This window comes from Empidonax traillii, unplaced genomic scaffold (assembly GCF_003031625.1).
Source record: "Empidonax traillii isolate 1590-97213 ecotype Southwest subspecies unplaced genomic scaffold, ASM303162v1 scaffold1127:size221337, whole genome shotgun sequence".
NCBI lineage: Eukaryota > Metazoa > Chordata > Aves > Passeriformes > Tyrannidae > Empidonax > Empidonax traillii.
In genome coordinates, this window is record NW_020956320.1 from 64,397 (window position 1) to 134,150 (window position 69,754).

Below are 69,754 nucleotides of genomic sequence, written 5' to 3' on the forward strand. Positions count from 1 at the left end.
TTATATACTGAACATGATGCCATATGATATGGAATATGCCTTTGGTCACTTTGAGTCACCTCTCCCAGCCATGTTTCCTCCCAACCTCCCATGCAACCCCAGCTTCCTTGCTAGTGTGACAATACGAAAAGCAGAAGAGGCCTTGGCTCTGTGTAAGCCTGTCCAGCAATAACAAAAACATCTCTCTGTTACCAACCCTGTGTTCAGCACAAATTCAAACCACAGTCCCATACCAGTCACTGCAAAGAAAATGAACTCTACCCCAACCAAAACCAGTACACTGGTCTTGAAAATAATAAAAGTTTTATAATTAATACTTTGGTTCATACAAATATTTATCTGCTTTTTTACACTTTCCCTTTCAGAGTGAATTCTGCGAGGAGCAAGGAAAGTGCGACAATGACCCGAGCTGGGCTGATATCAGTGCCCAATGATCAATTGTGTTGCTTCTCCTCTCCTGAGTACGCATCCCAATGGAATGGAGCCCAAGGTCTGGAGGAGTGGAAGAAGGCCATAAAATGGGATCTGTGAAAGCATGTGAGATAGATATGGGATTCCAGTAACACACTGGTAGTCGGGCTGCCAGAAGAAGTTGTGCTTCCATACCAATCACTTCTGAGGTAGCTTGAACTCCTTCATAGGCTGCTAGAATCGCCTTCTCTGTTGGGAAGTATAGTTGGTCTCAGATTCTGGGTATCTTCGGCTCCAGAATCCAAGTGGTCGGGCTTGATTGTCCCCAAGCACCTTCTGCCAGAGGCTCCAAGAAGGACCGTTGTCCCTGGCTGCAGAGTGGAGCACTTTCTTCACCTCTGATCCTGTCCTGACGAGGCACAAGCGCTTCAGCATGAGCAATCTCCTGTTTAATCAAAGGCTTGTTGCTGTTCAGGACCCCAGTGGAAATCGTTCTTTTTGCATGTTACGAAGTAGAGAGGATTTACAATCTGCCTATATTCTGGGATGTGCATCCTCCAGAAATCTAATGCACCCAGGAAAGCTTGTGTTTCCTTCTTACTGGTTGGTGGAGACACTGCTGTGATTTTATTGATGACTTCTGTTGGGATCTGATGACGTCTGTCCTGCCACTTTACTCCCCGGAACTGTATTTCTTGGGTAGGTCCCTTGACCTTACTCTGTTTGATGGCAAATCCAGCTTTTAGGAGAATCTGGATGATCTTTCCTTTCTCAAAGACTTCTTCTGCCATGTTCCCCATATAGTGATGTCACTGATGTACTGCAGGTGTTCTGGAGACTCACCCTTTTCTAGTGCAGCCTGGATCAGTCTGTTGCAGATGGTCGGACTGTGTTTCCACCCCTGGGGCAGTCAGTTCCAGGTGTACTGCACACCCCTCCAGGTTAAAGTAAACTGTGGCCTACACTCTGCCACTAAGGGAATGGAGAAAAATGCATTAGCAATGTCAGTGGTGGCACCTCTTCACTGCCTTGGACTCCAGTTCATACTGAAGCTCCAGCATGTCTAGCACAGTGGCACTCAGCAATGGAGTAACTTCATTCAAGTTGTGATAGTCCACTGTCAATCATCTCCATTTTCCATTAGGCTTACACACAGGCCAAATGGGGCTGTTGAAGGGTGAGCAAGTCTTGTTGAGCATTCCTTGGATCTCCAGCTCATGGATCATCTTGTGGATGGGGATCACAGAGTCTCAGTTCATGCAGTATTGCCAATGATATACTGCTGCAGTGGTGATTGGCACCTGCTGTTCCTCAACTGTTAGCAGTCTGTCTGAGTTTAAAATGAGACACAGTTGTTTTGCTGAGGATGAGTTACGAGGAAGACCCAAACTCCTCCCTCTAAGCAATTGTAAATCCGAAATTTAGAAGCTCTGATTGAGGAAAAAAAATAGTGGGAAAAAGGAAAAACAACAGCCCTTTATTTAAAGATATATGTGTATTGGCAGAATCGACTAAAGAAAACAAGTAAAACAACCAAACAATACTCCTATACCCACAAATAATCCCCTTCAAGACAAACCAATAAAGAAGCAAAGAAAAAAAATAAACAGTTCAGTTTGCACCCTTTGGTGCAATTCTAACCAATGTCAACAGGGGATGCTGTTGGATCCCCAGAGATGCAGAGTTTGTAGTGTCCTGTGCCAGTCACCAGGGGCGCTGTTGTATCACTGGAAATGCAGAGCCTGCAGTTTGTTATGCTGGTCAGCAGGGGGCGCTGTGGAAACACTGGTCCTTGCCATGGGAGGGTAACACCCTCCAGGGTGTGTTGGAGAAAACCAAAAATGGGTTTCCCTTCCCCCACACATACTGGGAAAGGGGAGAGAGAGAAGAGAGAGAAACAACAAAAAAAGTCCTCCCTAATGGGAAAAAAACTCACTCTTTCTGCTGACCAAATTGTGCGGTACAGTTTTCCTTCTCCCTTTGATGTACACAAGAATCACTGCTAACGAAGAAACAAACGGGAACAGGAAAGGGAAAAAAAAAAAAAAAGAACTCCCGAATCAGTTCCTCTTGCTGCCCGTAATGAGGACACAAACCAACAGAGTGTTAGTTTATGCGGTGCTTTATTCCAGGGCCCGGGATTCCTGTGGACTCGTGTCCCAAGACAGGTACCCAAAGACCCACATTTTGAACGCTTCTTATATACCATTTTCCAAGCAAGGTTACATGATTGGTTTTACATTTCACACTTCTGTATCATCATTTTGTATTTGAATGTATAGCGGAACTAATATAAGTTTATAATTAGGTAAATGGGCTGACGATTAGGTAAATGGATTGACATTTGTAACAAATTAATTTAGGGTGGTGGTCTGATGTAGGATAGAGATCAACGTTTAAACAGAAGTCCCCGGGGCTGCCTGACTTATTGTTTTCTTTTTGGTCAGTACAGCCTTAATGTCTAACCAGTCCCAACTTAGCTCTGACAAGCCCGGACTTGTTTCTGGCAGGGGCTTTTCCAAGCCCTGACCAGACTGTAACACTCTCTGATGAAAAATCCAAGCAGAATCTACAGTTGGCAAATAGGTTGAGAACAAAACCCCACAGAGCTTCCACTCCTATCTTGTTCCAGCCTCAGCAGCAAGCCCAAACTCCTCTCCCCATTTCGCAGGCGATGAGAGAAAAAAAAGTAAAAAGGAGTTCCTTACCCCCGTTTCCCAGGAGACAAGATTCTGAGGCCACTAACCAGAAGGCAGCTTCTTTTGTGCTCCTTAACTGCCCACTTAACAACTCTGCACGCAGTGGGCAGCCTTCACAGTGCTGTGCTTTGCATTGGTAGCTAGAAAGGTGTGATAACACACCAGTGTTTTGGTTACTGCTGAGCACAGCATCAGCACTGTAGCATTCCTTCATCAATCAAGGGCAAGATCCTGTGAGAGGACACAACCAGGCCAATTTACCCAAACTAACCAGAGGGATATTCCATACCGTATGACGTCAGCTCAGATATAAAAGCTAAGGAAAGGACGAGTAAGAGGGGGCATTTGTGGTTTACAATGGTTTCCTGCTGTGAAACTGTTACACATACTGAAGTCCTACTTCCCAGGAAGTGGTCAGACATTCCCATTGCTAATGGGAAAGTAGAGAATAAACCTTGTTATTTCCCACTTCGCAAACTTTCACTTTTGCATTATAAAACTGCCTTGTCTCAACCTACAAGTCATTTTTCATCTTATTCTCTCTCCCCTGTCTGGCTAGGAAGGGGAGTGATAGAGTGGCTTGTGGGCACCTGATATCCAGCCAAGGTCAACCCACTACAGTCTTTTTGGCACCTGAACATGGGGCAAGACAAAGGCAGTTACATATGTATATTGCATGCTATTGTAATAGTAGCTATTGAGTAGCAAGCTCCTGTGCAGGACACAGTGTTTGTCAGCTGCACTGCTTATCTCTTTATTTTGCTGAGTTTGGGAACATACCAATATAAACAATGACTCTGTGTTTGCCCTTACACTGATGGCAGTGTCATGCTGGGGGAGATATCATCTGGGGACTGTTGGGAACCAAACAGGTGTTCAGTCTAAGAAGCTAGAAGCAGCTGCGAAGTGAGAGACCTCAGAGATAATGCTGGAATCTAGCAAGCAGCCTTGGACAGTCAATGAGAAGAAAAGAAGAAGTTGTTAAATCCTGCAGAAGAATACCATGCAGTGAATACCTGTTACTAAAGTGAAAACCGAGAGAAAAAGTCTACTTGTGCTATCTTTATCTACGGACTATATATTGATTAATAATTAGTAATAATAGAGCAACACAAGATAGTATGTAAAAAGTTTGGGAAGGAGGATAAGTTTGGAAAAGGTGTGTAATAGCTCGTTAAATAGTTCCATGAATGTTCCCTATCCTGTAGCTTGCAATATTCTTGTGCTAAGTATGATAAATAAGCTTTAATGTAAACATTGCATTCCATTTCCACTCTTTCCCTGAGACGAAGAGGACCAAAGAATAAAACCTCCATTTTAGTGATACAGTTAGGTTATTAGTAATCGGCATATAAAAATTAAAGGTGAAACTGTGTCAGATTAGTTTTAGGTGTTGCAGGGGATGATGGAGGAATACACCCTCCCCTCCCTGCCCAAGATGAATATGAATGGCTGTCTTGGTTGGGGTGGAACATGACACGACTTCAGGCAAGTAGGAACAAGAACTTTTTATTACAGCAGTACAGCTACATTTATACAGTTTTAAGTGACACATGTACACACACAATTGGTTTATTAGAAGCATAAATAACCCACAATTGGATATACATCTGCGCATGTCTGAAAGCAATGAGTCAGCATTCTTGACAGGAAATCCATTCTGTCACAGTCCTTTCTGTCCGTGGCTGACATCTTGCCAGGTGTAGACGTTCTATCTTCGATTCCTCAGCTTACACTGAGACCCAAGAACCAGCTGGGCTCTCCCATAAATGGCTTTATAATGAAGTTTCCCATGGTCCTTGCTCATCCTTATGTAAGCTGTTTAATACTGTTAATATTATTAACTAATACTGTTGGCATGCTAAGGAGCTCATGGAATCTGCTGTTATCCGGGTGTAAGAGAAAACAAAATTTAAGTGAAGATATATTGAAATGTGCCCTGAGGTGTGCAATTCCTGGGTGGCAGGGTGCGCAATTCCTGGGTGGCAGGGTGTGTGGAGGGATTTTGGCAGGTTACTAGGGTGGTTGACATCTCCCATTACCTGGGATTTCACACCAGAACAGGTATTCAACCCTGGCAAACTGAAATGTCACCTGATGGAAGGGTGCCTTGCCTACCCTGATCAAAACCAGCAGCTTCTCACCCTGTACTGGGGCTTGACCTGTGCTTATCAAGCCACAGTTCAATACTCTCAGAGGACTGTAGAGGAGGCAGTGGCCCAAACTGCATTGGAGGACACGATGGCTAAGATGGTCACTCAAACCATAAGAACTACAGTAATTGTCCCAGTAGTGAAAAGGAAAAAACAGATAAGGCAAGTTACAGGTCCATATCATCGATTAGTAAGGGAGGTAGAGGAAGTAGTCCCTCCAGGACTTCCGCAGGACAGATTTCAGCCTACTCAGAAGACTGGTTCAGACTGTACCCTGGGAAACAGGTCTTGAAAACAAAGGGGTCCAGAAGGGATGGTCATGCTTCAAGAAGGAAGTCTTGAATGCACAGGAGCAGGCTGTCCCAGTGTGTCGAAAAGCAAGTCGGCAGGAAAGATGGCCAGCCTGGCTGAATAGGGAGATTTTAAAGGAAATTAGGGGGAAAAAAAAGAGAGTTTACCAACGATGGAAAAAAGAGTGGGCTACTCGTGAAGAGTTTAGTAATATAGTTAGGTCATGTAGAAAGAAAATAAGTGAGACAAAGGTACACTTTGAATTTAATATAGCCACTTCTGTTAGGGATAACAAGAAGTGCTTCTACAAATACATCAATAGCAAAAGGAGGTCCCAGATGATTGGAAGTTGGTGAATGTCACACCAATCCACAAAAAGGGCCAGAAGGAGAACCCGGGAAATTACAGGCCTGTCAGCCCGACCTCAGTGCCTGGCAAGGTTATGGAGCAGATCATTCTAGGTGCAATCACACAGCACCTACAGGGTGGACACTAGATCAGACCCAATCAGCCTGGGTTTAAGAAAGGCAGGTCCTGTCTGACCAACCTGATCTCCTTTTATGATCAGGTGACCCACCTGGTGGATGAGGATGAAGCCACTCAATTGAGGCAGTCTTTGAGGCAGTCTTTGAGAAACAAAAGGTTAACTCAAACACAAAATTGTGGAAGTAGTTCTAAAACCCTAGCATTAGGAAACCACAGAAGTAATAAACTGACTGAGGAATAGAACATTTTGACAAGATAGAACATTTAAAACATAAAACGAAAAGATAACAAAATCAGCAAATCTCAGAACGAGCCAAAAGTCAACCTGACCCTACTACACTTGCCAACTATCCAAATTAGGAAAGATCTGAGGAAAGTTCAAAAGTGTACAGCGATGAAGAAGAGCAAACAACCACTGCCCACGATGAAGGCTACAGGAACTCCCACCTCTAAACCTCCCCAAATTGAAGACTCCGCCTATATATGAATATTACAAGTAGATGTTGCAATTTAATGAATATGCATGTTTTATGATGTAATGTTATACTCAAAACTGTATAAAAAAGCTGTGCTGGTTGTACACAACAGAGTTCTTTGTCCAGGATGACCTGGGAACTCTCCAACACGTTGCATTAAAATACATCCTGCTTTAAAGAAACAAATTTTATCTCTAAAGCAGTTTCTCTGTGCTTTTTTGGGGCAAAAATTCGGCTTCAAGGAGAAGGCTGTGGATGTGGTCTATCTGGACTTCAGCAAAACTTTTGACACCATCTCCCATACCATACTCCTGAAAAAACTGTCAGCCCATGGCTTGGACAGGGGCACTCTCAACTGGGTTAAGAACTGACTGGATGGCCAGTCCCAGAGAGCAGTGATGAACGGTGCTGCATCCAGTTGGCAGCCAATCACTAGTGGTGTCCCCCAGGGATCAGTGTTGGGACCAGTTCTGTTTAATATTTTTATTGATGATTTAGATGAGGGGATTGAGTGTACCATTAGTAAGTTTGCAGATGACACCAAGGTGGGGGGCAGTGTCGACCTGCTGGAAGGCAGGAGGGCTCTGCAGAGGGACCTGGACAGACTGGAGAGTTGGACTGATTCCAGTAGGATGAGGTTCAACAAGACCAAGTGCCAGGTCCTGCACTTTGGCCACAACAACCCCCTGCAGCGCTACAGGCTGGGGACAGAGTGGCTGGAGAGCAAGCAGGCAGAAAGGGACCTGGGAGTTTGGATTGATAGGAAGCTGAACATGAGCCAGCAGTGTGCCCAGGTGGTCAAGAAGGCCAAGGGCATCCTGGTCTGCATCAAGAACAGTGTGGCCAGCAGGACTTGTACTCAGCGCTGGTGAGGCCACACCTGGAGTACTGTGTCCAGTTCTGGGCCCCTCAGTTCAGGAAGGATACTGAGGTGCTGGAGAAGGTCCAGAGAAGAGCAACAAGGTTGGTGAAGGGACTCGAACACAAGTCCTATGAGGAGAGGCTGAGGGAGCTGGAGTTGTTCAGTCTGGAGAAGTGGAGGGTCAGGGGTGACCTCATCACTCTCTATAACTGCCTGAAAGGAGGTTGTAGCCATGTGGGGGTTGGTCTCTTCTCCCAGGCAACTATCAGAAAGACAAGAGAGCACAGTCTTAAGCACTGTCAGGGGAGATTTAGGTTAGGTATTAGGAAGAAATTTTTTACAGAGAGGGTAATCAGGCATTGGAATGGGCTGCCCAGGGAAGTGGTGGATTCACTGTCTCTGGAGGTTTTAAGATGAGACTGGATGTGGCACTTAGTGCCATGATCTAGAAACCGTGGTGTTAGTGGATCAAGGGTTGGACTTGATGATCCCAGAGGACCTTTCCAACCCGGTTGATTCTATCATTCTATGAGGGGCAAGGAAAGCCTCCACTTTTTGTTGGACATAGGGGGTAATATAGTCACCAAAGATGAGGAAAAGGTTGAGGTATTTAACACCTTTGCCTCAGTTTTCAACAGTAAGAAAGGTTGTCTTCAGGACAACTGGCCTCTAGAGATGGTAGACAGGGACAGGAAGCCAAATAGCCCCCCTGTAATCCAGGAAGAAACAGTTAGTGACCTGCTGAGCAGTGTTGGATCAAGGGTTGGACTTGATGATCTCGGAGGTCTTTTCCAACCCAGTTGACTCTATGATTCTATGTTTCTACCAATATGCTATAGAGCAAAGTTTAAGTCCTGGAAGCAGCATTAAGTATGCATAGAGTACGTTTCTTACCCAGTAGGCATCCCTATGGTGGGGGGAAGACCAGTTCAGCCCATCAACTGTTCCCAGCAGTTTCAGTGCAGTCTTCCTTTAATTTTTCCCTATTTCCAACTTACTTTAATATTATTTCTTTAGGTTTAGGTGAAGCTTGAGTGACTCTAGTCACAAACACTTAATTGGGTAGTAGTCCTTGGCATCTATCTCCCTTGGTAGACAGATACTGTATGGTCTTTGAACTACAAAGTATCGCCATGTTCCACTCCCTGCAGGATGTTTATGGAGGGAGGCAGTGGCGCCTTCATGTTACTCTCCTCTTCTGTTCCATCCCCTGTATCAGGTGTTTATCATTGTTTAGGGAACCTTTGTGGGGCATGTCAACATGTTCTATCAGGGGAACAGCAGCTGCATTTTACCCTCTAGGTATTAGTCTCTAATTTTAACCCTATCCATTATTCCACAGGGAGAGTGCTGGTCACAACCAGGAGAGTTCAAAGGGTCTCACTTTGGACTGCTGTTTATAGGGTCGCAAGAGAGTTGTCTTTAGTCATAGTAATTTTCCATCCTCTCTGATATGTGAAAGGAGAGAGATAATGCTTACAGAAATGCTACAGGGTCAGTGATAATAAAGCCTGAGAGCAAACAGGAGGTTTGCCTTTCCCCTGAGGTCCAGTGTTATCTGTAGCACTGTGAGACTTTTGTAAATTTTTTGTGTCCTGGCCTCTGAAATAAATCTTTTTGAATCCTTTCCACTGCCTTGGCATTTCTGAGGAAAGTACCTGTGTACATTTTACCTTACAGTATTATTTTAATTACTAGAATATTAAGTATAATGATTATATTAAATATTCATCAAAAGGAACACAAGCATAGCTGAGTAAAACCCCTATAAGAAGACAGAGCAAAAGCAGTGAGTAAATAATGGCTGCCTTGCCATAAAACAGTACAGAACATAGGAATAAACTTAAGACACAAAAAATGGCAGTTCAGATACACAGTAAAACAAAAAGGAAGCCAGACAGATAAATGCTCTCTCTTAGCATATTCCACATCATAGAATATATTCACAGGACAATTAAACTGTTATAAATTGGTACAAGAATTTAGACAACTCAATTCCAATTAAACATTGATATATTTATTAAGTGATAATAAAGCAAAACAGCACTGGGTGGTCTGAGAAGTCAGTGCTCCACCCGAGACACACACCAAAATGCAGTAAATGTCTCTTTATACAGTTTCAAGTCCCGGATTTTGAATGTAAGTGCGTTGTGGTTGCAAGTGAGTGGCTTGTTGTTAAGTGGTTGTTATCTGCCTTCTGGAATCCATCAGGGATAAAAGCCGTAGTTCTTATCAGTTGTGAATTCCACCAATACTGACACTTGTTTGCTTCGCAAGATGTGTGCAATTACTTTTACTGACACTTGCTTGATTAACAGAATTCTGTGAAACTTATTTTGCTTAATTATAACAAAAGTTTCTTATTCCCTCATACACATAAGATTTTATGAACAAAGTTAACCCTTCTATTAAAATTCCCCCCTTTTCTTTTTGATTCTCATTTTGTTCATTAAATCTATTTAAAGTTTCTCTGGTTGGTTGGAGTACCAAAGTGGTTTTTCTTTCTTTGATTTGTTCATATTGTTTTCTTAGTAGCATTAAATGTGTAGTTTTTAAATATCTTTTTTTTTTAACAATGGTAATAATTTTATTAAAAATACATGATCTAAATGTTAGTCTTAATAAAATAAGAGGTCTTGTAATAGTTGACAACAGAGTAGTTAGCCAAGGTGAATAGTTAAACATAGATTACTATTTAAAGGGCTGATGATTATTAGTTATTTTTGTGTTTGTTTTTGCTATTGGTATACTGAGTACACAACAATACAGAAATGCCCACTTCTAAATTATTGGTGGAGACCTTGCGGAAACATATCTAAGGCTCAATTTTCTGGTTTGGCTTTGTCCTTTTTTACGGAGTGTTAGCTTTTAGTTCAGGCTTATTGAGAGGCATGTCATATACTTACGCACCCACTTTAGTACGCCTCTGCCTCCCTTGCCTACTCCGTTGCATGGAGCAGCGAGGTATTTTGTTATCTTCTCCGCAGCAGTCGTATTCCTCAGGGGTTATATGTCCTCCAAGTTTAAAATGTTTTGAAGGAAAAGGACACACTTCCAAAGTATTATAGACAAAGTTCTTCAATCATTATTGTTTATTCTTCTTTATTTTAAAGGGTAGAATAAAATTTTTTCCTTAGGTGGCACTTTATAAAGTGCTTCCATCAATAATTTTATAGGTGTATTAATTTAAGAGCTTGTTTTACCTTTTTTTTTTTCATGCAAACTTTATAGTATGGTGTTTTATTTTTTTTTTTCTAGGTTTTTTTTCCTTTTTTTAGACACTTTCCATGTCCTTGGGACTAATAGTTCCCACTCACAAAGTGTTGTACAAATGTTTGGTTGCTTTTCAATATCTTTTAACTCAGGTAATAATTCTTGAGGGTATTGTATTTTTCTTTTGCTGCTTACGCAATGAGAGTGTATGTAGTAAGATGAGCTATTGTGGGGGGGGGGGGGGGTTGTCCCCCGAGAAGAGACCCTCGCTGGCACACTTTGTTAGGAGACAGTCACACACGGGTGACCCAAAATGGCGTTTATTAAAACAAGATGTCAGTTTATATACAGGGGAATATGGAAGGATCGGGAACAAAGGTGGGATTCTTGCTAGGAACATCAAATCCTGAGGGTCAGTGATAAGAGAAATGGAGGGATTGGCCGCAGGGGATATGTCCGGCCATACAGGGGGAAGGGAGAGTTGGGGAGGAAAGGAAGGAGTGGTCTGGGGTACAGACAGGGGAGTTCTACAGAAGTCTTGTGAGGCTGCCCCTTATAGCTGGGTCTCAGGCAACTTTTCGCAACTGCAGTTGTTAAAGAACTTCCAGATAAACTTCTTCCTCTGAAACTTCTTCACAGCCCTTTTACCTCTTTCTCCATCCTCTGTAGGCTTCTGTTGGCCCACCTCCAACAATGAGCAATATCACTTTTCATTATATCTAGTACATTGACAAACTATCCATCCCTCATGATTTAAATGGGGGTGCTTTAAACAGGGTATGCCTCTAGGTATTCTATGAAATCCATGAATATCAGTTTCTATTTCACAACAGTGTGGTAGATAAATATGGGTTCTTACTATTTTAAGAATTGCCTCTGACTCGAGAGGAATTCTGTTTGGATGCTAGGGTATATAATGGGTTATTTGTAAAGTATATGAAGGAGGTATTTGGAACCACTTGTACAGCTGGGGGGATACTTCCTTAGAAATTTGGAACCAATCGTTATTTATTCACCAGTCTTTTCCTTTTCAAGATCAATTTCAGATCGTTCGTAGTCCTTTCCGCAGTCCAATGGTCACTTGGGAGAGGTCCTTCGATTCGGGAGGCATGCGTCCATCCTCACTCTGCAGTATGGACCGCAGTCTCCATTGTGTGCAGTTCCTGGAATGGACCCTCTCAACAAGGGGTTAAAGATGCTTACTTCCCAATCCCCAGGGTTTATCTTATGCATTTTGAAATCTAAGGGTGCTGTTTGGGTCAAGGTCCCCCTTTGCTTTCTCCTCAATCCTGCCACAGCCCCCTCTACTTTCACACTGAGCCCGATCAGGACACAGAGAGGTTTTGAATATGAGAGTACACAGGAATTAATATAATTATCCTCAGCCACTACAGTGATCTGCTGAGGGCCAGCAGCAGACTTTAGCTCATAAATACAATTCTGTTTACTTGGGTTGTCACATCATCTCTCCTCACTTTAACAACATGGGTTTCAGTATAAAACAAACGTCAAAATTACTTTTTACTTCAAGGCTGTGTTTAGTAAGGAAAAAGAAAGTACTTCTTTCTTTCTTTTCCCCGCAATCCATATAAATGAAACTTGACTCAGGGCAGTTGTATCTGCCCTGCCAGGTAGTTCTCCTTTAGAGCTCCCTCCAGGCTAGGAACTTCTAAAAGAAATACGCCAAATAAGTTTATGGAAAAAAAAATAAAAATATATGTATTCATCATATAAACACCAATATATTTTTTTCTATCAAGGGCATTTCAGTCAATTCTTTAAGATATGTTCACATCTTATACAGGGTAATATAAACAGATTGGTAGTAAACAGTCTGGAAGTTACTTCATAGGGTTAGTGAGAAGAAACATTTTCTTAGTGGAATTAGGGTAGATTAGGTCTGATGTAACTAATGGGCACTCAATCTACACACGATGTACACAAAGTTTCCTCTTGAGGTGGAAGGGAGAAGAAGTAAAGGTGATCTTAATACTGAAGTTTTTGTTAAAAGTATGGTTTTCAGTATAGAATATACATCAAAATTATTTCTGTGTACATATCTTAAGATAACAAATAATTGGCATTATTTTAGTTTTGTGAGAATATTTAAAGGCACAGACACATATAATGAAAGCAATGTTAGCTTATTATTTAATACATCTATACGAACTATGATCATAATAGCCTATGATATTAACAATGGTTCTGTTGCACTTTCTTTAAAAATGAAGTTTCTGACAGTAAAATTACACAACACTTTCTTATGCCACACTGGCAAATACAACCACAGACTTACTATATCAGAGTTTCTAATTTCAACCCAGATTTCTAATAAAAGTATTAACTAATCAATCAATTCGAAGCCCCATCCTCTTTCCCTAGCTCGTCTGGAGAGGGGAAGCACTATTTTTCCCTTCTCTCTGACCTTCTCAGCCTAGTACATGCAGTTCTTTCCTTCTCTCTCTATTGATTCCAACACTGTTTTTATCCTTCCTTTTAAAGACTACAGAAGTAACTTCCCTCTTCCCAAGTCATCAAAACTAAAGCTGCAGACTTTTCCTTTCATCACAGGAGACACTGTTTCTTCAGCTCTCTCGCCCCCCTCTGTTGTGGTTTTGCCCAGTCAGTCAGCCCCTGGGGGTGATAATGTTTTTGTCGAAGTGAATTTCAGAATAAGAAGCCAATTAAAACTCTCGGTAACACCTTTGCTAATTACATATTTAAGAAAACAGAAGAGAAGGGGATTGCGCAGTTGAAATTAGGGGCAGCAGCCATGTAGAAGAGCGGTGGGCCTGAGGAGGGCCAGGCCCCCTCCTCCCCCGGCCCTGGGCCGGGGTCAAGTGTAGCACTGAAGCCCCTCCCTTCTCTTCTGTAAGAGAGTGAAGAAAAAAAAACTTTAAAAGACGAACTGCTTGGACGAGAAACAGCTGCAGAGAAATTCCACCAAAGAGATAAGGGACCTCCAATGTCAAAACTGGCAGCCGGAGGAGAAAGAAGAACTGTGCAAAGGGGGGTTTGTTTCTTCCCCTTTTTTGCTCTCTCCCTTCAGCAGGGAAAAGACTGAAAAATAAAACCCTGCTACCTGTGGAAGTTTGTTGGGATGAGGAGACCCCCTATGCGGTTCACAAAGGACCTTGTGGATGTACCAGAGAACCGAGACTTCATGAGAGGAACTTAAATAAGGCAGAATTCTGTTGAAAATTTGTTACCCTGAGAGAGATGAGACTTACGCCGGAGCGAAAGATGACTTGGGTAAGCTTGGGATCTGAGTGAGAAATCTATGCTGCTGCTACTGGAGATTTGTGACCCTGAGAAAACCCACGCTGGAGCGAGATGGCTCAGGTGGGATGTTGGGATCTCAGTGAGAGATCCATGATGCTGGTGCTGAAGATTTGTGACCCTGAGGGAAACCCATGCTGGAGCGAGACAGTCCAGATGGGATGTTAGGATCCGAGTGTGAGATCCATGCTAGACCCATGCCGAGAAGTCTATCAAGGACTGTGCTCCCATGGGAAGGGGCCTCCATAGGGAACAGGGGTGGACTTATAAGCCATTATCCCCTGTAACTCCGTGGAAGAAGATCCATAGTAAGCAAGTGTCCCCTTGCAAGCCTATGGAAGAAAAACCTTCAAGGCCTGGGTAACCTCCCAGCCTCCAGTCTTAGCCCAGAAGGGGAGTAGGTCCAGCCCTGGAGGCCGACACAGAATGAGAGAGAGATGAAGGAATTCCAACTGCGACGAGAGTGCTGCAGAATTATTGAGGAGACCTGGAACTCCAAAAATAGAGAATGAGACTGCTTCTCCTCCTTAGACTGGTATAAAGGGAGGAGAAGTATTTCCATAAATACATAACATTTTTACTTAAGTAGAATTGTTATAGATATAGTTCTTTAGTAGTTTTTGTTTTACTAGTAATAAACGTTCATATTATTTTCCCCAAATTCTGTCTCTTTTGTCTGCATAAACCTTCTCTCAACTAATAGTAATTGTGTGGGGGATGTGAAAGCAAATTGACCCAAAACAAAACCACGACACCCTCCCTTTTCTCAGTTCTCGACACTGTGGTCTCAGTCTTGGCACAATTTTTGTTGTTAGATTTAAACTTGTTTTACGAGAAGCTTGGTAAATTTTTCCCTCTTTGTTTCATTTACTTTACCTGGTTTTTTAAATTTAGTTTTATTAAGAGCTTGTTATGATGTTGTAGTCCCAGGAAATAAATAATAAAACTCTTGACACTCTCTATCTTTTTCAGCTTATTTAAATGGTTTTAGTTCTCTCTGTGTTTTTGGACAATTTTTTTTTTTAGATGACTTTTTTTTTTTTTTTTTACAATAAAAACGTTTTATCCCTTGGACTTTTGGGCCAATTCGTTGAGGCCTGTTCATGTATACTTTTTGGGCTTCTTTCAGTAAGTCTTTGAGTCCTCTGTTTTGCCATTCACTTAATTTCTTTAGTTCTGTTCTAATATCATTCTAGGCATGATTTACAAAGTGGATTTTTAGTAATATTTGACTAGTTGGGGTGTTAGGAATAATGTCTAAATATTGTTGTAATTTTTTTTCAGTCTTTTTAACCATGCTCTAGGTGTTTCTTTTTTTTTTTGTTGATTTTCGAATGCTTTTACAACATTTTGTTCATGGGGGACAGTCTCTTTAATTCTCCAGATCAATGAAGTATAATAATTAGCTATGTGTTGCCAATTTAGGGTTGAGTCATGGTTCCCACTGGGAGGGGTGTTGGACTGCATTCCCTCCCAGGTGTAGATATTAGGTCTTAAAACTTGGTTTAACTGTTTTGTTATTCCCAAGAGGTTTTCTAATAATAAAGCTCTGACTTCTCTCAGGGTTGTCCATTTCCTCCTAGGAGTCTTAGTGGTTTTGGGACTCTCACACCTTTGATCTGACAAGGCAATGAGATCTGCAGATGGGAGGGTGTAACGGGGGATTCAGTAGTGCTGTGGGGGGGGTAATGGGGGATTCAACGGTGCTGCGGGAACAGCAACTGAAGGAAATTGAAGAGGGATTTGTGGAAGGGGGGGGTAATGAGGGATATGGGGGGGGCCATAAGGGATCTTCATCTGGGGTTTTGGGCTTTCCTCATGGGTGACCGGGGGTTCTTTATTATTTATCCATGTGTTCAAGTGCTGACATACCCAATTCTCGGAAGACCTGAATACGGGTCATATAACATGGGGATTAGACAGTGGCTTCCCTCCCCAAACTTCGATACAATAATGTATCATCTTTTCCTTAGATTTACTTTTCCTCCTACGGGAATCACCCCAGTGTTTTATCCTTAATCCTAATGGGCTTTGTGGGGGAATATCGGGTAACTTATTCTGTTTTCCTTTCCCCATGGGATCAGAAGGATTGCTTTTCTTTTGTCCTATCTTCTAAGGTGCCTTGAAACGTACACACACTTGCTTCCTCTCGGTCATGTCTCGCTCCCTCGCGGGCTATGAGAACTGCACTACTAGATAGTCCACACTTGCTTGGTCTCGTACCGAGACCTCTCACACAGGCACACGTTACCTCCCTGACCAAACGGTTCCACAAAATGAAAACTCTATACTTACCCCTCCCTGGGGTCTTCGTGCACAAAATTTAAGGGGTCTGCAGATTCTTTTGCTTCATTATCAAAATTTTACTAGGTTCATTGATCCAGGGTTTGGTGAGAACAGCCTTCAGAGCAGGGCTATCCAGAGATAGGGCATCTCCCTGTCTGTAGGGGTCCGCACCAAAGCAACTTGAATCCCAGGTTTCAGCACCAAATTGTTATAAATTGATACAAGAATTTAGACAACTCAATTCCAATTAAACATTGATATATTTATTAAGCAAGTGATAATAAAGCAAAACAGCACTGGGTGGTCTGAGAAATCAGTGCTCCACCCGAGACACACACCAAAATGCAGCAAATGTCTCTTTTTATACAGTTTCAAGTCCCGGATTTTGAATGTAAGTCTGTGTTGTGGTTGCGAGTGAGTGGCTTGTTGTTAAGTGGTTGTTATCTGCCTTCTGGAATCCATCAGGGATGAAAGCCGTAGTTCTTATCAGTTGTGAATTCCACCAATACTGACACTTGTTTGCTTCGCAAGATGTGTGCAATTACTTTTACTGACACTTGCTTGATTAACAGGATGTCTGTGAAACTTATTTTGTTTAATTATAAGTTTCTTATTCCCTCATACACATAAGATTTTATGAACAAAGTTAACCCTTCTATTACAAAACTACCAACATATTAGCCAACCATTAAACAATGTGTGAAAGACCAGGCATAAACATGTTTTTCCTCAAACATTCTGGCTGTTTTGACAACAAAGGTATGATCAAAAGAGAGAGTCCCATGGAGGTGTAGCAGTGCTGTGCTGAGTCAACTTCCTGCTCCACAGTGAGCATGAGTCTCAATCTCCCTGCCCCCCGCCCCACCCCTGCCCAACTCACCTCCTGGAGGGCTCAAAAGAGCTGGTTGCACATGCATGAACAAAATGTGTGTGAAAACTATAGTTTACATAAGAGGCATACACCCGATTAACTATAAGAAAAAGCGATTAACTATAAGAAAAAGCGAATCAGGTCTCCTCCTTCTCCTTTTTAACTCTTTCACTTTCTTTGTCTCGCTACCCCAGCTCCAGACTATCCATGTGGCAGGACCAAGGTGGGATCTAAGGACTGGTGATATTCTTTGTTCTCTCTCTTCTGCCTTTATTTCTCTCCTCCCTTGTTTTGCCTGGGCAAAGTGCAGATTTCATATTCTACCCCGTATTCCATACTGAACTTTATTGGGGGAGTGGGGAGCTTGTGGAAGTGTGTTGTTGCTGTTAGCCAGCACTTTTGAGAAGTTTGTTGTGGGAGTTGAGAACTTATTGAAGCGTACTGTAAAAATGAAGGGCTTATTAGCCATCACTTTTGAGAAGTGTATTGTAAAATTTAAGTACTTGTTAGCCAACACTTTTGAGACTAAACAGTGGGCTGGTTTTTGGAGATAAGATGATTATACAATAAAGCATAAAAGAGTTCTCTGACACATGGTCCAGTGTCTTTCTTCAGCCTGCTGAGTTTACAATGAACATCATGCCCCCTACTGATGGGTCCTGACACAATGTAAGCATTCATTCTGCACTAAGCTCCTGCATTTTTAAACTCAGAAATACAGGCAACCCAAACAGAAAATCCATCAGTTATTATTATTTACTAACATGAGAAATAATGATACCATAATATAGAGGTAGAAAAAATGCTCTAGCTATTTAATTTAGAATAATTAATTTCACCATAGAGTAAGAGTATATTAAAACAGTGAACAGTTCTAGATGGATCAATTAAAAACCCTCCAAAAAACAACCACAAAACAACACAGATTTCAAAGTAGTTAGCAATTTATCTTGGATAATGTACATGGACCGGAAATATTCCAGACCAATGAAAAAAGTAAGGAATCAAAAGACATTTCACACTCACAACAAAGAGTTACAGTAAGGAAAAAAATGAAAAGAAAAAACAGCAGTCCAAAAGTTTTCTAAAACTTAGTGGATTTTTTTTTTTTATTAAAAGACTTTTTGTTGCAGAAAAGGTAACCTTGACTTTTCCAGAACTATTTCCTTTCAAATATCTGTAAAATTTCTTTTCAGCAGGTATTTTTAAAGACAGAGAGAAAAAGAAGTGCAGAAAAGAGTACAGCTAGACAAATCAAAGGAGATTGTTAAAAATAAAAGAAATAATTAAAGTTTAGCCTAATTGAAGCAAAGTGATCATGGTTGATATAAAAGAAATTTGATTAACTGCATTCTTCTCTCCAAATAGTCACATTTAGCCTAATCCTAGTAACTGAAGTAGTCAAAGCCTTAGGCCACAAGAGCTGACCAAGAATAAACTTTTTGATAAAACTAATGAAACTAGCACAGAACTAGATGAATCTGGCAGGTGTGAGTGGAATGAAGAAGATAAGGAGCAAGGAAACAATTCCAAGGGAATGAGGTAACTTCAGAAGAAGGTCAGTCCAGCAACAGTGAAAGTCAATAAGAAAGAGATCACCAACCAGAATTAAGTGATTGGACTTGGGGATCAGGTGCTGGGTGGTACAGGTATAATTGAGTGGTGCAAGCTGGGGTAAGGGGCCCTCTCCAGAAGCTCCCAGCTCAAGCTGTCACCTGAGAACTAATAATACAGGAATTTGAAACCTTCACTCGGACATCATATTTTTCAGTGCTATCCTATGGTCAGACCCTGTTATGGTGGCTGGTGTGCATAAATCCATAACAGTACCATTTAGAGTTCACTGGAATTAATGCAATAATTGTGGAAGGATCTGGTACCACTCTGTGGGGAACTATGACTATGTCCTGATTTTGGCTGGGGTAGAGTCCATTTTTTAGATAGTAGCTGGTACAATGCTGTGGTTTGAATTCAGAATGAGAATAATGCTGATAACACACTGATGTTTTGGCTGTTGCTGAGCAGTGCTTACCCTGAGTCAAGGACTTTTCAGTGTCGCATGCTCTGCCAGTAAGCAGGTGCACAAGAAGCTGTGAGAGAGCATGGCCAGAACAGCTGACCCAAACTGGCCAAAGGGATATTCCACACCATAGAACATCATGCCAAGTATATAAACTGGGGGACATTGGCCAGAAGGGGCCAATTGCTGCTTGGGAACCATCTAGACATCAGTCAGTGGAGTCAGAGGTAGCCCAGTGGTGCCACAATTGATATTGCTAATGCATTTTTCTCAATCTCTTTGGCAGCAGAGTTCAGTCCAGTTTGTTTTCACTTGGAAGGGTGTCAGGAAAACCTGGAATCAACTGCCCCAGGAGTGGAAACAAAGCACTACCATCTGCCATTGACTGATCCAGACTGCACTGGAACAGGGTGAAACTCTGGGACACCTGCAATACATTAATGATATCACTGTGTGGGGCAATACAGCAGAAGTAGTTTTTCAGAAAAGGAAGAAAATAGTCCAAATCCTTCTGAAAGCTGGTTTTTCCATAAAACAGAGGAATGTAAAGGGGCCTGCACAGGAGATCCAGCTTTTAGGAATAAAATGGCAAGACGTATGTAATCAGATCCCAAGAGATGTAATTAACAAAATAACATCAATGTCTCCATCAACAAACAAGAAAGAAACACAAGCTTTTTTAGACATTGGGGGATTTTTGAGAATGCACATTCCAAATTACAGTCCAATTGTCAACCCCCACTACCAAACAACCCAGGATAATAATGATTTCAAATGGGGCCCTGAACAAAGACAAGCCTTTCAACAAATCAAACAGGAAATAGTTCATGCTGTAGCTCTCAGGCCAGTCTCAACAGGCTAAGATGTAAAAAATGTGCTGTACACTGCAGCTAAGGAGAATGGCCTGACCTGGAGCCTCTGGTAGAAAGCACCAGGGGAGACTCAAGGTTGACCCCTAGGCTTTTGGAGTCAGGGATACAGAGCATCTGAGACCTGCAATACTCCAACTGAAAAACAGATGCAGCTTATGAAGGGGTTCAAGCTGCTTCAGAGGTGATTGGTACTGAAGCCCAGCTCCTCCTGACACCCCTGTTACCCGTGTTGGGTTAGATGTTCAAAGGGAGGGACCCCTCTACACATCATGAAACTGACGCTACATGGTCACACTGATCACACATCAAGCTCAAATAAGAAACCCCCGTCATCCAGGAATCTTGGAAATGATCATGGACTGGACAGAAGGCCAAGACTTTGGAATGTCACCAGAGAAGGATATGACGTACTGAAGAGGCACAATTGTATAATAAAAAAAAGTGAGAAGCAAACTGCCTTATTTACTGATGGGTCCTACCACATTATAGGAAAGCATCAGACATGGAAGGCAGATGTATGGAGTCCACTACAAGAATTTATGGAAACTACTGAAGGAGAATCATAGAATCGTTTAGGTTAGAAAAGACCTTGTCTTGATTTGAGACAATTTGGAGGAGCAGAGACCTCAGAAGTCTCTTCCCTTGGATTCAATGCCCATGTTTTTCTCCAATAAATAGAAAGAGACCAAATACACACAGATGTAAGTGAAAAAATAACTCTTTACCAAGAAGAATGTTAATAACAATACTGATAAAACTGGGTTAAGTTAAGCAGTGAGGAGAAACTTCCCAAGCCCCCACCCACTGGACCAAAATGAAATAGTGGCTGGTCTCCCCCCACCCAGAAAAATCCTGGAAGGAATGGTTGGAGTGAGGCTGCAGTGCTGGTACAGGCAGTTGGAGCAGGGCTGCAGACCCCCCAGACAACTGTAAGTACCCACAAGATACCTGTTGGATCCAGCAATAAGACTTGGTCATTGCAATTTCAATGTTTGTTGGTCAAAGTGGTGATCACAGTCCAGATCCATTGAGGTGGTGGGAGAAACTGCAGGTGGTAGAAATCCCATGTAGTGAGGGAAGAAGACCCCAGATGTTGAGTGAAGTCTGAGTGTGATCTTTTACTGGGCTCAGGGTAGGTGGGAACACCTCCAGTACCTCCCCTGGCGCAGGGAGTTTTTCACTGGGTGATGTAATACTGGATCATGGGACATTTCAGGAGTCTTTGACACCTTCTAAGATGTTACAGCTGCCTGTTATGTCAGCACAGGTGGATCCATTATGGTCCATCAGCAGAGATTAATATCTTCAGGTTGTGTGTGCATGTGCGTGTGCGCGCGCGCGTGTGTGTGTGAAACAACACCCACCTCATAGCCTGAGGTGGCAGGTGTGTACGCCCTCAACATCTGGATTGTTTGAGTCGTCAGCATTCCAGTCTTTCACACTTGTGGATACATTCTTCTCCTAGGATAATAGTACCACCCTTATCCTGAATTCCCACCTCAGTCTAAATTAGTAGGCATATTTGGGGAAAAGAGAAAAGGTGGATACCAGAATCTCTGTGTAACCCAGGACAGACCTCTAAGATCATTGAGTCCAAACATTAACCTAGCACCTGCTGTGTTCACCACTGAACCATGTCCCTCAGTTCCACATCTTCGCATTTTTGAACACTTCCAGGGATAGTGATTTCAGCACATCCCTGGGCAGTTTGTTTCAATGCCTGACCACCCAGGTCAGGCATAAAGAAGAAATTCTTCTTTATATCCAACGTAAACCTCCCCTGGCACAACTTGAGACCATTTTCTCTTGTCCTGTCACTTGTTACCTGGGAGAGGAGACAGACACCCATCTTGCTACAACCTCCTTTCAGGCAGTTGTAGAGACTAATAAGGTCCTCCTTTTCTCCAGGCTAAACAACCCCAGTTCCCTCAGCTGCTCTTCATAAGACATGTGCTCCAGACTCTTCACTGGCTTTGTTGCCCTTCTCTGGACAAGCTCCAGCACCTCAATGTCTTTCTTGTAGTGAGAGGCCCAAAACTGAACACAGGATTCAAGGTGCAGCCTCACCAGTGCCAAGTACATGCTATCCTGACAGTTCTAACAGTCTGCTTTTCACCCTTTGTAGCATATCTCTATCAGATGGTAAATCGGGGTCCCATCCTGGCTCATTAGCTGGCATAAATAGCTCAGCTTAATAATATCAAAAGAATCAGACTGTGGCCACTTTTGGTCCGCATCACCAAAGGTAGGCACTTCCGGCCAATTTTCCTGACATAGTTTTATAGCTTGGGCTTTTGACAACCCACCTGCTCCATCAATAGATTTCTGGTGTTGTAACAATTCATTTATCAGTGATGACTTCATTATACTTTATCCTCATCCCATTATTATAAAAAAATCACCTTACCACCAAGCAAGATCCACACTACACTACTCCTATGCCTGAGTATCTCGAGGTGAACTCACTCACAGGCCAGCAGGGCAGATTGTTGGGATCCAGGCAGTAGTGAGACATTGGATTGAGTTGGCTAAATCCCAACTGGGTTGCCAAACTGTCATGAAAATTTCACAACTGTCCCATGCTGACTGAGGAGAGAGGCTAGGACACAAAGTATAGATCTGCAAGAGAAATTCTTTATTCATGTACATGAAGTGTCTCATTCAAATCAGGGCACCCTGAATGCAGTTTTATGCGATTCTTATAACTTTCAAACATTCAAGTACAACATGATTTGGCCACACACACAACTATTTTGAAAAGCAACTACAATTATATGTCGTCATCATCCACGTGCTTCTTGATCTAGGTATCCCTGGAGTTGGTCCTGCTACAGTTACTTGTCTATGATGCCAGATAATGGGACGGTTTCAGAGAGGTGTTTGGAGGGGCTAGGATGCTGGCATTATCTCAGTAGTCCAGGGATATCCTTCCTTCCTTGTGGATTTTGAGAAACAAAAGGTCCTTATCTTCAATGTGGCAGCTGTCCTTCTCCTCCTTACAGTGAGCTGGGGCCCTTAAGTTATGCTGACTTAACAATGTTCATGCAATATACAATGTAAAATATATATCTCTTAAAAAGCTAATACAATTTCATACTATAAAGACAGATTGGTACAATCGTTAGGAAATACAATTTTCCTAACAAAGCTCTTCCTGTTGCTCTTGACATTTCTTGCAAGTCTTAACTCCAACAGAGCTTTAACTTTCCTGATACCATCCCTATATGTCTGTTCAATGTTTCTCAGTTTCTCCTCTGTAGTTTGTCTCTGCTTTCATCCTCTGCATGCTGCTTTTATGTGTTGGAGTTTCATTATTAGTGCCCTATACTTTTACAGAGCTTGCTGTCTTTCAGCACAGTATAGTTACATTTACTTGAAAATTTTATCTATCTGTGATAGAAGCTTTTGAGTGTCAGGAGACATCCCTTTGACAAACAAGGAAAGAGATCAGCTCTAGAAGGCATGTCAGACAAAAAGGTTTTTCTAATGATTTCAGTGGTGTACTACCTGTAAAGCCATACCTTCCAATTCTAGCTGGGTTTTTTTCAGATTAAATGCTTTAAAGAGGCCCAAAAATATATTGTAGTCTCAGAAAATCAATAGAATATGGTAGAAACTGCATTTAAGCAAAGTTGAATTATCTAGACCATTTATCTAAAGCAACTTTGAATTTTACAGATCTTCTATTCCTAAGATACATGTAGTAATGTAAGCATGGTATGTTTATCTTCCATTTTCTAGAAATACTACCTTACAAACATTTTAATTGCCTTTAATTTACTATGACAGAGTAATCACTCCTATACCTATTGACAGTGGTTTGAAGCTATAAGCTACCCTGTGCTGCTCTCACAGTGGGGAAGAAGTCATTATCAGATAATCTTTTTTTTTTTTTTTTAAGTAGACAATAGCCAATGAATCCAGAAGATAGATAAAACAGGAGTGCAAGGTTAAAAAATACTAATGGCTGCTTATGATGGATGTGAGTGAACAGTACTTTGGTTCAGGCATCACCAACAACTCAGCCTCAGGGAAATCATCCTTAATGTGCAGACCTTGAGAATTGTGCTAGGTCATATCTTCTCAGGAACTAAGGAGTCTATCAGGAGCTAACAACACCAGCCTGAGCTGGGACTAGACAAAACTAAAACTGCTCCAACTGCACTCCTGCACGTACACCAAAGGGGGTTTGACTACAAGTCAATCACTTTATACTATAAATATCTGTAGCCCCCTTAAACCCATTGAGCTCTCCTGTATGGCAGCAGTTTTTTGTAATTTTTATTATTATTTAATTTTTATTCAATCATTAACTATCATTTGAATCTGGTTAAATCATTAATAAAACCCTTTTAGTTAACCCCACAACGATGACTTCTCTTGTTAATTCACCTGTGACACCACTACAGGTTCAAGTTTAAATGGCAACGTTAATTAAGGGCGGAGGTGTCTGTTATTAAGGCAAGTAGAGGGGGAAAGGCTTTGTTTTCTCTGCGCGCAGCTCCATCTTACTTCCGTGGGCGGGGTGAAGCCATGCGAGACAGTTGTTACTGCTCCTTCCGTTTTCCCACCCCCGGGAGAGCAGATGACGTGCGGGGTCTCTGTCCATTCCTCTATAGTCCCTAGTCTTGGAGAGGGGGAGGTTCGTGACTCCGCAGGCAATGGCGGCGGTATTTTGAGCCGCCTCGTAAATATCTCATCCTCTCTTTCCCCTCGCGTGGGAGCGCACTGGCATGTAGGCCTCAGCAACAGCCAGGAGGAGGCGGAGCTGACGCGAGCGGACCGGCGGGTTCAGGTCCCTCCTTCCTCCACCCTTCTTCCTCAATTCTTTCTTTTTCTTGCGCCTTCCTTTCGTCTTTCTCCTGTGCGTCGCGCGTTTCGTTACGCGCCGCTGCCGCAGAAAGGAAGCGGTGGTGGCACCACCAGCTTCGTGCCCCACGTCCTCTTGCCCTTCGTTCTCCTAGAAACAGTCCGAAGCCATCTGCAGCGCCTCCGACATCGGCCGTGGGGTGTCTCGCTCCACCCCCTGCCTGGAGCAGGTACACGGACACTGAAGGGTGACTGGGGGAGGATGTGAACTCGATTTCTGAGAGCTGTTAGTGCGGTGGCGGTGTGCCCAGACGAGCGGCGCGGGGGGTGCTTGGGCCTCCCAAAGGCGTTTTTGCTGCCTTTCGCGAGGCGAGAAGCGGCAGGGCGTCTGTTGTTTTATCTGGCGGACTCTGACGCGATGGGTGCTGCGGTGGGAAGCCGCCGGGCCAGGATGGCGTACACCCTACTCCCTCCTTAGTGGGGCAGGCAGGGAGCGAGACAACGAGGGCTTCCTCAGTCCTGCTGAGAGAGGAGCTGGGTTTTTGTTAAAAAAGCCTTAGGCCGGCAGCTTCCACATCTTTTGTGTTTTGGTGTCCTGGGGGAGGGCATTGGTGTGTAGAGGCGATGGCGACTAAAACGTAACAAGCTTTGAGCACTTGGTGGTGCCTCCCTTTTTGTCTGGATTACTGAGCTGCATTTAATTGTCACTAGGAAATGCCTGGGTTTGATCCGCATTTATTTCTTCTTTTTGCTTCATCTAGAACGCTTTTAGAGAGGCGTATACCTCGAATATCCTTGCTGGTTTTGTGTTTTTGGTTGTTTTTTTTTTTTTTTATGGTTCATTTTCTAGACGGGGATATTCAGATAAATAAGTATTTATTTAACCAGCCAGTTTAGCCCCATCTAAGGTTTTATTATTGATTTAAAATTAGTATTTTTATTCCCTTTATTATATTAAGTAATTAATGTGGTACCTAAATGGGGCCTCTGAAAAGGCTGGAGAGGGACTTTTTACAAGGCCATGGAGTGATAGGACAAGGAGGCATGGCTTTTAACTGAAAGAGGGTACGTTTAGATTAGATATAAGAAAGAAATTCTTGACTGTGAGGGTGGTCTGACACTAGAACAAGTTGCCCAGATAAATTGTGGATGCCTCATCCTTGAAAGTGTTCAAGGCCACGTTGGATGGGGCCCTGAGTTAACTGGTCTAGTGGGAGGTGTCCCTGCCCACGGCAGGGGGTTTGAAACTTGGATGATCTTTAAGGTCCCTTCCAACCCAAACCATTCTATGAATCTATGAAATATTAGGGTAACTTGAAGCGTTTTTATTATGCATGTCACATAGTTCGTAAGTTGTAGTTTCTTGGAAGTGTACTTGTTGTGCACGAAAGCTTAATTAGATTTGCTGCTCAAATAATCTAAATATCTGCTGTTATTAGAGTTGACTATGCCTCAGTTGTAATTTGGAACTAAAAAGATGTTTTAGTTATGAGACTGTTAACTGTGATAATAACAAAGTATTTATGTTCCACTTTTAGTTTGGGTGGGTAAACTTGCCAATAACTGTGAAGGTCAGTGGTGTAAATTACTGTTTGAGTTAACACACTGAATAAAATAGTTCCTTTTTATATTGGGAGGTCAGGGTTAAACGTGGACATCTCTGAGGGTTAAGACTTGCTCTTTTTGGAGCTAGGAGAGTTCATTATATTTTTTGCAAAGGTTTGGTTATAACCACTCAACCAAAAGGTTGGGGAATGTATTTGTACGGTTGTGAGTGTGTAATAATATGTTAGGCCTCTGATCATAGCTGATTTTTTGTTCTTGCTGTGAAATAGAGATGAAAATGTCTGAGATAATGCAGCATCATGAGGCAGTTTTCTTGATTGAATTTAAGTATCTGCATTCCCTTTTCCTCTAGAAAAGGAGCTGTAGTCATATTAATTGAATTTTGTATTTTTCTCTTACAGTGAGCATGCTTGGCTGCTTCACTTCTGTGGGTTGTTGGAGTTGGCAGCCTTCAGAGATATAAATAGGAGCTGATTTCTGAGGCCCCTGTCGACAAGGTTTTATGTCTGAGTCTTTAGATTAGTCTGTCGCACTGCAGCCTTGTGACAGGCAGAAGCTAATATGCTCAACCATGTGACCCAAATTTCTGAAAAAAGTTTGGTAAAGCAGATACATAGTGCTATTAGCTTGTTTTTCAGAGTAGTACAACTGAATTTGTAAGGCCTTAGGTACTTAGTGATCTTGGTAGAAAAGTTTGTAGGGAAGAGTTAGAGAAGTCTGTAATCTGTCTTTTCTGAAAACTTCACTTTCACTGGTGATTCAAAATATTAAATGGCATATTTTAGCGTCCTGGTTATTAGATTAAATTCTGGAAAGTGTATTATAACCCAGTCAGGTGATACCTAGACTTTAAGGAGTGAAAAAACAGAATTTCTTAAGCATTGGATAACAACTTGATCTTTTAATTAGCAGCATGCATTTCAAGTAGTGAAGGACTGTGTTAACAAAGAGCTATAAAGACTCTTGTTTGTAATATGTTAATACCAGCATTAATACCTAAAGTTAAACTTAGTTAGGATTCAAAGAAATCTTTGAACTATATGTAAAGCACACTTTTATTATGGCCAGGGAGATGCAGGGGGTTTTGCCCCCCCCCATACATTCCACCGAGTAAAGAAACACAACAGCTTTTTATACATTTGAAGGAGTGAGTTTCAAAATTAACTATCACATACACTCTTTACAAAGTCTGCCTTATCTAAATAGACATTTGGTTACCTAACTCCTATTCTTACTACTATAGAGTAGTTACGTAAAGTTTTATCACTTCAAACAGCTTAGGTTTCCCCCCACCCCTCTTCTGTCTCCCTTGCAATGCTACATGCTAGAAGTCCTTCCTGCCTTCCCTGACAGTCCCTTTTGTTTATGTAAGCTAGCTTTATCTTAGTTGCCCATAGTTTGGGCAGCAACCTTCTTTCAAGCAGTTACAATTTTGCAAAGTCACATTTAACATAGGTAAATTTTATTGATATAACTAAATTTTTATTGTATTTTATCTTGTCTTTATTTCAATAAGTGGTGAAACATGCTAATTTGAAAGTGGAACAAGTTAATTGAAATTGATGGTGATAGTGTATGTGTTATCATTTTTGATAGGGCTTTGACTGCACCCGCAGAAGTACAGTCTTTGTGTTATAATAACAAAGAGCTACAATAAAAATGAGTAATTTTTTATAGTCTTAAATTTTCTGTTGTATCCACTGATTGGTGTATGGCTGTAAAACTGCAACTTCTGAAGAGGTATATCAGAATAAGTTTGAGTTTGCTTTCTAGTACTGAAACAAAGGTATAAACTGTTGAAGACCTGTGCCCACCAACAGGCAAGCAGATTGATTTTACTCTTTTCTCCAGCTGTTGATTTACTTTGATCCTAGAAGTTTAGATTAACTAGACAAATGCTGCTGTCAAATACAGTTCTCATACTGTTGAGATATATGGTTACAGCTTGTAGTGTGGCTTTAAGTTATAAAAAGTATTTCTTTATGCACTAATTAACATTTGGTCTGCTTGAGTTTTCATGAGCATCAGCAGACAAACATCCTGTTTTGTGGCTCCCCTTAAAGAGGAAAGCAGTAATCTGGAGTTTTCACTAAAATGTTTCCAAATGCTATAGGCAGTACTTTCACTACATCTAAATTTTGGAGGACAAGTGTTTCCTCAATTTGTAGTAGATTGCTTGATTACTGTATTGTAGTTTTATTGACATTGGGAACTAAGGATTTGGTTACTATATCAGTTTTTCTACCTAGCTATTTTTTTCTATCTAGCTTTGTTTTGCCATGGTCAACTACCAGTGAAGGTGAAGTATTTTTATTTCTAACTTTGCAGTTGATGGCAGAGATGAGAGAATTATCTACTTTTTGGAGATGCAGAAGTCTGCCTTTATCTTAAAGACAAAAGATTTAACTAGCTCTTTGGAAATGCATGGGGTGTGTAAATTAATGTGTTCAACAGTCTAAAATAGCTTTACTTTTCATGGAAGAGTAAGATCTGATCTAAGCTTATTTCAGAAACACTTTTGGATCATCTGTTTTGAGGGCTTATGTTGTTGCTAGTTAATATTTAGTATTGGGCTTTGTATGCAATTTAAGCAAAGTTAAAAGACTTGTTATAGAAACATCATCTACAGATAGAAAACACAGTCTTAAAATGACTGTTGCCCATCCTTCAGTGATTTTTTTTTTTTGTTCTGTTTAACAAATGTCATGAAAGTACAAACTGCTAATAATGGGATTAGCATTGGAATGATGTAAGATCACCATTACTGAAAAAGTGGAGCAGTCCTTTTGGAGTCTGCAAAGATAAACTATGCTAATTACCAAAACTGTTTAGTAGATACAAACTTGGTCTTGCTTGTTCTACCCATCTATCTGTGGTTTGGTGGGTTTTTTCTATGCTGTAAGTGCTCAGAGGTTGTTAATAAATTTTTTGTTGGCCAATTAATTCAAATTGGTCATAACCTGCGCACACAGTTTGGTGTCTGATAATTATATTGCTTCTCAGTTTTACTGCGTGTATTTGGTTTCTATGGCCAGGTTTTGGTAGCAGGGTGGGCCATGGGGTGGCTTCTGTGAGAAGCTGCTAGAAGCCTCCCTGTGTCAGAGCCAATGCCAGTCACCTTTAAGATGGACCTGCTGCTGACCAAAGCTGAGCCCATCAGCAATGGTGATAGCACCTCTGTGATAACACTTAAGAAGGGGGGGGGGGGAACTGCTGCACAACAGCAACTGGAAGAGAGGAGTGAGAATATGTAAGAGAAACAACTCTGCAAACACCAAGATTGGGGAGGGAGGTATCGCAGGTGCTGGAGCAGGGGCTGTAATCCTGAGGGAAGCCCATGCTGGTGCAGGTTTGCTGGCAGGACTTGTGATCCTGTGAAGGAGCCATGCTGGAGCAGTCTGTTCCTGAAGGAATATACCCCATGGAAAGAAAAGATGGAAGGGACCCACAGTGAAGCAGTTTGTGAAGAACTGCAGCATGTAGAAAAGGACCCATGTTGGAGACATTTGTGGAAGACTGTCTCCTGTGGGAGGGACCCCACACTGGAGCAGGGAATGTGAGGAGGAGGGAACAACAGAGATGTGTAATGATCTGACCACAACCCCCATTCCCTGTGCCACTGGGGGGTGGAGGGGTGGGGGAATAGAAAAATCACGAGTGGAGTTTAGCCCAGGAAGAAGGGGGGGGGGGGAAGGTGTTTTAAGATTTGCTTTTGTTTTCTCATCTTACTCTGATTCGATTGGTAATAAATTGAATTATTTTTTACCAAGTTGAGTCTGTTTTGTTCATGATGGTAATTGATGAATGATCTCCCCTGTCCTTATCTTGACCCATGAGCCTTTCATTGTCTTTTTCTCCACCTGTCCAGTTGAGGAGGGGGAGTGATAAAACAGCTTGATGAGCACCTGGCATCCAGCCAAGGTTAACCCACTAAACTATGACAATGTTTTTTACCTCTCTTAGATGTTCCTGACAATGTTACTTATCAATACAATTGAAGTATTGAATTATATATTAACATCCATATAGCCATCTTTAAAAATGCTGATATCACTTTTTGTGGGCAAGGTAAGCAGACCTACTTTAATTCTATAACCCTGTAATTGATTTTGGTGAAATGCCAGTTCTTAATGCAGTTCTTGGTTTTATTTACAGCATTGAAATGGCTCAAGAGACAAACCAGACTCCAGGGCCCATGCTGTGTAGTACAGGATGTGGATTTTATGGAAATCCTAGAACAAATGGCATGTGTTCTGTTTGCTACAAAGAACATCTTCAGCGACAGCAGAATAGTGGTAGAATCAGCCCAATGGGTAAAGGTTTGAGACGTTTTTTGTGTGTGTGTCTGGAAAATGTATAGGTGATGAGAGGAATCACAAAATGTATTTCAGGAGATCTGATTGCTGCATACTAAAACTATGAATATCAAAGGGTATAATACTTTAAATCACAATAAAAATGCTTTTTTGTGTAATTTATTGTGGCCCACTTGGTGTTGAACCATAATTTGGATTTCTACTTATCCACTGCTACAATTGTCTTCTTATACAATCCTTGTGTTTTGGTCATTGACAACATAGTCCATCTTTAATTAAGAAGATGCAGTAGAATGAGGAATGATTGGAAATGGTTCATAACTGTATTCAGAACTACTTGACTAACTTGTATTCTATACTTTGCTTATAATTAACTTCTCAAATTTCTGTTATATAGGGGCAGCTAGTGGTTCAAACAGTCCTACCTCAGACTCTGCATCTGTACAGAGAGCAGATGGTAGCTTAAGCAAGTGTGAAGGTACTGCTAGTAGCACATCTGGAAAATCAAGGTAAGACTATAGAATCATTTAGGTTGGAAAAGGCCATTAATATAATTGAGTCCAATCATAAACCTAACACTGCCAAGTCTACCACCAAACCACGTCCCTAAATGCCATGTCTACACAGTCTTCTAAATCCCTCCAGGGACAGTGACTCAACCACTGCCCTGGGCGGCCTGTTCCAATGCTTAAAAACCCTTTTGGTGAAAAATTTTTTTTCTAATATCCAATGTAAACCTCCCCTGGCACAAGTTGAGGCCATTTCCTCGTCCTATCAATTCTTACTTGGGAGAAGAGACTGACTCCCACCTCACTACAACCTCCTTTCAGGTAGCTGTAGAGAGCAGTAAGGCTCTCCCCTGAGCCTCCTTTTTTTCCAGGTGAAACAACCCCAGTTCCCTCAGCTGCTCCTCATGAGACTTGATTTTTAGACCCTTCCCCAGATAGAGGTAATTATTTGAGGTTTGAATGAACTGAGTATATAGCAAGTTAAAGTAACATTGCAGTAAAATTGCCCTATTACAGAGAGTTTCTGCAGAGAAAAAAGTGACAGTGCACCTTACAGTGCTTTGTGAATCTTTATAAATGAGAACTAAATAGTGCTTGGTGTTGGACTACTGCATTTACAAGGACATTTCTGATTTATCTGGGGAAATATTTGCTATAGTTTGCCTAGTCTCTTCTAGGGAAGAGAGATCAAAGTACAGGTCAGGAACATGAGAACATGTATCAATAATAACTAATTGGGTAGTTTGATGGATTTTGACAGTTAAAGCTCTTATTATGTACTCCAAACTAATGTAATCACCCATTTCACTGTATGTAAACAGAAATGTGCTTGTTGCCGCTTTGCCTGTAATGCAGCAAATGACAGAAATGAGCATTTCAAGAGAGGAGAAAGTATCACCAAAAACAGAGATTGAGCCAGGTATGTTTGCAGAGTAATACTGGATACAACTGACTTAACAGAAGCTGACTATTTACTTTCAAGTAGGCATATTTCTTTGTGGTGATTGTCTTGAGGAACTGTTAATTATGAATGCTTCTTGAGTATTAATACCCTCAGAATCAAGAAGAATTACTAGTGCCAGAATATAGTTTTCAGATGTGTTCAATTTTAGTACATAACTTTTGACACTTGAGGAGCATTTTTGCTATCAACCCTTCATTTTTAAAAGAAAGACACTTAAATTGTATCTGGGCTCAAGATGTTCAATTTTGAAGTCAGTGTTAATTTCTTTATAAAGTTTAGCAGTACAGTTTCTGCTGACTTGTGATGATCAAAATGGTTTTATTGCATTTGAAGAACAGAATTCTTAAATTCTATTCTACAGAAGGATGAGAGTGGGGCAAAAGGGAATAAGGAAATACTTGATTTAAAATACTAATGAAGACTGCTAAAGATATCTGCAGTAGATATAACTGAAATGCTGTTCTGTGGATATAGAATACTTATGGCACTAATTGCTTAGTAAGAATGTTCAGTTTAAAAAAGTGAGTATATTCATGTTTATTATATAGCAGTATATTCAAATTGGTATCTTAATGTACTTGTTTGATATCTATAGGTATTGATACTTGTTAATTTTAATAATTCTGAAACAGTCTTAAAACATTAAAAGCTGATTTTTAATAGGAAAATCTGTTTGCTACAACTGAAGATAAAATTACTTGTTTTGTGTTGAAAATTCCTGAAGGTACCACTCAACACTGTATAGATGCATATTTATCAATAAGACTGCTGTTACAGCTGATAGTTTATTGCTCAGTGTTTGTACATAGTTTTTACTATTTTAATTAAGTCATATTAAGTTAAAAATGTGACATGAACTAAATTACAATTGCTTTTACTATTTTTTTTTTTTGTTATATATGGACTAAGGAGATTTTTACATGTTTCAACTTCTTGTAACTTGTGCTATCTGAAGAGAGTTATTGTGTGTTGCGACGGTGGATTGGGAAAGGGAAAAGGGGGCTCCAGGGCCTGGGGTTTTTAGCCCATTACCTGGAGGGGAAAATGCTCCCCCTCTGCCTCCCACTACATGGTCCCCATGGAGCCCAACAAGACTCACAACAGAGACCAGCAGAGGAGCGAGCAAGAGAGATTTATTGTGTGGGTAGGGATATATATAGGTTTGGGGGGGATTACAGAATAACCAAATAAAAGTTTAGGGGGTCTTGCAGAACCACCAATAACAAGAAAGGGTTAACAACCAATAGAAAGGAGTAGATAAAAGCCAATTAGAAAACTTCCAGATATCTCCTTAGGTCATTGCTGAACAGAGATAACGCGGGGGACTTTGGAAAGAAGAAAGTGAGTTAGCAAAAAACTACAAAAAGCCATTTTGGAAACGTTCACTTAAAACCAGAAGTTTTTAATGTTGTTTCTTATATACTGTAGATCCATTGCAACAGTATGTAACTTATAAATTTATACTTTGTTACAATATTTATAAACCCATATTGTCTTGTTAGGAATTGCTACCTGAAAAAGTGACAGGTAGGAAAGAAAAACATAGCAGTGCTCAAGTAATATCTGAATTTTGTCTAATAGAAACTGCCAATAGGGTTTTGTCACTTTGCCAACTGTAAAGGGCAGTCTTCTATTTCTGTTGACTAAATATCCATTTTCTCATAAGACAACTAAATGGTAGTGTCACACAGCACTCTATCGATTAGAATGGGGAGGGGGGGGAATCCCTAAAAGCAAGTCAAGATAATCTTGCAGCTTGAAACTCAGAGTTGAAACCAGTCAAAGGTTGTTAAAGTTTGTGTAGAGATCATGGGGAAAACTACTATGGATTTTGAATGTTTAGGAAAAAAACCTTCTATAAAAAAATTGTCTTCTTTAGTATGTATCCTTAAATTTGTGAAACAGTCTTCAGCTGATCTAAAAGCTGAAATTCATCAAGTTTGGGGCAGATTTTAGACAGCACAGAATAGTGTCTTTGTATACTGTTTTTAAATTACAAAGGTTTTATCAGACATTCAAATATAGCAAACATGTAGTGTATTTACTAGTACATCAATCCTGTAAGTGTCTTGCAGTCAAAAAAAGCTGACCTCAACTTTTTATAAATCCTTATTCTGTTTGGATTAGTTAGGTTTTTTTCCATTCTCTTTTTCTGCAGCATCCAATATACATTGATCTCTCTTCAGGAGGAGCTGAAACAATAGTAGATAATTAATGTCACCTCATAAAACAAAGCTAATACTTTCTATGAGATGTAATTCTCCAAGATAATGCCTATCATGATGTTGCTAATTAAAATACTTTAGTTTTATCTGTAGTCTCACCCTGGCAATTCAATTTCATAACTGTCTATCAGATTGTAGGTCTGGAACAAATGATGTATCGTTGAAGCAAAGTAGGTTTTGTGGTTTTTTTGTTTTTCTTAAGCATTATGAAGGCTCATTTTATTCTGCAAGTCAAAGTTCTAAATAGTTAGGTCTGCACAATTGTCTTCAATTCTGTGGAATGAAAGTATACACTCTTGCTGTTTGGATTTTAAGCATCTGATACCAGAGGGTTCTGAAGTTGACAAAAATTAAGCTTAACAGGCTTGTATTTTCTTTTGTTTTTCCCAGGTTGGGGTTGTAACCTGGATTCTCATTCAGAACAAATCAGGCCTGAAGGCAGTGAATCATATCTTAGCATTTGAAGGAAGAAAGGCATGACAGATGTAACTGGCCTAGTTGGTTGTAATTTAGATGTCTAACATGCTATATTTTGTTATAACTTGTAATTTCTTAGTTCAACTTTCTTGCTTGTTGTAGTTTTGTAATTGAATTGTGGCATGTGTTCAGTTGCTTATCTGATGAACTGTATAGAAGTCAATGAAATATAAATGCCTTTATATCAAAACTCCAATTAATAATTGAGCATTAGTTATATCATGCATTTTATAGGCTTTTGATCTGCTTCTGCACTTAATTAAGGATTTAATTTTGGTTCAGTCTTGACCAAAGGCAGAATATACCTGAAGTACTTGCTATTGTTTGTATTTGTGGTTTTTTTTTCCTTTCTAACTTCTAGGAATTAAATGCCAAAAAATTTATCTAATTTCTTTATTTCCCTTATGTTGATTATTGCATCAGAGCAATACCATTACCAGGTTGATGAGGCATAGTAGAGGCCTTGAAGAAACTTGTTTTGTTTAAACAGATTTTTAAGTGGCAATAAAAGATCCATACAAGAGAGCTGACTTACATATTGAGCACTAAAACCAAACTGTTGTGAAAACAAGTATGTTTAAATAATCCTATTATATCAAGTCATAGTGTATTTCTAGCATTTTTGGGCTTTTGTGGGTCACTACTTTTCTGAATGAATCTCCTCTCAGGGCTGTTAGTGTTTCCAGATTTAATTAGTCTAGCATGCATATCAAAATCTTTATTTTTCTGAACCCAGTAATAACTTTTTTTTGCAGAGCAATGTGGTGAGGTATTACTCTGAAACTACGGATGTGCAGTAGTGTTGCCTATGAAGAAGGTGAACTGGAACTTGAAATGCATATGGTCTTGTGTAAAATAAGTGTTAAAAAATCTTCCACAAACATTAACTTACAGTCTTATTCCATCCATGTTGTAGGTTACCCTTTCCATTCCTGAAAGTTGCCATATAATGAAATGATGATTAGCTCACTTGTCTTTTGGCTCTGTACCAAGCCAATATGATGAGTTATTTTAGTGTCCAACACCACAGCTGTCCTACATGTGGGTTGAGACCCTGTGTTATGGGTTGCCCTCACTTGTGTTATAGATAAAACCAGTAGCTATGAAATATACAGTGTGTTGCAGATAATATTCTGAGTAATATGCTGAATATCTTATGAGATATTGAATGTTCAAGATCATAAATTATATTGTTTGCCTCTTGTTTTAATATCTGATTCTGATTTGTTTTTGAACATGGCTATAGTATTTAAATGTAGACAGTTCCTTTGTGGCTGTCAATAAAATCATCAGATATGTCAATTTTGTCTTGTGTTCAAAATTATCTTCCCATTTCCCATGTCTGCTGTAGCTTGAGTAGAAGCCCCCAGTTGAAACAATTCTGAAATGGAGCTAATAATCTCTTTGAAGTCTTGAACCTGTCTATCTTGAAAAATAAGATTGAGGACCAAACTGCTGGTCTTGTGCTTGTTGCCAATACCATGCTATTGTATCTTTCTGAGAGATTTGCAACAGGCATTAAACCTTGATGGCAGCCAGTCTAAACCACATTTCAGTGTGGTACTTAAACAGGGGTATCTGTTATATTGATGTAAGAGTAAAAATATTCAGTGTGTCTATTAAACATGTGAGAGATTAGTTATGTGCTGCAGAATAGTTTTATCCCAGTTCGTTGGCATCAAATTGAATATACAGTTTAGCTTTTTATCATGGACACCTAGGTCAGCATAGCAGTTGCAGTTTCTGAATAACAAAATATTTATTCTCAAGCTTGATAAAGCATAATAAATACTGTCAGTCTCATTTTCATTGACTCAAACTTTATATACAAGTCAGTTATGTTAATGTGCAGCACAAGAATTTGGTAATTTGTAGTATAATCTTCAATTCTGGTGCTGCAGAAGTGCAGTATGTTTTTCTGAAGATTTTTGAGTGCTCTCTATTATTTTTATTCCTTCTTCTATTTCATTTTTTTCAGGTCTTCCATGGTAGGAGTTGGGGATTACATTCATGTGAAAGTAGTTAGAATGCTTAAAACTCTTTTTTAATGCTCTCAAGCATTTCACTCTTCACTGGCATGCTTACTGCTTCCTATTACTGTGGAAGTCAAGCATTTTGTTACACTGATAGGGGTCTATTTTAGCTAATTTGTCTGGGTATCGAGGAAGCTTCTAAAACCTTGTTATTACTTTGGTAGCCCTTTCTGAATTTATTTTATCGTCACTTACAAAAATAAAGCATGATGGTAAGAAACAAAGATAAAACTAAAATTGCCTTCCTTTCACCCCTTTCTTCTCAGATCCAGCTTCACTTCCAGATTCTTCTACCTCCTCCCTCTATATTCTGAGTGCTGCAGGAGGAATGGAGGGTTGCAGTCAGTTCACAACTGCTATTCCTTCCTCCTTGCATTTTTTACCTGCTCCAGTATGGGTCCCTCACATAGGATAACAGTCCTTTATGAATTGTTCCAGCTGTATTGGTTTGTGTAAGGAAAATCACTGTCAGTTTTGAAAGTCTAGTTACAGAACCACAGAATGCGTTAGGTTGAAGGGACCATACTTGGCCATCTGGTTTGACCTCCCCACTCATGTAGGGTCATCCTAGAGCACATTACACAAGATTATGTCCAGACTGTTCTTGAATATCTCCAGTAAGGGAGATTCTACAACCTCTCGGGGTAGTATGTTCCAGTGCTTGATCATCTGTACAGTAAAGAAGTTCTTGCTCATGTTCACATGGAACTTCCTGTGCATCAGTTTTTGCCTGTTGTCCAGAACTGGACACAACACTCCAGATGTGGCCTCACCAAGGCTGAGCAGAGGGGCAGGATCACCTCCCTTGACCTGCTGGCAATGCTTTTTCTAATGCACCTCAGGACACTATTGGTCTTCTTCGCCACAAGGGCACACTGCTGGCTCATGGACAGCTTGTTGTTCACCAGGACCCCCAGATCCTTTTCCCCAGAGCTGCTTTCCAGCAGGTCACACCTAGCCTGTACTGGTGCATGGGGTTATTTTTGCCCAGGTGCAGGACCCTGCATTTGCCCTTGTTGATTTTCAGAAGGTTCTTCTCTATGTGTCTCTCCAACCTGTTGAGGTCTTTCTGAAGGGCTGCACAGCACTCTGGGGTATCAGCCGCTTCTCACAGCTTCATGTCATCAACAAACTTGCTGAGGAGGCACTCTGCCCCTTCATCCAAGTCATTGATGAACAAGTTAAACAATATTGGGCCCAGTATAGAACCTCGGGGAATACCACCAGGAGAATAGGCCTCCAATTAGACCCTGTGCCACTGATCACTAATCTCTGGGATCTGCTGTTCAGCCAGTTCTCAGTCCACCTCACCATCCACTCATCCAGTCCATGCTTCCTGAGTTTGCCTATGAGAATCTTGTGAGAGATGGCATTGAAAGCCTTGCTGAAGTCTAGGTAGACAATATCCACTGCTCTCCCTTTATCCATCCAGGTAGTTGTCTCATAGAAGGCAATCAGATTGGTCAAGCATGATTTACCTTTAGTGAATCCATGTTGACTGCTCTTGATCACCTTCTTGTCCTCTGGATAGAGATTGCCTTCAAAATGAGGTGCTCTATCACCTTTCCAGAGATTGAGGTGAGGCTGACTGGCCTGTAGTTCCTTGGGTCTTTCTTGCCCTTTTTGAAGACTAGGGTGACATTTGCTGTCTTCCAGTTCTCAGGCACCTCTCCTGATCACCAAGACCTTTCAAAGACTATTGTGAGCAACCTTGCTATGGTGTCTGCCAGCTCCCTCAGCACTCAGGGATGCATCCCATCAGGGCCCATGGACTTGTGGATATCAAGTTTGTTTAGGTGTTCTCTAACCCAATCCTCCTTGACCAAGGGAAGGTCTTCCTTCTGACATTCCTTTACCCTGGTCTCCTGGGTCAGAGATCCCTGAGGGCTGGTCTAATCAGTGAAGACGGATGCAAAGAAGGTGTTCAGTACTTCTATCTTATGTGTTCTCTGTTGCCAGAGTCCCTCCTCCATTTAGTATCAGGCTCACATTATCCTTTGTTTTCCCAATTTCTTGCTCATTGTTGGTGCAGTGTTTATTACTTTTTCAGAAGTCTCAGAGTCACTGTGGGTTTAATACTTTGGGGTCAGAGTAGCATTATTCTTCCTATTTGTAGGGCATTTCTTTGTGTAGGTTGAACAGCTGTGTCTTGGGGCTTACTTCTAATCATTAGTAATCTTGCTGTTCTTCCTCTGTCTGCTTTGAAGATGCATCTTACTTTCAGACTGAGAGAAGTAAATGTTCCCAAATATACGGTGCAACACTTGTATTTGTGGGGGGGTTGTTTGTCTTTTTATTTTTCAGGCACTTCTTGTACTGGTTCCTTATCCTAGCAGATTTATGATAATAGAACTGTAGAATTGTTTGGATTGGAAGGGACCTTAAAGATCATTTAGTTCCATGGGCAGAGACACTTTTCACTAGACCAGGTTGCTCAAAGCCCTGTCCAGCCTGGCCTTAAACACTTCCAGGAATGGAGCATCTACAGCTTCTCTGGCCAACCTGTTCCACTGTCTCACCACCCTCACAGTAAAGAATTTCTTCCTAATATCTAATCTAAACCTGCCTTCTGTCAGTTTAAGGTCACTATCCTGTGTTGTATCACTCCATGCCCTTGTAAAAAGGCCCTCTCAAGCCTTCCTTTAGGCCCTTTTTAGGTACTGGAAGGCTGCTATAAGGTCTTCCCATAGTCTTCTCCAGGCTAAACAGTCCCAACTCTCTCAGCCTATCTTCATAGGAGAGGTGCTCCAACCCTCTAACCCTCTCAGTGGCTTGTTCCAGCAGGTCCATGTCTTATGCTTGGGGCCCCAGAGCTGGATGCAGTTCTCTAGGTGCTGTCTTATGGGTGGAGTAGAGGGGGGGAATCACCTCCCTTGACCTGCTGATCATGTTTCTTTTGAAGCAGCCCAGGATACGGCTGACTTTCTGGGATGCAAGTGCGTGTTGCTGGATCATGTCAATGGTCTCATCCACCAACACCCTCAAGTCCTTCTCCCCAGGACTGCTCTCAATCTGTTCTCTGACCAGTCTGTGTTTATGCTTAGGATTACCTTGAACCAGGTGCAGGACCTTGCACTTGACCTTGTTAAACTTCATGAGGTTTGAATGGGCCTGCCTCTCAAGCCTGTCCAGGTCCCTTCCCTTCAGCACTTTGACAGCAACACACAACTTGATTTCATTGGCTAATTTACTCAATCCCATTGTCTGTGTTGCTGACAAGAATGTTAAACAGCTCTGGTCCTGATAGGGACCCCTGAGGAATGCCAGTTGGTACTGGTCTCTGCTTGGACATCTAGCATTTGACTGCGACCGTCCAGCCAATTGCCTATCCACCAAGTGGTCAATCTGTCAAATCTGTGTCTCTCCTCTTTAGAGACAAGGATGTTGTGTGGGGTGGTACCAAATGCTTTTCATGAGTCTAAGTAAATGATTTCTGTCACTTTTCCCATATTTCCCAATCCTGTTACTTTGTCATAGAAGACCACCAAATTTGTCAGGCACAATTTGCCTCTAGTGGAACCATGTTGGCTGTTGACAATCACCTCCTTATTTCCCATGTACCTAGGCATAGCTTCCAGGAGGATCTGCTTCACGGTCATGCAAGGCACTGAGGTGAGACTGACCTGCCTGTAGTTTCCTGGGTCTTCCTTATTTCCATTTTTAATAATGGGGGTTATGTTTCCCCTTTTCCAGTTAGTGGGAACTTTACTGGACTGCCATGACTTCTCAGATATGATGGATAGTGGTTTAGTCACTTCATCCACTAGTTTCCTCAGGATCTGTGCATGCATCTCATTAAGTCCCATGGACTTGTGCACCTGCAGTTTCCTTAGATGGTTTCAAACCTGATCTTCTCCTACAGTGGATGGTTATTTGTTCTCTCGGTCCCTGCCTTTGCCACCTGGGTTTTCATCCACCAGTACCCCAAAGTCCTCTACATGGCTGCTCTCAATCCCTGCATCCCCCAGCCTGTATTGATATTGGGGGTTTTCCTGACCCAGATGTGGAACCTTGCACTTTGCCTTGTTGAACCTCATGAGATTCACATGGGCCCCCTTCTTGAGCTTGTCCTGGTCCCTCTGAATGGCATCCCTTGTGCCTGTTTTGTTGTTCCTGATGATAGTGCATTTTACAATGCCTGTGGTTAATTTATTGTTGTATTACTTATTAATAAAATTTTTTAATCGTGTCAATTTCTGGAACTTCATTTTACTCCCAAGTTCTTCAACCTTGTTGCAGGAGAGCTGGTCTCATAAAATTGAAGGGAAACAAACCTCATTTGGTAACCTGAGTTGGTGGTTGGCAAGAGAAATAACCATGCTGCTGAACAGAGGACTACATGCCAACAGGATCTCTGTTAAGGCAATAAAACATATTCTGGTGATAAAAGACTTTGCTCCATATGAATAGGGTTATTGGTACTGAGGAGGTAGGTCTACAGGTGATAGCAACAACCATTTTTCTACCATCGTTTCAACTTTTATCTAGTGATTTATTCCTTGGGAGTCATATGGCAATCACTTTGAGTACTTTTGCCTGATGATTAACACAGTATGATTTCTGGCATAAAATTTATTTCATGTATATTAGGGGGAGTATTTTGTGACAAGCAGTTGGCAGGATACCATCTGATGAATTTTACTACTAATGTTATGTCGGAACAACTAAAACTTATATTTGAGACACAGTTTGATGAAAAATGGGGGGTTGTTTTTATGTGTGAACTTTAGTTAAAGGGTGTTGTCCCTGTTCTACCTGTTAATCAGAAGCAACTTTGAAGACTTCATTATTAAAACTCATTATTAGATCTAACTGCTGGCATAAAAGTGGGTGAATGCCTCCTTTTTGCAGATGTTATCTGTGTAGAGTAATAAATTTGAACACTTTAATTCTGATTTAGGGGAACCTGTGCCATCTCCTTGTCTTGGGGACCTTTTAGTTGCCCGTTTCTGCATGTTACCAGATTTTCTTTTTTGGAATGTGTTTTAGTTGTGGGGGGAGGATCCTGTTAGGCAGCTGTTTTGGGAAATGGACCTTTGCACTTAGGATTATCATTGCTTTCTAGTTCCCATGTTGCTAGTTGTGACAGTGAACGCTTGCCAGTTTATATTGAGGAGGAAATACATTTGTAGTAGTTGGTAACATTTTCCTTTAGATGGATTTGTTTTTAATCTTTGTTTTGTGACACAAAATTATCTACTACACTATCTCTTTGTCTTGATGGCTCAGTGAGCTCAAATCTGGTCACTGCTGCACTTGCACCACTTCTTGGGAGGTTTGACCTCCACTGGTTCAGGTGGTTCCGGCTATAAATATGTCCTATAACATGCAACTCTAATACCAGGTTACTCTTGGTCCCTTTGTACCAGGCCATAGGGTTTAACATTGCAATGAGCTCCTCCCCTTGTGTGGTGAGTTGACCTTGGCTGGACACCAGGTCCCCACCCAGCCGCTCTATCACTCCCCTTCCCAGCCAAACAGGGGAGAGAGTAAGGTGGAAAAAACAACTTGTGGGTTGAGATAAGGCAGTTTATTTAAAGCAGAAGCAAAGTGGAAGCTTGTGCACGCAAAAGCAAAGCAAAAGATAACATGGTTTATTCTCTACTTCCCATGAGCAGGGATGGTCAGCCACTTCTGAGAAGCAGGGCTTCAGCACGCGTAATGGTTTCTCAGCAGGCAGCCATTGGAGACAATGAATGCCTGCCTTCCTGCTCCGTGCCTTAGCTTTTATATCTGAGCTGACGTCATATGGTATGGAATATCCCTTTGGTCAGTTTGGGTCAGCTGGCCTACTTGTGTCCCCTCCCAGGATCTTGCCCTCAATTGAGGAAGGAATGTTGCAGTGCTGATGCTGTGCTCAGCAGTAACCAAAACACTGATGTGTTAACAACACCCTTCTAACTACCAATGCAAAGCACAGCACTGTGAGGGCTACTATGGGGGAAATGAACTCCAACTCAGCCAGACCCAATACACCTTGCTTCTGCTTTGACTTGGATTTATTCACAGACTGCAGTCCCTTAGGAGTGTGCCTGGTTCAAGTGGAACCTTATCTATGAGCCACAGTCTCTTTAGGGTATACCTACTGCAGCACAGACTTATCCACAGCCACAGTTGCTTTGAGGTGCACCTGTTCCCGCATGGCCGCTTCCACAGCCACAATCCCTTCAGAGATGTACCTGCTTCAGTGTGGCCTTACCTATAGCAACAGTCCCTTCAGGAGTGTACCTGCTTTGTCATAGACTTATCCACAGCCACAGATGCTTCAAGGTGTACCTTCTCCAGTGTGGACTTCTTGGGCCACAATCCCTTCTGAGGCATACATGCTGTGGCACAGATGTAACCATGGCCACAGATGCTTCAGTGTCCTGCTCCCATATGGACTTATCCACAGGTCACAATCCCTTTGACTTGAGCTCATACAGAATTCCAGCCTGTCCAGTACAGCAGCAATGCCCTGGACATCTGCCAGCCCATGTGCATGCATGGTCATTGCTATTATCAAAATGTTCTCAGACACAGCAGAGTAAGATGATAAGCAGACACTAACAAGCAGTACACTTCAATAAACAGTCAGGCAAGTGAGCCCATGGCAAGATCAAGAGCCTGCTGATTACTAGCTAAACAGCACTAACAGCTATAAATTTGACCTAGCATGTTCCAGTCAAATCTGTCATTATCTCAAACCCTTCAAGCCCCTCATTGGGCACCAAAAATGCTTGTTGTGGTTTAACCCTGGTAGTCAGCTAAGTACACACAGCTGCTCGCTTGCTTACTCCCCCAGAGTGGGATGGGAGAGAGAACTGGAAGGTTCCCTTTTTCCATCTGCCGTAGCTTACAACTAGCATTTAATTTTAAACAGACTGGTAATAAATCAAAAAGGAGCTTGACCATGCTGCTTGACTGGGAGATGTTTAGTCAATTTCTTAATGCCTATCAGCTAAGGTCTGTGATATCCAACAGGCTTACACTGTCGCATCAGTGCTTTTAACCTGATTTTTTTGGTCACGGGCTCTGAATTAGACAATCTGATACTGAACACTACTTTCCTTGGGGTTTAAAGTCAAGTTCAAAGGGTTATACCTGTTCATCTTGAAAATATTAATTGTCAAGACAAAGGAATTGTTTAATAAAAAAAACAGCTGTGGAAATTACTCTGAAAATTATTACTAGCAGTTATGATTGTAGTGCCATACCTTTGCTTTTTATTAATAGCATACTTAAATATAGAAAAAACATTATATATCCAAGACTGGATAGTATTATTGTCCTCAGAATTAGCAAAATAATGTTGATGCTGAACTCTTCACACTTTCTAGAAAAATCTGTAGAATATTCAAAAATAAAGTCAGTAAAGAGCTTGAGTTGTTCCTTAGGACTTACAGTTATCATATTGCATAAGAAAGTACTGTTTTCCTGTTTAAGACTTTTTGGGTATGAGCACTGAAAGTTCCTTGTTATCTCTGGAAGTTTGTCACTACTGAATCTTGTTCACAATCTGAAATATGAACTACTGACTGGAGACTCTCCTTAACTTCTACAGTGAATTGTGAAATGGGGCTTGGATCTGTGAGGCTTTATGTTAGTAGTAATAGGCATATGAACATAATACAAGTAAAATCTTATAAGAGCAGGTATTAATAGTAAAGGTAATAAGAAGTTAACTATAAGGGGTTCATGATGTTTGGAAAAAAATCCACTTTCAGTATGGAATGCTTACTGATCTAAAAAGATCTCAGCTAAGAAATCCTATTTGTATGCATGAAGTTGATTATTAGTGAGTCCTTTAAACTTATATTCTCAATTGTTAATTATGAAGTGTATTTTATAGCTTGCTCATTATCTTTTAAGACAATAGATGTAATCATACAACTGAGTGTCCAGGAAAACTGAACAGGGACATACTCCTTGGGTTGTATGTGTTAAAGTTTGTAAACAAACACATCTCCCTTGACTGTCCTCTGCACTAATTTGAATATTAAAAGGATTTTAAAAACAACTGATAAAAAATTAATTTTTCAAAGAAAACTAACAGATCCACAGAAGTTCACAGAAGGACCCATTTTTATTCTGCATAAACTTGAGTAAAAAGTGACAAATTTGACCAAAAGTGTTCATAACAAAGGCAACTGAAAAATAACTCATTTCAACTCAAACTGCTTGATCATTCAGGCTGAATATAGTACAAGGATACTGATATCAAATGTAAATATGGGTTTTTTTCTTTAAATTAGTGAAAAAAAGTGTCTGAAACAAGGGCTCTTTTGAGCTATGTGGTTTGTAGTAGTATGCTTGATGTATCACAGAATCGGGTTTGAAGCTCAAGAATGTTAGGTGTTATACGGTTTGAGGTTTTAGATCATATGACTTGGCAACTATAGTGGCAGAATAACTTGATACTATGACAAAAAACCATTACTGTAAATGTCACTTGTTTCTAAAATATGTTTCTATTGACTTTTCCAGAAGTATCCTCTCTGTTCAACAACTTTGACAATGTTGTTATTGTTTTGGAATAATTTAAACTGGGTCAAATTTCTTTTAATATTGTGTGTACATGACCTATATGGGTGTATACAGGTGATAACACTAGGTGTCCTGTATGTCGTGGGTTTACCAACCAACCTCCCCCCTAGGGCTGAAAATAGTTTTTCCAGGTGAATTTCTGGAGCAAAGCCAATCAAAAGTTTTAGTAACGCCTCTGCCAATTACATATTTAAGAAAATGGAAGAGAAGCCTGTTGCGCAGAAGGAAATGGAAGAGCCAGCGTAGCAGCCAACCCTGTTGGGCCCAGGCATCTGCCCCCCCCCCCAGGGCCAAGTCTGGCCTAGGCAAGGGGGGGCCAGCCCCCCTTCTCTCCTGTAACCGAGTAGAGGAAAAAACACTTCAGAGAAAAACCTGGGTGAGACATGCTGCAGAAGGAATTCCGGCAGAGAGATAATGGAACCTCCAAGGTCAAAGCTGGCAGCCGCAGGAGAGAGAAGCCCGAGCGGGGAGGGAACTCCTTCTCTCCCCCTCTCTCTCTCTCTCTCTCTCTCCCTTCAGCAGGGAAGAGACTGAAAACTAAAAACCCCTGCCACCTGTAGAAGATTGTTGGGGAGAGGAAACCCCCCTGTGCAGCTCATGAAGTAGCCCACGCTAAAGCAGAGTGCATGAAGTAGATGTGACTCCATGGGAGACCTAGATAAAACAGAGTCCTGCTGGAGACCTGTGGCCCATGGAGAGAGAGATCTACACTAGAGCAAGATGGCTCGGGTAGGATGTGTGATCCCAGTGAGGGATCCATGCTGGTGCAGCCGAATTTGTGACCTTAAGGGACAGCAGAGAATGGAAGAACTGTTGCCCAAAGGTAAACTCACGCTAGAGAGGTCCATCAAGGACCGTCTCGTGAGGAGGGACCCCACAAGCAACAGGGGTAGACTCCAAAGCCATTACCCCTTGTATCTGTGGGAAGACCATGGTGAGGCAAGTGTCCCCTTGCAGTCCATGGAAGATCCCACAGGGCCTGGGTAACCCCCAGCCTCCAGTCTTAGCCCAGGAGGGGGTAGGCTCAGCCCTGAGGTCGACATAGAAGAGAGAGAGAAAGAGAAACAGTTCCAACTGCGACGAATTGGAGCTGTCATCCTAGAGATAATAGAAGAAGAACTTTCGAGTGCTGCAAAATTATTTGAAAGACCTATAGCTCCGGAAATGGAAAAGAGACTGCTTCTCCTCCTGAACTGATACAAGGGGGGAGGGGTATTTCTGTAAATACATAGCACTTTTGCCTGGTTAGAATTGTATATATAGTTCTTTAGTTTTTATCTTACTAGTAATAAATCCTAATATTATTCTCCCAAATCAGATCTCTTTTGTCTGCATAAACCTTCTCTCAACTTATAGCAATTGTGTGGGGGGTGAGAGAAAAATTAGCCCAGAGTAAACCCATGACACTATATTTTCTAGATGATGGAACAGTGGGGAAAACTTGATAATTTTCCATAGAGATAAAAGGAAAGTTAATAGAATACCTATTCTACTTAGTACTTCAGACAATAAACTTCACGGTCTTAGTAGAGGGGAATTTACTGTTGATAAATACAAACATGCTAGTGAAGTCAAGAAAAGGAAGAAAATAACCTTTATTTCTTGCTTTAACAGTTGTTACTCAACCAAGCCCATCAGTTTCTCAACCTAGTACTTCACAGAGTGAAGAGAAAGCTTCTGAACTGCCTAAACCAAAGAGGAACAGGTGTTTCACATGCAGAAAGAAGGTTGGCCTTACGGGTATGATAGCACTATGTCAATATTGAATAGATTTATATGATTAGTTGCCTCTTACTAGATTAAATATGTTGAAATCTGTAGACATTAAACTCTTTTTTGCTGTTTCAAAATCCATAATGTTAGATCCCTTAATAAAACTGATATTTGAAAATATTCATTTCACTTAGTCTGTTACAGTAGCTGCAAATACCCTTTTTGTAATGTCTAAGCCCTTAATTTATAGCTTTCATAAGTCCAAAGCTTCCTAGTGATGTTGCTTTTCCTTTTTTCTTTATACAGGGTTTGATTGCCGATGTGGAAACTTATTTTGTGGACTTCACCGTTATTCTGACAAGCATAACTGTCCATATGATTACAAAACAGAAGCTGCAGCAAAAATCAGGAAAGAGAACCCGGTTGTGGTAGCTGAAAAAATCCAGAGAATATAAACTAGCCTACTTGTGTAAAGACTGACTTTTATTTGTTTTATTTTAATATACCCTAGGAAGGCATTAAAGAGCAGATGCATGGCCATTTTCTTTTGTTCTCCAAAGTTTTAATTTTAGCCTTGTCTGCCTTAATGATATTTCAGAATATTTGAGTGTTTGTTACAGGCAGAATTGGATAGATACAGCCCTTGAAAACACATATGCTCTTCTCAGAATATGATTGGAAGGTCAGAACCTGCACAGGAAGACACATGCACAGAAGACAGGCTCTAGTTCACATATGCCAAACAGATGTATACTTCGTGTTTGCAGCAGATCTGCCTTTTGAGCTGTTCAAGGTGTATATCACTAGCCAAAGCTTGTGCCTGTTCGGGAGAAGGATTTGCCAGAAAGGCTGAGGGTCTACTTCTATCCATTTAAAATCTTATTCTACTTTTAATTTTCACACATCATTGTTTTCCAGCAGAATATAAGACATGTAGAGTGCTCTACCACCCAGTAAGATGAGTGTTGGTGTTATATTTAATAAAAAAGTCATTTAGCAATTGCAATGAGAAAAATGGAGGGGGGGGGGAAGAGATATGTATAAGAAGAAATCTATTTTGGAACAGATAACATTAACTTTAGAATCTTGAAAATGAAACTAATTTCCCAAAGGAAATGTCCTATTAGAAACTTAAGAACTGGCCTGCAACACTTGTCTGCTTTTCCTTGCATAGCTAATAACATTGTTTAGCACAATATTGTGCCAAAATTAACTTACAAAACAAAAACTACATGTGGCATTTTTAGGCATACCACTGCAACTCTATCAAGTGACACATGCATCTGTGTAAGTTGCAGAAGTATGTGAGCACTTTATTCTTCATGTACTTCTTAAATTCAGTGTGTTCTGGGTTAAAAATAATATTGGGAGATTTTTTCAATTAAAAAAAGGTTTTAAATGTAACAATAATTGGGTATGGAAATCATACCCAACATGACTCCTGTGGTCTTAAATGGGAGCTGGAACCACTCTTGGAGGACTGGTTTATCATTTTTAATCATATTTGAGTGTAGGACTGTAGTGTTCTTGGGTGTATTGCATGGACTCCATTATCTACAGCTTTGTATAATAACTAGAAAGGGCAGTAGAGTTCACTGATGCTTGTCTGGTAATATCACTTCTGTGTTATAATGGAAGGGGTTTTTGTGATGTATAAAACTTGTGGGGTTTTTTTATATAATCAAGTATAGTGTAGATGAGTGTTGTAATGCCTCTTCTCGTGTAAATAGTTGTGTATGTGCACAAGATGCTACTTATGATTTTTATTGCAAGTGTTCAATCTTAGTTTTTTAGTTCACCATTAAAAGCATCAATCTTTTGCTATAACTTTGTTCTTTCAATTTAGTTATCAGATATGCAAGCATGTACAGATAGTTCATACTTAGGTTTTGCACATAATCACACTATCCAGCATCTATGCTCTGTTGTATTATGTAAATAATAAAAATCATGTACAGAAGGAAATGCTTTTTGTGGTAGTTCATTGGTTTATTGCTATAACTTAAAAGTGGCCCTGTGGAGGTTGGGATACAAAGCTAGTACTAGGTTTGTATAGATTTTTTTTTTAAACCTTTCTAACCTCCTCCTATTTCTTATTTTGACATACTGACTTTTTTAAGATGACTTGTTGAGGTCAGAGAAGCATGAACAGCTGAAAAACAGGTAACTACTTGATGACCAAAGACGACAGCAAACAACAATGTGCTTAAAAGGGAATGAAGGAAATATTAACAGTGAACTTTAAATGTTTGTGTTCTGTTGCGGGTATTGGGTTGTTTTATTTCTTCTTTTAGTTACAGAAGTTATTTCCAATTGATCTGTTCTAATACGGCCAGTATACTGACTACATTGTTTTGTTAAAATCTTCCTCAGAAGGCCTGGGCAGAGTTGTCAGGGTCTGTATCCAAATATGAATGTCACATATGCCAGACATACCTGTCCCAAGGAAAAACAAAAGTACACAACACATGTTGACTTGAAAGAAGCTATCTTGACTGCTGAATAATACATAATAATAGTTGATATCAGAAATGTATAATGTGCATCCCATCAGTCAGCTAGTACTTTCACTCAAGAGATAAGTCATTACTGCTGCCACTATATATGCTTCTGATAAGGGAACAAGGACATGTTCTGGGCCTTCATGTGCCAGGATGAATTTTATATTTTTATTTGTGGAACTGTGTCATAGTTCTGATTTTAGCAAGGAATTATTCTTTCCTTTCCCCCCCCTGCGTGTGTGCTCTGTTAATGGGCCATCAGGTAAAACAAAAGAATTGGCCTGGTCCACTAAATGGCCGAGACACTAGTCTCCTAGCAACGAAGGGGGAGGAATTGGGAAAGGCTAGAGTGTGTGGGTGGAAGGAGGTGGGGTTTGGGGGGTTGGAGCTCACTGCCTGGTTTTTTTCTTTGTCTTTTCCTGTCGGAGGAGAGTTTTTACTGCTGCTCTCTGCTTAGATGTTGCTGGCTGCAGGCCCGGCTCACTGCGAAATCCTCACCAGCTGAAGATCGTGAGTTTTCTTCCATTGGGAGAACTTTCTGTTTTATTGCTGTTTTTGTTTCCCTCCCCCCCCCCCCCCCCAACCTGGCAGCAACCAAGGATCTCACAGCGCCGCCTGGTGACAGGCACTGGACATTACAAGTCCTATTTCTCCAGTGATTCAACAGCACCACCTGGTGACTACTATAGGACACTACAAGTTCTACACCTTCAGTAACCCAACAGTGCCACCTGGTGAATGGTGCAGGACATTAAAAATTTTGCATCTCCAGTGACCCGATGGCACCCCCTGCTGACTGTGACTGGAACTGCACCAAAGGGTGCTAGAAATTGTACTTTTTAATTTTCTTTTTGCCGGTTTATCAGTTTTGTTCTTGAAGGGGATTATTGGTGGATATAGGAGTAATGTAATGTAATGTAATGTAATGTAATGTTGCTTGGTTGTTTTGCTTGTTTTTTTTTTCTTTTTTTCATGTTCCTGTTAATACACACATACCTTTTAATAAAAGGCTGTTATTTTTTCCTTTTCCATAATTTGTTTTCCTTCAATTGGAACCTCTTAATTTCGGATTTATAATTGCTTAGGAAAAAAAGTTTGGGTCTTTTCCTCCTAATCCATCCTCAGCAAAAGACCCTTGTCTCATTTAAACTGGGACAAACTGTTTTATAGCATCAAAATTATATTTTTTCCACCTTTTTGTATTAAAATCAACTCAATTGCATCATAAAAAGCTTGTTCAGTTTGCAGGTGGGTTTTTTTGTTTGTTTTGTGAATGAACCTTGGAACTGGATATTTGAGGAGAATGTGTCCAGATTTGTGATATTTTCAGGGTGAGAGCATTTTAGGAAGGATAACCATACTGATACTAGTACTTAATGATTCTGATGGTCTCCCTTGCATTCATTTGCTTTTTTAGTCTGGACAAAGGCTTGTTTAATTTAACTCAGTAGATCTGAGGAGGAAAGTATGGAATGAAAAATCTCTCATTGTTCAATAAAATCATTAACTGTATCGTGTAAATTGTTAACAGGTGGGATGTGAGACTGTATTCAAAACTAAACTTTTGTCATAGGTTTACTTGTTCTAAGAAAACCAAGGGTTTTTTTTTTTTCTTTTCCCTGCATCATTGTGAAAGAAAGATATTGAACAGGGGAGGGTGGTTTGCCTTGGGTGATTGACCCACACAAAAGAACTAACCAGCAGATCCACATTCCAAGCTCATGGCCCTCCCAAGACTGTGGAGAGGGGTGATGAGTTTCTTTTCTCTCCTCAGAAACAGGAGGAGCTTTACTTTTGCCCTAACTCAGGGAAGTTGTGTGTTAGAGGGATCTAAGGTTCACTTTGTTTTCGGCCTGATCACCTGGCTGCTTCTGACCCTGGTTCGCCTCCGCTTTCCTGCACCCTGTTCTGTCCCCAGCCCAGACCTGGTCGGACTTCATCAGAGAGGCTTGACCCACCTGCAGAGGAACCTTTTGGGGAGGAGACCACCCTTTCCCTCCTCCGTTCCCATGTTAGTAGTGGTGTGTGTCCATCAACGAAAGGGGGGAAATCCCAGCCACAGCCAGCCGCAGACAGTGTGAATTTTGTGGGAAGAGCCCTCCTTTTCCCCCTTTTCCCCTTCCCCTTCTTGGGGGGAGGGGGGGAAGATCTTCATTTTCGGCTTCTCCCACGAACCAGGGCCCCCACACAGCGACTGCCAGAGCCCAACAGCACCCCCTGCCGACCAACACAGAGCAACTGCAGGCTGTGCTCCTCTAGAGATCCAACAGCACCCCCTGTTGATAGTGGTTAGAATTGCACCAAAAGGCAGAAAGTACTGAGCTGTTTCCTTTTTGAAGGGGATTTTTGGGTACAGGATTATTTGGTTCTTTTTGTGTTCTTTTGTTTTTCTGCCAATACACATATATCCTTTAATAAAGGGCTATTTTTTCTTTGTCCATACTTCCTCACTGAAAATTGAGTCGGGGGTCTCAAGACCCCTTTCTTCCTCATCTTCCTCTTCTTCACGGCACGTACTGTCTTTGGAACTTCTCCAAGGTTCTGGGCTTGAAGGTTGCTTTGACTATGATGGTATCTTGTTGTTCAGTCCTGGGGTGCAAATGTTCTTAAACAGAAGGTGTTTACTTAAGCTCTACCATGAAAAGGAACCTAAACAAGCCTACAGAATTTAGAAAATCTGATATGAAATGGGGGAATAGGGTTTGGTAAGTGCTAACTAATATTCTAAAGTGTGAGAGACTGTACAGCTACATTAAAATCTACAAAAACCTAAAAATCCTAAAAATTCAAAGACGTCATGGGGTCTATAATCATTCCAGAGCACTAATTTCATTGAGGCTTAATAAACTTTCAAAGAGGGGGAAGGTTGGTAAATAAGAGTGGGTATTGACAAAGCGTGATAAATGAATCTTTACATTTTGGTGCAAAAAGTGTGGTAAATATCCCTTGACAAAAAGAATATGAATATCAGTGCAGAGCACTGGATTTTGGTTGTTTGGTCCTTAAATCTAAAGTGACAAATGGTTATGACAAGGTAACAAACCTAGTTGATCAAGGGAAGCCAGCTGATGTAATCTTTATGGATTTCAGCAAAGGTTTCGATACTGTCTCTCACAGGATCCTTCTGGACAAACTGTCCAGCGCACAACTGGATAAACATGTCATGTGATGGGCGAGCTCACAGGCCAAGTACAGAGGGTAATAGTGAATGGAGTAACATCAGACTGGCAACCTGTGGAGTTCCACAGGGCTCCATCTTACGCCCAGTGCTCTTCAACACCTTCATAAATTACTTGGACGCAGAACTCGAAGGGATACTAAGTTTGTCAATGATACTAAATTGGGAGGAACTGTTGACTCCCTCAAGGGCAGAGAGACCCCATAGAAAGACCTCAACAAATGAGCAGACTGGGCAATCACCAACCCTATGAAGTATAACAAGGGCAAGTGCTGGATTCTGCACCTGGGATGGGGCAACCCTGGATATATGTGCAGACCACTGAATGAGCGGATGGAAAACAGTGATGCAGAAAGGGATCTGTGGGTCCTGGCTGATGGCAAGTTGAATATGAATCTGCAGTGTGCCCTGGCAACCAGGAGGGCCAACTTTGTCCTGGGGTGCATCAGGCACAGCATCACCAGCTAGTCAAGGGAAGTGATTGTCCTGCTTTGCTCTGTGCTGGTGCAGCCTCACCTCAAGTACTGTGTGCAGTTTTGGGCACCACAATATAGAAAAGATATAAAGCTATCAGAGAGTATTCATAGGAGTCACGAGGATGGTGAAGAGTCTGGCGGGGAAGCCATACAAGGAACGGCTGAGGTCATTTGGCTTGTTCAGCCTGGAGGAGACTGAGGGGAGACCTCATAGTGGTCTATACCATCCTCATGAGGGGAAGCAGAGGGGCAGACATCCATCTATTCTCTATGGTGATCAGTGACAGGACCTGAGGGAATGGCATGAAGCTGTGTTCAGGAGCTTTAGGTTAGATATCAGGAAAAGATTCTTCACCCAGAGGGTGATTGGGCACTGGAACAGGCTCCCCAGGGAAGTGGTCACAGCACCAAGCCTGACAGAGTTCAAGAAGTATTTGGACACTTAACATTATACTAGTCTTTATTAAACATTTGGCTGTTAAAATGATATGTGTTTAACTTGCACATAAGTGTGATTTTATAGGAGGAATCTATCTATGTTCCTGACAAGTTTACCAAATGAGGGTAACTTTTTAGTTAGGGCATGAGAAAGAACATATAAACAAATGAGTAAACAAAAGTAGGTAGGTGACTAAGACCTACTTATTCTTGTCTCTTAAATCTCTAGCTAGGATTATGGCTGTACAATAGTGGGTTCCATAGGATTCTGTGCAAACTGAAACCTGAAATTTGGAGAAAGAACAACAAGCTTCATGTGGTGTTTTTAACCAGGTGCTGTAAGGTTAATGAACTGTCAGATGATTAGGTTGGTCGTGGTGTATAATGATATAATGAAATTCAAAAGTCCTGACTACATTCCAAGACCTTGTTGGTATTTGAACCTTTGAAAAAGTGTTTTTGATAATCATATACTCTAAACCTAAATATTGAAGCATCACAGGCATTCTATTTCAGCTCTAAATTATTTTTTTTTAAATTCACAATGATTCAGAAGCAGGTTTGGCACTTCAGACTGATATACAAAGCATATTTTACTCTGTAGGATAATAGATGAGCTTCCTTCTTGATTGTCATTGATTATCCCCTTCTTGAATATATAATTGGCTCACTTAATAAATGCCATGAGGTTTTCAATGTGTGGTATAGTTAGTGTACTTGTATTCATAAATTGGGTAAAAGAGAATGAAGATAGAGTTTCAGTATAAAGTATGTGTGGCAAATACATGACAAACTTGTGCTTGTAAAGTTTTCTCTTTGGTTTCATTATTTCCTTTTGCATTAAGTTAATGTAACTTTTTTTTATATGCTTTGCTGTACAGGAAATGCAAAGGAACAGATTTAAACTTCAGGCATTGTCTTTAGCTTTTTTTGCTTGAATTCAGACCTAAAAACTACATCTGCTTTTTATTTTTCTTCTTTCCGTAATGGAAAAAACCCACGACAAAGTAGATGGAAAATTTTCCATGGCATGCTGTTACTTCTTACAGCCAGACAAATGGCAGGTGTGGGGTCTTGTATTGCTGAAGAAGGCCCTGTAAGAATATTGGGAAGGTGGAAGTTTGCTCCATGAATTAATAACTTAGGATAAGTATTTCAGCAATATGTCTCTCCCTCACCATAGACGCCTTAATAAAAGGGTTAATGTTGATGTTTTTATAGATATGAAGTGCCATTTTCAAGTGTGACTCATGTATGGAACAAGATCTCCCCAATAGCAGAAATATCCTCAGAGAAGGTACCAATTTACAGTAATACCTCTACATGAAACACAAGCAGTAGAACTGTGTAGCATAGAGCTTTCTCCCTTAAAGCATGATGAAGTTGGTCTAGTGTTTGGGGTTTTGTTGTTTAGTCCTTTAGAAAAAAAGGACTGTGGTGGGTTAGCCTTGTCTGGTCGCCAGGTATCCACCAAACTTTTCCTAATGCCCCTCCTCAACAAGACAGGCGTAGAAAAAATAGAGAAAAAGCTTGTGGATTAAGATAAGGACAAGGATGATCACTCACTGATAACTGTAATAGAAGGGTTAACTTTGTTCATAAAATCTTATGTGCATGAGGGAATAAGAAACTTTTGTTATAATTCAACAAGATAAGTTTCACAGACATCCTGATAAACAAGCAAGTGTCAGTAAAATTAATTGCAGACATCTTACTAAAAAAACAAGTGTCAGTATCGGTGGAATTCACATCTGATAAGAACTACAGCTTTCATCCTTGATGAATCCCAGATAACCACCTAGCAACAAGCCACAAACTCGCAACCACAATGCACTTACATTCAAAACCCAGGACTTGAAAGTGTATAAAAAAGGACATTTCCTACATTTTAATGTGGGTCTTGGGCGAAGCAACGACTTCCCAGACCACCCAGCGCTGTTTTTGCTTTATTATCGCTTGCTTAATAAATATATCAATGTTTAATTGGAATTGAGTTGTCTAAATTCTTATACCAATTTATAACAATTTGGTGCCAAAACCCGGGATCCAAGTTGCTTTGGTGCAGACCCCTACAGACAGGGAGGCGTCCTATCTCTGGATAGCCCTGCTCTGAAGGCTGTTTTCACCAAGCCCTGGATCAACGAACCTAGTAAAATTTCGATAATGAAGCAAAAAAAATCTGCAGACCCCTTAAATTTTGTGCATGAAGACCAAACAAAGACCCCAGGAGCAGATAAGTATATATATATTGTGAGCCGTTTGGTTGGGGTGGTAATCTTGGAGTGCGAATGTGTGAGAGGTCTCTTTGAGACCAAGCGAGAGGGGACTTCCCACTAGTGCAGTTCTTGTACCCCATGAGGGGGCAAGTCACGAACAGAGGGCATGAGTGTGTGTGTGAAAGAAGGCACCTCGGAAGATGGGACAGAGGAAAAGCAAGTCCCCTGGTTCCATGGGGAAGGGATCCCCAGAAAAAAAAAGAGCAGAATAGATTACCAAATATACCACCAGACAGTCCATTAGGACAAATGATAAAGTACTGAGATATTTCAACCAGGAGAAAGGATAAATCTAAGGAAAAGATGATACATTATTATATCAAAGTTTGGGGAGGGAAGCCACTCTCTAATCCCCATATTATATGGTCCGTATTCAGGTCTTCCGAGGATTGGGTGTGTCAGCAGTTGAACACACAGATAAATAATAAAGAACCCCCGGTCACCCATGAGGAAAGTGAATATGCAACATTATAGATACCCCAAAGGTGGGAACCAAGTTACCTCTTTGCCTTAAGGGAGAAAAAGGCTGACAAGCCTAAAACCCAAATGAAAATCCCTTATGGCCCCTCCCATGCCCCTCATTATCCCCCCCCTTCCACAAACCCCTCTTCAATCTCTTTCAGTCGTTGTTTCCACAGCACTGCTGAATCCCCCGTTACACCCCTCCTTCTGCAGATCTCGCTGCCTTGTCAGATTAGAGGTGTGAGAGTCCCGAAAGCACTAAGACTCGTAGGAGGAGATGGACAACCCCAAGAAAAGTCAGGACTTTAGTATTAGAAAACCTCTTGGGAATAACAAAACAGTTAAACCAAATTTTAAGACCTAATATCTATACCTGGGAGGAAATGCAATCCAATGCCCCTCCCAGTGGGAACCATGACTCAGCCCTAAATTGACAACACATAACTAATTATTATACCTCGTTAATCTGGGGACCTAAAGTGGCTAACCTCCATGAACAAAATATCATAAAAACATTCGAAAATCAACAAAAAAAAAAAAAAAAGATGAAACACCTAGGGCATGGTTAAAAAGACTGAAGAAAAATTTACAACAATATTTAAACATTAATCCTAACACCTCAGTTAGTCAAATATTGCTGTAAATCCACTTTGTAAATCATGCCTAAAATCATATTAAAAAAAGAACTAAAGAAATTAAGTGAATGGCAAAACAGAGGGCTCAAAGACTTACTGAAAGAAGCCCAAAAAGTATACATGAACAGGTCTCAGCAAATCGGCCCAGAAGTCCAAACTATAAAATGTTTTTATTGTAAGAAAAAGGTCATCTAAAAAGAAATTGTCCAAAAAGACAGAGAGACCTAAAACCATTTAAATAAACTGAAAAAGATAAAGAGTGTCAAGGGCTTTATTATTTATTTCCTGAGACTAAAACATCATAACAAACTCTTGATAAAACTAAATTAAGACCCCAAGATGAAAAATATAACAATTCCTAGTAAATATTAAAACTAATCAAACATATATAATCAAAATTCCCCAAAGTTATAAAGCCAGGAAAAAAAAAAAACAAAAAACAGTTAAAGTAAATGAAACAAAGAAGGAAAAATTTACCAAGCTTCTCATAAAACAAGTTTAAATCTAACAACAAAAATTGTGCCAAGATTTAGACCACAGTGTCGAGAAGAAAAAAAAAAAAAAAAAAAGGAGGGGGGCGAGAGAGCTGAAGAAACGGTGTCTGCTGTGATGAAAGGAAAAGTCTGCAGCTTTAGTTTTGATGACTTGGGAAGAGGGAAGTTACTTCTGTAGTCTTTAAAAGGAAGGATAAAAACAGTGTTGGAATCGATAGAGAGAGAAGGAAAGAACTGCATGTACTAGGCTGAGAAGGTCAGAGAGAAGGGAAAAATAGTGCTTCCCCTCTCCAGACGAGCTAGGGAAAGAGGATGGGGCTTCGAATTGATTGATTAGTTAATACTTTTATTAGAAATCTGGGTTGAAATTAGAAACTCTGATATAGTAAGTCTGTGGTTGTATTTGCCAGTGTGGCATAAGAAAGTGTTGTGTAGTTTTGCTGTCAGAAACTTCATTTTTAAAGAAAGTGCAACAAAACCATTGTTAATATCATAAGCTATTATAATCATAATTCTTAGAGATGTATTAAATAATAAGCTAACATTGCTTTCATTATATGTGTCTATGCCTTTAAATATTCTCACAAAACTAAAATAATGCCAATTATTTGTTATCTTAAGATATGTACACAGAAATAATTTTGGTGCATATTCTATACTGAAAACCATACTTTTAACAAAACCTTCAGTATTAAGATCACCTTTGCTTCTTCTCCCTTCTGAAGGAAGAAGGGTTAATCGAAGCATCTTACTGCAAAAACCCACTGTTCTCTCCCCCCAACTTTCTCTACCTTGCTCAAAAGAGATCTTGTTCTGTACAAATTCTGCAGACCTAAAATACTTACAGGTACATTGCACAAAGAGCCCAGAGGTAATAAATTATAGCCAAATAGGCTAAGGTAGACATTTGAATGGGTGAAATAGGCCTGAAGTCAAGGTTTTCTTCAAACCTGGAAGATCAGAACATAGAACAATGGAAAGAACAGAAGGTCACGAAGGTCACCTGACGATGAGGAGTAAATTCAAGATCCCATGATGAAGTAAAGGCAGGATCTCCCACCATAATATTCCTCAAAATAGAGAACACGCCTCAAACTCTGCCCTGACTCCACCTGCTATGAATATTGTAATATAATGATGCAATAATATAAATATGTATGTGATTATGTTGTAATCATTGCCAAACCTGTATAAAATACTCATTCTGACCTGACCAGCTCGGAGCCTGTTTTCCCAGCAGGCTGCCTGGCCGCTCAATAAATAAATACCTGCTGTTTATGGCATAAAACTCTGCCTAAGCATTTTTTTTTTTTATCTGCCTTTTTGGGCATCACTTCCACCTCAAGAGGAAACTTTGTGTACATCATGTGTGTGTACTGAGTGCCCATTAGTTACATCAAACCTAATCTACCCTTATTTCACTAAGAAAATGTTTCTTCTTCTCACTAACCCTACAAAGTAACTTCCAGGTTGTTTACTACCAATCTGTTTTATATTACCCTGTATAAGATGTGAACATATCTTAAAGAACTGACTAAAATACCCTTGATAGAGAAAAAAATTATATTAGAGTTTATATGATGAATACATATATTTTTATTTTTATTTCTTTTTCCATAAACTTATTTGGCATATTTCTTTTGGAAATTCCTAGCCTGGAGGGAACTCTAAAGGAGAACTACCTGGCAGGGCAGATACAACTGCCCTGAGTCAAGTTTCATTTATATGGATTGCGGGGAAAAGAAAGAAAGAAGTGCTTTCTTTTTCCTTCCTAAACACAGCCTTAAAGTAAAAAGTAATTTTAACATTTATTTTATACTGAAACCCATGTTGATAAAATGAAAAGTGACGATGTGACAACCTAAGTAAACAGAATTGTATTTATGAGCTAAAGTCTGCTACTGGGCCTCAGTAGATCACTGTGGTGTCTGAGGCTGATTATATTAGTTCCTGTGTACTCTCATATTCACAGCCTGGGGGTATTCCTACTCTCTATGTCCTGATTGAATTCAGGGTGAAAGTGGAGGGGGCTGTGGCAGAATTGAAAAGAAAACAAAGGGGGACCTTGACCCAAACAGCACCCTTAGATTTCAAAATGCATAGAATAAACCCTGGGGATTGGGAAGGAAACATCTTTAACCCCTTGTTGAGAGAGTCCATTCCAGGAACTGCACACAACAGAGACTGCGGTCCGTACTGCAAAGCGAAGATGGACACATGCCTCCCAAATCAAAGAACCTCTCCCAAGTGACCATTGGACTACGGAGATCTGAAATTAATCTTGAGAAGGAAAAGACTGGTGAATAAATAACAATTCCTTCCAAATTTCTCAGAAAGCATCCCCCCCTGCTGTACAAGTGATTCCAAATACCTCCTCCATATACTTTAAAAATAACCCATTATATACTTTGGCATCCAAACAGAATTCCTCTCGAATCAGGGGCAATCTTTAAAATAGTAAGAACCCATATTCATCTGCCCCACTGTTATAAAGTAAAAACTGATATTCGTGTACTTCATAGAATACCTGGAGGCATACCCTGTTTAAAACATCCCCATTTAAATCATACAGGATGAATAGTTTGTCAATATACTAAATGTAATAAAAAGTAATATTACTCGTCTTACTACATACACCCCCATTACCCAAGGTGTAAAAAAAAAAAAATACAACACCCCAAGAATTTATTCCTGAGCTAAAAGGTATTGAAAAGCAACCAAACATTTACACAACACTTTGTGGATGAGAACTATTAGTTAGTCCCAAGGACATGGAAAGTGACTAAAAAAAAAAAAAAAAAAAAAAAAAAAAAAAAAAAAAAAAAAAAAAAAAAAAAAAAAACTGGAAAAAAACCCAACAAAACACCATACTATAAAGTTTGCATAGAAAAAGGCGAAACAAACCCTTAAATCAATACACCTATAAATTTATTGATATAAGCACTTTATAAAGTGCCACCTAAGGAAAAAATTTTATTCTACCCTTTAAAATAAAGAAGAATAAACAATAATGATTGAAGAACTTTGTCTATAATACTTTGGTACTGTGCTCTTTTCCTTCAAAAGATTTTAAACTTGGTGACGTTATAACCCCTGAGGAATACGACTGCTGCGGAGAAGATAACAAAATACCTCGCTGCTCCATGCAACGGAGTAGGCAAGGGAGGCAGAGGCGTACTAAAGTATATGACAAGCCTCTCAATAAACCTGAACTAAAAGCTAACACCTTAAAAAAGGACAAAGCCAAACCAGAAAATTGAACCTTAGATATGTTTCCTCAAGGTCTCCACCAATAATTTAGAAGTGGACATTTCTATATTGTTGTGTACTCAGTATACCAATAGCAAAAACAAACACAAAAATAACTAGTAATCATCAACCCTTTAAATAGTAATCTATGTTTAACTATTCACCTTGACTAACTACTCTGTTGTCAACTATTACAAAACCTATTATTTTATTAATTTTAACACTAACATTTAGACCATGTAAAACTACACATTTAATGCTACTAAGAAAACAATATGAACAAATCAAAGAAAGAAAAAGAACAAACAAAAAACAAACCACTTTGGTACTCCAGTCAACCAAAAAAAAAAACAAACAACTTTTAATAGATTTAATGAACAAAATAAGAATCAAAAAAGAAAAAGGGGGAATTGTAATAGAAGGGTTAACTTTGTTCATAAAATCTTATGTGTTTGAGGGAATAAGAAACTTTTGTTATAATTCAACAAGATAAGTTTCACAGACATCCTGATAAGCAAGTGTCAGTAAAATTAATTGCAGACATCTTGCTAAACAAACAAGTGTCAGTATCGGTGGAATTCACATCTGATAAGAACTACGGCTTTCATCCCAGATAACCACCTAGCAACAAGCCACAAACTCGCAACCACAATGCACTTACATTCAAAACCCAGGACTTGAAAATGTATAAAAAGAGACATTTACTACATTTTAATGTGGGTCTTGGGTGAAGCAACGGCTTCCCAGACCACCCAGCACTGTTTTTACTTTATTATCGCTTACTTAATAAATATTTATGTTATATAAATGTTTAATTGGAATTGAGTTGTCTAAATTCTTATACCAATTTATAACAAAAACCATCATAAGCAAGACAGATCTGGGGAAGATTAATTAAAATTATTGCCAATTAAAAAGAGAGAAGGATAGCAAGAAAAAAAACCCCAAACAACTAAAAACACCTTCCCCACACCCCCTTCTTTCCAGGTTTGACTTTATTCCCAAGTCTTCTGCCTCCTCCCCACACATACACTCTAAGCAGCACAGGGGGTATGGGGACTGGAGGCATGTAGTCAGTTCGTAAAGTGTGGTCTCTGCTGCTCCCTCGTCCTCACCCTCTTCCCCTGCTCCAGTATATTAGGAATATACTAGGGGAAACAACCTGATAGGTCGGTTAAGACAATCAATGGACTGTGCCAGAGAGCAAAGGAAGGTGTGAGCTGGCCCTGAGGGATCCAATGAAATCCAAGGACTATAGCACTTTTTAAGGAAGAAAAGGAGCAGGGCTTGGCATGGGAGGAGCGAGGAAGTGGACCTTAAAAGGGCTTATTCTGGATATGCTCTCGGGCTCTGTCATGAGTCAAGTGCACCCAGCACGCTGAAAATAAAGTTCTTTGTTTCATTTTATTTGGCCATCTCCAAAATTTTAATTAGAGATATTTCTCACAACAGGACATCTTGATTACAGAGAATCAGAACAACAAGCAAGAAGAAACAAGCCACACAACCTTAGCAGTTGGACCCAATATAACAAAGGACACCCCTCTTTCAAGCTGCTGGAGAGAACAAAAGAGAAAACAACAACTTACCACTCAAGAAGAGATACACACAGACTGCTCACACCAAACTTGCTTATAAACCTGTTTGCTTTTATTCCACCTTTTAGCCCTACTGGAGGCCACAGAGCACATGCACACTGATTATTATCAAAGGAAACTTTTAAAAACAGTCACCACAGCTGTAGAAGGGAAGGCTTGCTAAATTTAGATGGGGCTAAACTTGACACTATCTGTTTGCCTTTTCATTAACAAACCTTTGTCTTTCAGAGAGCACTGGCAGATTTCACAAGACAGATAAGTCACCTCCTGAGTCACAAGACACTGCAAATATTTTCTTCTTTGCCTTTAGATCCCAAATTGCATTTAGCCCATGTGTCTATCCTTTCTGCCCTTACAGGATTAGAACATACAGCAGAGACAATGCACAAACCAGACCAATTTGCACAAGCTTGCCTTTCTCACAATTTTTCCAAAATGCAAAAACAGAATAAAGATTTTGAATGTGTGTAGGAAGGATGTATGAGACGACCATCTAAATGAAGGAGGAAAAAGTGTATGTATTGTTAAAGGTTACTAGCGATGCCTTGGAATAAATTAAAGAGGTCAATTTATAATAATAAGTAAATTTATTAGCAAACGATAGGTAAGCAATTCCGGTGCGCCGGGAGAGTCGCAAGAACAAAGGGTTCTCCCAGCGACTCGCCGCTCCCAAACTCTCAAAATTCCCTTTTGTATCTTCCTGGTTCCCGTATGCAGTCTTTTGCGCATGCTCAGTGCCCAGGTTCTTCCCCATACATAGTCCTGGGCTGTGTTTTCAGTGGAAGCATAGTTCCATGGGTTGGGGTCTCATTTGTGGGCTGGGGTCTCCTGTGATGAAGGCTATAGTCTTCCTCTGTGTCTGCAAAATGACCCCGTGCTTGGAACATGCGTATTTAGTAGGTATTCTCCTCCCTTTCTGGTCTTATCAGCACTCGTTTATCATTTTGACTCCTTGTTACTTCTAGAAAAGCAGATCTGTACCTCTGGCTTGTTGGATCAGGTTTATCGCTGAGTTCTGCTAGTTGTGTTAACAGAGTGTAGTTAATTTATTATGGTCTGGGGGGGGGGGGGGGGGGGGGGGGGGCTACCAGGTGCCAGGCTGACTCCCTTAATTGTCTGTCCAGCCTCGGAGACAAACGTCAGCAACTGTCCTTGCCGGGAAGTCCCCAGCTCTCCCGGCTAGAATGTCCTCCCAAAACAACCCCCTCCCAGCCCAACCGTGGGGAGTAGCAGAAGGGGGGGCAAAGTGGGTATCGCAGCAGTCCCAGGGAACACCAATCGAGCCCCACCGGCTACCGCAGCTGCGACTCAAAGGCGCCTGGCAGTTGAGTGGGAATACACACGGAAATCACACATCAATGCTTTGAAGCTTCACCAAGCCTAACCAAAATCTCTTCAAAGTGTAGGCAGTAGGGCGATAACCAGTTTATCACAATCCTTCCTTTTTTTTTTTTTTTTCCTGTTATTGACTTTGTTTGTGAAATCTCTCTAACACATCTCTTGCCCGTTGGAGAGTGTTCTCTCCATCCCCAACCTGTTCGCATTGTTTTTGTAATACCATCAAATGTGCCGCCTCTAATCGTCCTTTTATAACAGTGATTAATCGATTAAAAATACATGGACCAAACATCAAACCTACGATTAAGAGGATCAGGGGTCCCGCAATTGTGGATATATACAATACTATACATATATGTATACAATACTCAGAAGTCCCATCAAAGATTTTTAGAGACACACAAGGAGTAATACCAGCCCACGAACAAAACCATTTGGCATTCTTAGTAGGCAATAACCAATCTGTTGCTTTACCTTGTCCTTTTGGGTCTTTTTCAATAATTTTACACAGGTGTTGTTTGTTGGTGGGGATATTACCATTACTATTACCTATACACTTCCCCACCCCTGATATTTGCAACATGTTCAATCCTTGTTTATTTTCTTCACTCCATAAACATTGGGCTGGATTTGCACCATTAACTTTTGTAGCTTCACTCACAATCCCAATTACTTCATAAAAAGGTGGTCTGATATCATAACATAACCAACAATGCTCGGTTATGTTGGGGTTGGTAAAATTCAACACATGATAGCTAGCTTGTAATATGTTCCATAAAGGATTGATTTGTGGTGCAGGTGTTGAAACTTCCCCTTCCATATGGGCATCCGGGTTAGAATTTGTGGCCGAGATAACCCTAGGGGTAGAGGCAACTAGATCCCTACCTTTGTCTGTTTCTTTTGCTATGGTTGGGTTCGGTCCAATGCCAGATGGTTCGTTACATACTGGTTCCTTTTTTATTAAAATGTGTCCCCCCCCTTATCAGAGCAAGGGCCTGGTTGCCAGTGTCTCACCCCCCACATTTTTCCAAGAATCCATCCTAAGTCTCCCGCATTTGTGATATTTAAGTACAAAAACTTACAATTTCCTCTATCTATTATTTCCCAGATTGTATCAAGTTTCGGAGGTTGGCATCCAAAGGGTCCCCAAGTTACCGTTAAAAACTTGTCTTTTCCCCCTCCTGGGACCCAGTAGTTAGATATAGTCTCACAGCCCCAATAGGTACAATAAAAATGTCCTGGGTAATTACAATATGACTTCCCAGAATTTGAAGCTGGACAAAAATAATATCCCATTAACTTTGGGCAGGGTTGTATAGAGACTAACTCACACAGATGTATTCGAAAGCTAGGTGCTCCAGGAGTAGTGATAGTTCGTAGTATCTGACCTGTATCAAACTGTGTCAGGGACCATTTAAAGGGTTGATGGCTAATGCCTGACCCCACGGCTGCTTTGACTATGGTAGGGGCAGGGATCAGTAAAAGTATCCAAATTTGGAGTGATGGTGGAACCCTCTGGGGAATACAAATCTGTGTAGGTGTCAATTCCCTTTTACCCTTACTTGGAAGTGTATTATGTCTCCCATTAGCACCTGCCAAGAAATCAGACAACTCACACTCCTGTTTTGACACGACTCTGCTCTCTCTGCCTACCCCTTTGCCTGAGGTAGCAGGGTTTTTCATCTTCTCAGCAGTCGGATTCTGCAAGTTAGTTGTTCCAATTTCTAATTTGGGAGAATGTATTAATATTCCCTCAAAGTTTAGGAGTCTGGCATCAGTAATCCACTTTTCAGCCTTCTGCTGTAGTACTCCTCGGATGTTATGGGGGCAATAAACTTTTAATTCTCCCCCAAAGGTTATTTTGTTTACTTCTTCTATAATTAGAGCAACAGCCACCACCGCCTGCAAACAGGTAGGCCATCCTCTGCTAACCGGATCCAGTAATTTGGAAATATATCCCACTGGTTTTCTCTTTCCTGCCCATTCCTGAGTTAAAACCCCATATGCTGTCCCATCACCCATGGCCACGAACAGATAGAAAGGTCTCTTCACATCGGGTAAACTTAAAACTGGAGCATTCACCAAATCAGTTTTAAGGCACTCTAACCTTTCCTCATCTTCCTGAGTCCATTTTAATAATTCACCCGTAGTCAGTTTTTGGTATAAAAATCTCACCTTAGAACTATAATTTTCGATCCACTGTCTGCAGTATCCAAACAATCCCAATAGTTGCCTCACCTGTCGCTTACTACTGGGAGTTTTCAATGACAGAATTCCATTAACCCTCTCAGGATCCAGTTTCTTAGTTCCCTTGTGGATCAAATGCCTCAAATATTTCACCTCCTGCTCCACAAACTGTAACTTAGATTTAGAAACCTTCAGACTCTGGAGACTCAAAAAGTTCAGCGTTCTAGCGGTTTCTTTCCTTGCCACTTCTTGGCTTTTCCCTGCTATTAACAAATCATCCACGTATTGGACTAATATTACCCCCTCTGGTAGTTGATATTCTTGAAGGATTCGCTCTAAAGCTTGTCCAAATAGGTTAGGTGACTCAGTGAATCCCTGAGGCAACACACACCAACTAAGTTGCTGCTTCCTGAACGTATCAGGGTCCTCCCACTCAAAGGCAAAATAATCTTTGCAATCTTTCTTGAGGGGGCATTAATTTTTAAATCCATGTATAGGTGACAATATTTCTCAATTACATTCCCCTGGAACAAGTTCTTATTTTCTTTGTTTTCTGTTTGCTTTTGTAACTGGTATGCATGTCTGGAAGCACGGTGGCCAAGCACTCCATGCTAAGTTTCACGAATTTGTGGTGCGCTGTTGGGAACGAGGTGAACTGCCTTCAGACCTTTTTGACGCTGTCATCATCACCTTGTACAAGAGGAAAGGAGATAAATCAGACTGCTCAAATTACCGAGTGTCATAGTTCTGATTTTAGCAAGGAATTTTTCTTTCCCTTCCCCCTGTCGTGTGTGCTCTGTGTATGGGTCATCAGGTGAACAAAAGAATCGGCCTGGTCCACTGATGACCGAGAGATTAGTCTCCTTGACAATGAAGGGGGAGGAGTTGGGGGGGGGGGCTAGTGTGTGTGACTGGAAGGAGGTGAAGAGGAGATGCTGGTGTGCCGGTGGGCTCAGGACCTGTTGCAAACTGCAGATGCTGACTGGTTTTGTTTTTTCTTCCTGTCAGAGGGGAGTTTGCTGCTGCTCTCTGCTCAACTGTTGCTGGCTGCAGACCCTGCTTAAAGCAAATCCTAACCAACTGACGTTCATGAGTTTTCTTCCACTGGGAGAACTTTCTGTTTTGTTGCTGTTTTTTTCTTCCCCTTCCTCCCCTCCCTTTTTTTTTCCAGTGTGGGAAGGGAAGGGGGATAGAGTTTTTTTTGTTTTTTCTCTGATATACCCTGGAGGGTGTGGCTTTTTCCCCTTCCCCCAACCCACCTGGCGCCAACCAAGGATCTCACAGTGCCTCCTGGTGACGGGCACTGGACGTTACAAGTTCTGCACCTCCAGTGACCCAAAAGCGCCACCTGGTGGCTGTGGTTGGAACTGCACCAAAGGGTGCAAAAATTTGAACTATTTAATTTTCCTTTTATTGGTTTTGTTCTTGAAGGGGATTATTGGTATTGCTTAGTTGTTTTACTTGTTTTTCTTTTTTTTCATGTTCCTGTTGATACACACATACCTTTTAATAAAGGGCTGTTATTTTCCCTTTTCCATAATTTGTTTTCCTTCAATCAGAGCCTCTTAATTTTGGATTTATAATTGCTTAGAAAGAGAAGTTTGGGTCTTTTTCTCCTAATCCATCCTCAGCAAAAGACCCTTGTCTCATTTAAACTGGGACACAGAGGCATTACTCTGTACCCCATTGCTGGTAAAATCCTTGCAAGAATTCTTTTGAACAGATTAATACCCACCATAGCAGAAGATCTTCTACCTGAAAGCCAATGTGGTTTCCGAGCCAACAGAGGTACCACAGACATGGTATTTGTTCTCAGACAACTGCAAGAAAAGTGCAGGGAACAGAACAAAGGACTCTATGTTACCTTTGTTGATCTCACCAAGGAATTTGATACTGTGAGCAGAAAAGGTCTGTGACAGATTTTGGAAGGTTTAGGATGTCCTCCCAAATTCCTCAAAATGATCATCTCACTTCATGAGGACCAGCGCAGTCAGGTCAGATATGGTGATGCACTTTCTGAGTCGTTTCCAATAGCCAATGGTGTGAAGCAAGGCTGTGTTCTTGCACCAACTTTATTCACAGTCTTCTTCAGCATGATGCTCCAAAGGGCCACGGTAGACCTCAATGATGAAAACGGTGTCTACATTCTATATCGTACTGATGGGAACCTATTCAACCTAAGGCGACTGAAGGCCCATACTAAGACCTTAAATCCACCTTGTCTGTGAACTGCTTTATGTTGATGATGCCGCCCTCGTCGCCCACACAGAAGCAACTCTGCAGCATTTAACATCCTGCTTTGCAGAGGCTGCTGAGCTTTTTGGACTGGAAGTCAGCTTGAGGAAAACAGAAGTTTTATATCAATCTGCACCTCAGGAAGTCTTCCACCATCCCCATATCACCATTGGCGAAACAGAGTTTAAATCAGTTCAGCAATTTAATTACCTGGGAAGCATCATCTCCTCAGATGGTAAGATTGATGCAGAAATAGACAACAGGTTAGCAAAGGCTTACAGAGCTTTTGGTAAACTCCATAAAAGAGTGTGGCAAAACAAACACCTGAAGAAAAGTACTAAGATCAGCGTTTACAGAACCATTGTACTGGCTACTCTTTTATATGGATCTGAATCATGGGTCATTTACCGCCACCACTTGCGTCTCTTAGAACGCTTCCATCAGCGCTGCCTCTGTACAATCCTAAACATCCACTGGACTGACTATGTGACCAACACATCTGTCCTTGAACAGGCAGCAGTCATGAGCATTGAGGCCATGCAGCTGAGAACACAGCTGCGTTGGGCAGGGCATGTCTCCAGGATGCAGGACTACCACCTCCCTAAGATCGTGCTCTATGGGGAACTTGCCATTGGCTGCCGCAAGAGAGGAGTCCTGAAGAGGAGATACAAGGACTGCCTGAAACAATCCCTCAGCCTTGGCCATATTGATCACCACCATTGGTCTACCATGGCCTTCAATCGGGAGGCCTGGAGACACACCATCTATAATGCTACTACTACTTTTGAGAACACACGCAGGATCACTCTCGAGGAGAAAAGACAACGCAGAAAGAATCGCATTTTGTCGATATCACCTGGGGAGTCTTTCTGCTGTACCTTCTGTAACTGAACTTATCTATCTCGCATTGGCCTTTTTAGCCATCAACAAGCTTGTAGCAAGCATGGGTAGAGCCCCTCTCAAATCTTCGTTCGCGAAGCCTAGCCATGATGATGATGCATGTATTTTTTAAAATATACATACGTCTATGTATATAGAGGAATTTTATGTATTTCATCTATTAAATATGGAGTTCCTTCATATTTTTTTTCATTTTTCTTCCAGTTAATATGCCATCTCTGAAAGGATTCAACTGAACATTAGCCTGACAATTACAATGTCATATACTGAAGTTAGAAAGTGACCATCTTTGTATAAGAGCCACCCAAACGTGTAAGATTACCTTCCCTTATGATAAACCAGGACACTGTTTGCTAAGTGAACCACCAAAACTGGGTTGCTAATGAAAAATGTTTAAATCCAAGGAAAGAGTTAGTCACTGACTGTGTAATAGTCAAATATATTGTCATAGGTTTTCTTTCTTTTTTTTGTCATTAGCTTCTGGTAATATTTTCACACCTACTGCTTGGCTGAGGGTGGAGATGAGTTTTTCAGGTTTTGGCGATTGATCTGCTTAGACCTTAATGACTGTCTTAATGATTTGTTAAACAACTCCTCTCGTCAAGAGGCAGGACTCTTTTGTTTCCCTCTGCTGAGGCCAAGGGTGGGGGTTTGGCATTCTTTTTACTCTCCCTAGGGGGCGAGGGACAGGGGTTTAAGGGAGGAACGGGGAAGGGGGGGGGGGGGGGGG

At 40.9% G+C, this 69,754-nt stretch overlaps 1 protein-coding gene across 1 annotated transcript; it reads left to right on the forward strand.

The window, feature by feature from the left end:
• Positions 1-30,453: 30,453 nt before the first annotated feature.
• On the forward strand, positions 30,454-47,512 carry LOC114068787 (AN1-type zinc finger protein 5-like). The gene is made up of 5 exons (XM_027905159.1): positions 30,454-30,607; positions 31,008-31,119; positions 31,941-32,038; positions 46,959-47,084; positions 47,364-47,512. The coding sequence occupies exons 1-5, from the start codon at positions 30,457-30,459 to the stop codon at positions 47,510-47,512; spliced, it is 636 nt and encodes a 211-aa protein (XP_027760960.1). The 5' UTR covers positions 30,454-30,456.
• The last annotated feature ends 22,242 nt before the right edge of the window (positions 47,513-69,754 follow it).

Bases quoted from the DNA above. Each gene is read 5' to 3' on its own strand.
- LOC114068787 (XM_027905159.1), top strand. From the start codon at position 30,457: ATGGCTCAAGAGACAAACCAGACTCCAGGGCCCATGCTGTGTAGTACA. The intron at 30,608-31,007 runs GTAAAGGTTTGA...TCTGTTATATAG, and splicing joins TGGTAGAATCAGCCCAATGG to GGGCAGCTAGTGGTTCAAAC. The intron at 31,120-31,940 runs GTAAGACTATAG...GTATGTAAACAG, and splicing joins AGCACATCTGGAAAATCAAG to AAATGTGCTTGTTGCCGCTT.